We start from the raw sequence: 72089 nt of genomic DNA on the forward strand, positions 1-72089 counted from the left end.
CTTAGACAATGTAGAGCACAATACATTACTAAACAAACACTTGGGTGATGGTTCCACCAATCTCTACGGATTGAACACTCATCTCCACTTGTTTCATGCAGTGTATTATATGATTTTGGTAAATGTTAACATGGGCATACCTTATTGTTCCTCATATCGAAAAGATTATTCTTCATAATTCTAAGATTGTTCCTAATACATGACATTTTGATCCAAAGACACTTTCACTAGGAAAGTGTAATCCTCATGGCCCACAATGTTTGTCCTACAATTGGAATACATTGTTCTCGATTGAATAATATTTATCCCATCCATGAGTACTAGTTGTGCTCGATCTCTCACTGACTTGTTCTTAAAGATGAGTGGAATTAGAGTAAATGATAGTCCTTAAAGACGAGAAAACATCATATTAAACAAGTTATGAGTTTGGATTTTCGGACAACATACCCATATTATATACATTGGGTGGCAATGGACATCCACAAATGGTGCTCTCATTGGGTCATGATCAATGTCTCTCTCCTACACCTTAGACAATGTAGAGCACAATACATTACTAGACAAACACTTGGGTGATGGTTCCACCAATCTCTAAGGATTGAACACTCCTCTCCACTTGTGTCATGCAGTGTATTATATAATTTTGGTGCATGTTAACATGAGCATGCCTTATTGTTCCTCATATCGAAAAGATTATTCTTCATAATTCTAAGATTGTTTCTAATACATGACATTTTGATCCAAAGAAACTTTCACTAGAAAAGTGTAATCCTCATGGCCCACAATGTTTGTCCTACAATTGAAACACATTGTTCTCGATTGAATAATATTTATCCCATCCATGCGTACCAGTTGTGCTCGATATTTCACTGACTTGTTATTAAATATGAGTGAAATTAGAGTAAATGATAGTCCTTAAAGACGAGAAAACATCATATTAAACAAGTTATGAGTTTGGATTTCGAACAATATACCCATATTATATACATTGGGTGGCAATGGACATCCACAAATGGTGCTCTCATTGGGTCATGATCAATGTCTCTCTCCTACAATTTAGACAATGTAGAGCACAATACATTACTAGACAAACACTTTGGTGATGGTTCCACCAATCTCTAGAGATTGAAATATCCTCTTCATTTGTGTCATGCACCGTATTGTACCATCTTGGAGTGGAATTATAAGGACAGTTCATCTTGTGCCGGATTTCGAGAAGATTATTCCAAATTCATATTGGATTGTTCTACATAACTGACATTTTGATCCAAAGACACTTCCACTAGGGGAGTGTGATACTCATGGTCCACAATGGTTGTCCTACAATCGGAACGCATTGTTCTCGATTAAGTGACATTTATCCCGTACCTGGTTACTAGTTGTGCTCGATCTCTCGGTCACCTGTTCCTAAATTTGAGTGGAATTAGAGTAAATGATAGTCTTCAAATTGTTGTAGTAGATCAGAAAAAATAGTCATCATATTGTATTCTACCACTGCACACGTCTTACAAAGTCAGTTCATGAATCGCACCACGCAAGAGAGATTATTCCATTTATTAAGGAGATTATTCTTAATATGTGATAATATATTCCAGAATTAAATTGTACAAAATATGAGGCTACTCGAAATTTTTTCATCCCAAATGGAGTTTTACAAAATAATATAAACAGAGTTACGTACTATAGATATTTCCATCAATCACAAAACCTTACAAAGACAGTTATGTAGAATTGTTTTTGAGCAATCCTCTTTCATGAGATAAAATACTTGCAGCCAGTCGAGCACGATATGTGTCCATCTTCACTGTATTTTTATATTCCCACATCTCAGCTGAGTCACGGGCTAGACACTCTATCCACATGCATGCAAAAACACCACAATCAAGTGATTCACCTTGATGACGCGTACGTTCTCTCAACATATTAGAGACGGGTATGACGAAATTTGAATTATGGCGAACCCAACCAACCAGAAAACGTGACTTCAAAGATAAAATTATTAAAAAGAACATTCGTATAAATCACATGACATGACACAATAAAGACTCACCAAAGTTCTACATGCCCCTAAGCTGAAAGAATCGGGAAGTGAATTCCACATTTTGAATATCCCCTCTTTTGCGTGAAATACTAGCAGAAACCAATGCACTCTGCTATTAATTGGAAAAATGAGGTATTTGCATCTCTTGAACGTATCTCCGTTAATTTTCTGCAAACAAAACTTAGAGGCAGCTGAGAGTTCCGCAAAAAAGGAGTCGTAGTCATTGTTTTGGGCCTTCATTTTTTTCCCCATTCTTTCGAAGAGATTAAACACTTCTCTCTACGTTAGACAAAACAAAATAACATTAAAAACCATAAACGAACTCAAATGTATACTAACTCACCAACGCTGCTTTTATATTTCTACTAACCTGCACCAAAGTGTCAATGCAAAATATTTCATTTCCTTTATCCACACTGTATTTTTCCATCATGCGCATTTGAACATTGATAATTTTATTGTTAACAAGCTTACCAAACAAGAAATCATAGAACACGAACCCTAACATATGGACAATTTCATCTTGCCAAACATCGACACTACAAAAATAAATGAATTCTATTGTATTAAAAATGATTCTAAAAAAAGTGATAAACAAATAGAGAGAGCTTTCAGTGAGAAAATTCATACGTGATGTCATCCCTAGAAAGATAATCCTTCAACAACTTTTTCTCTTCGGCAGTGGCTTCTTCATGTCCACAAAAATCTGTTCTACCTTGATACTGACTAGTCCACTCGTTACTCAAATCATTATTTTGTTCAAGCTCAACATCAATTATTTTTCCTTCCTACGGCAGAATACACAAACATGGTCAACATCAGTAACACTAAGTAAAATATAGGACCTCAAAATCAATTAACCAAGGTTAAAGTTGGTTTCAAGCAAATTCAAACCTTTTTCCTGCCCTTCCTCTTTGGTGTGGTACTGGGTGGAGTCACAAAGAATGATGACTTTCTTTTCTTCACCCGATCACCCCTCGTTCGGACATTATCAACGATGAAAGATTGGAAATTAGTGTTTTTCGCAACCTTCTTCGAATTATCATCACTTTCATCGACCCCACCACTTTTTTCAGAGGTATAGTAACCAGTACCCCTTTCCAACACATTGGTTAACGCAGTTTTTGAAATATCAACCTCAGAAACATTATTTTCCTTAACGACTTTTGATACAAGATTATCCAACATTTGATCAATCTCAATCAGATCCTCAGTACAATAATTATGTCCATCGGCTTCGGTACTTTTTGTTCCCAATGGACCACTTTCTGCATTTTTTTCACCCTCGGGCTCAGCACCAATAACACTTTTTCCATTTCCAACACCCAATCCATCGTCACATGCATCTTCACCTATCTTCAATTCACCAATATCTGGAACATTGGTCTTATCCAATTCACCAACAATACTTTTTCCCTTCACCGAGTAATCAACACAATTCTTGACAGACACATCAACAAAATCATATAAATTACCCCCTAGGTCATGACTCACACTCAACTCCTCTTCCTCATCGATTTCATTCATTCCATCAGCAGCGTCATCAACACTCAGATCATTATCAACTACAATGTCCTTGCCTTTGCGATTTCGAGCAAATTCTTTCTCCAAAACCATATTTTCTTTCAAATCAACCAGCTTCCTCTTAGCACCAACACTCTCACGTTTCAACTGCGCACAAATTCTTTTCAACATTTTAATCTTAGCAATTTGTTTATTCACAGTTTTTTCTAGTTCACAGTTATTTCTTCTGCCTTCTTGTTCCTTTAAAACCGGCAGCAACAACTACAACAACAAATAAAATAATGAAGAATATTTTTTTTTATAAAACATGAAATAAAGGATGCTACTCATATTACCTTGTTCTCCAACAACATTTCCTCATCAGGAAAGGGATGAATCGACAAAACCTGCTCCAAAAACAAATATATATAATGCAAAGCTCCAGCATTCGAAATATAATTAGTAAAATAGAAGATACCTTGGTTGACGATATGGCATCAAAAGCCACTTCAGCTTTCACAGCATCCAATTGGATCTTGCTTTTTTCGAAACGAAACAGGCGGGGGCAGATATGAACACCACGCGGCAAAGATAATGACGACACTCTTTCATAGAACCAAGCCTAAACAAAAAATCATATAAGTAAACAAATTCAACAAATTAATAGCACAATAACTCAGATAATTATATACTCACCATCAATCCAGCTGTGCAACCATCCAAATACAGTTTACTCGCTTGATTGTCTAATTCTCGATATAAAAACCGATACGCAGCATCTCCCCCTCCAAACTCAAAAAAAAGTGCTCAATTCATCAATATAGGGAAAGATAAAATGAGGAGTAATGTAATTACCAGTCGAGAATATTACAGAATTAAATATGAACAAAATGAACATTCTAACAAAGTCATCAATGTCAGCTTAGACATTACTACTCGCAAGTGAAACAAGGTTTTTTTTATAATGATCCTGTGAGTGTTGCTTATTTTCCCTCCGAAGTGTCGAGACAGGAAGCTTGATTCAAGCTTGAGGTCCAGATCAACTTGTTGACCTCTCTGATGCAAACCAAGCACAATTGAGAAGTCTCTTGATGTGAAAGGAATAGAAATATCACCACCAACAACGAACGAGCATGAAAGACTATCAAATCTTTTAAACAGATAGTCTACCCTGCCACTACTCACAGGTAGAACAAACATGTCTATCCATTTACCGAATGAAGTTTCTTTTATTCTGCTCATTTGTTCATTCCCTATGACCACCTTCAACTCCTCCATTATTTTTTTACAATAGGCGGGGGAACATCGAGTAAATATAACCTTGCCACTTTTGATCGATTCAAAATCATCACATATTTCCTCTTCATCAGCCATTTTTAATATTTAAAAATCATTAAAAAAATTCTTTATAAAATAACAGAATGGAATATTGCATGGAAAAAAACAAAAACTTCAAATTTGGAAACAATTGGGTACTTCTATACATAAATTTATCAATTTTCTTCAACAATATAACATTATTGAATATATATTCAATAAATCAAAAACATCACAACAACATAACAATATAACATTCATTTACCAAGATATACTTCAAAAATAATTTCAAAAACAAAACCCTAAAAATTGGGGATAAATAATTTAAACTGAGGAACTGTCAAAATTAAATACGAAAATTATGAATAATGATGTGAATGTTTCGACAAATATGTGCAAACAAGAACGATAGCAAGACATTTGAGCCACAAAACCCTCAAAATAATGGAAACACAGAAATATTAAAGATTCATACAATGAGGACCAAAATTATTCCTCTAAACGAATAATTTTCTCAGTTACTCGAGACGAATCATATATAGTGTCCGATTTAAAAAATTTAAAACAGGGTTCACCTATTTTTGATTTCTTCGACTTCTTCACAGTGCTAGATTTCTTTTCCTTCCGGACTCTACAATCTCCTTCAACTGACTTATCATTTGAATGTCTGCTTCGTCTAGTCAACGGTGCCATTTTCTGAGCTCCAAAACTTGTCGCAAAAGATCACTGCTTTCCTGCGAGAAGAATCGGTTGGGTGAGGGAGGGAAACTACCGATCGTCCCTGTTCTGGTTTTTTTTTTATTTGAAAATTAAAGTGAGGGATAGTGTTGGGTGTTTAAATCATTTTAGGGGCATTTTTGTAAACTGACCCAAATAGGGAGTTGTAACAAACAACAGGCTTATGTCAGGGATTTAGAACAAAGAATTACTGACTTGGGGACTGAGGAGGAATTCATGTTTATTATTAGGGATTTATCACAAATTTCCCGAATTTAAAATACCGAAAATACATTAATGCAAATTACATAAAATCAATGAAAACCACATTAATTTTGTTGTTATTTCATTCAACTTCAAAAATATTATTTAATAAAGTATATACGAATTCATATAAGTTTTAATTAAATTTACCAAATTAATTTATATAATATTTAATAAAGTATATACGAATTCATATAATTTTTAATTAAATTTAACAAATTAATTTATATAATATTTAATAAAGTATACACATAATGTTTCATCTCCAGCCGTCTTCACCAAATTTCTATACCAAAAAAATATTACATAATATTCTTTATTTTTACATATATGTTATAATTTATTTTAATTATATAAATTAATTTGATAAATTTAATTTAAAATTATATGAATTCGTATATACTTTATTAAATATTATATAAATTAATTTGGTAAATTTAATTAAAACTTATATGAATTCGTATATACTTTAATAAAGAATATTTTCGAAATATTCCTTTTATTTTAACTATTTGATTTTATATTACACAATTATATTATATATTTATAAATCATTCCTTAATTATTTAATATTAACATAAATAAATAAATATTAAATAAAATTAATAATTAATATTTATTGATAAAATTAAATGAATAACAATAATTAATTTTTTTGTTCGAATATTTAATTATTGATAAAATAATTAAATAAATATTAAATTATTATTTATACATTATTTATAATTATATAAAAACAAGTATTAGAAAAATAAAAAAAAATGGAAAGGAGTGCTCGGTAGATTGGAGCGTCTCCTTACTCCACGAGTTCCAGAAAGCGCGCAAATCTCTTTGCACACGATGACATCCCGAAATTTCCTTCCAGTGTTCGTGAAATTTCCTCTTGTGTTTGTCTGAAATTCATGAAAAAATCGGTCAGGGGGCGCCAGGATTTCTTTCGACGTGACCCCTCCGATGCCTAAGTCAGACAAAGAAACATGAGAAAAAAAATAGAGGAAAACATGTGAAACATCAATGGGGAAGAAAGTGTAGAAACTCCCTTCCCACATTGTCCTGTGTAATCAGAAAAAACCAGTATATATCGTAAAAACTTCCCTGTGATGTAGATCGTGGAAGACGTGTACTGGTGTCAGCACACACATGAGAGAACAAGGCCCATGATCTCATGAGATGCGGGCATGCGGCCCATGATTTAATTATATTGATAAGTCCAAGCCTAGATGTAGATAGTAAATATTTTTACAGACTCATATCCATTAATAATCACTAGACACCAATTACCACCAATAACCGACATGTTATCACATTTTCCGATCTAAGTTCATGCGAAAAAATAAATATATTAAATATATCTCAAGTTATCATCAGACGATATCTCGGGATATATCCCATGAGAGCACACCTCCTAGAAATAGAGCCGATATCTCTCGGGCTAAATGGATAGCTCGTATGGTAAATCACTTAATGTTGGATGTTGGCGCAACATATAAAAGAACTGTAAGTAATATGCGATCGATGGTGTGGTGCGTGATCATGAAGGACAACTGGTATTAGCCTTTGCAAAAAAAGATTGGTCTCCCGAATTTGTAGTGCACGCTAAATTAATTGTGCTAGAAGAGGGGTTGAGTTTGGCTCATTAACATCATTTTAAGATCCACGAAGTCTCTTCTGATTGTCTTTTGACGGTGCAAGCAGTTACTAACCCAAATACATATTTAAGTTATTGGTGCAGCAACAACTTCAGTCAGACATATTATTGACATTAATCAAAATGTGAGGTTGTTCCATATTTGTAGAGCAACCAATATGGTCGCGCATTCTCTTGCTTGTTTCTTTATTTCTTCTCATTCTCCTTCTGTTTGTGAGCATGATAAAAAATTTTTGGTTGATAAATCTTATAACTAAATACCAATGACCTTATTATTGCTTATAAATTTACAAAGCATGGAAAAAAAATTTGGTTGATAAATATTATAACTAATTATCTTATTATTGCTTAATAAATTTACAAGCTTAACCGTAAAAAAATGTTGTATTTTAATTTTTTTATGACGTGGAAATTCGCAGCCGTTATTTTTTGATAAACCTCCGAACTAACGCAATAGCCTGCAAACTAAATTAGTCAGGTAAACCGCACGTACTAGGCAAGTCATGTGCTACAGGATAGTCGAAAAAGATGTTGATAGAGAGAATCGAGCTCCTGACTTTTGGTCAAATATTCACTTATTCGGGTCGAGATCCTCTGCTGTTTTGGGATAACATCATTTGGTGGTGTTGTTCCAAAATGGCACCGTAAAGCCCCTTTCTTTTATTTTTTTGAAACATTTTATTTCTTCTTTTTTCGTGGGCTTTTTTTTTGTTGTTGGGCTTCCCCCACTTTTTCTATGTATTGAAAGCGTTGGCCGTTGGGTTTGGACTCTGACTTATTTTCATTTTTCACATTATGGTTTCTTCGTAGTTTTTATATTGTTTTTGAAATTAGTTTAATGATAATTTTTGTTTTCCAATTCATGTCACTAATCATTGATGTGTTTCTGCATAATCTCTTCAATGTTTAGTTTAACTTGTATTAATGTTGGTTTTGTTGCGTGACAGTGTTCATCATTGGTCCATGACGGTATGTGTCTTACAACAGGATATCAGTCAATTCTTCAATTCTTCACACGAACCAAGAGAAGTTTGTGTTTGCAGACCCACCACTTTATGGAGACCCAATTCAAGTCTGTATTTTTTAGTGAATTTGCGAAAAATTTCCTATATTTATGATGGTTTTGTAAGTATAGATGGTTAGGAAAACTCCACTAACACATGCATATCTATTTTTTGTCCCTAATGAATGTAATTTTCGAAAATGAAATCTCCTAGCTGTGTATTATTTTTAAAAACTTCCAAATCATGAGCTTTAATTTGTGTCAATCTTTAAACAATATTGATTGATATGATCTTTTTGCTTTTTTAATATTTATTTTTATTCTGTTTTAGAAATACTCGAATATAAATGTTTGATTGACCTAATCTTTATTTGATTGCGATCAAAATCAAATTGAAATATAATTAAAAAACTTATTTAATTATAAAACAACTAAATAAATAAATTACGATATAGTAATTTAACAGAAGTATATACATTGACGAATTTTTTAACAGTTAAAATACTTTAAAAAATTATATTTGTTAATCTTGATTTTTAAAACTTTTTAGGGTGTGTTTGAAGTTATAGATAATTAATCTATCTATAAATTATCTTATCTATCTCACGTTTTTTTTTCATATTATTTATCTATCTTTCAATTATTTATCTCACGTCAATCAAATCATAAATTATTTATATTATTTATTTTTTATTACAATATATTACTTATCTTTATATTATTTATCTTATCTCCAACTTAAAACTAAAAAAAGATTAAAAGAAATTATATTTGTTAACCTTGAGTTTTGAAGTGCTCTACATACTTTTAAAAAAAAAAAGCTTGGTCGTATTTTGAAATCAAAGAAAAGCTTGGTCGTATTTTGAAATCAAAGAAAAGCAGAAGATCTTCTAGAAAAGAAAACGTTATTCCAAACCCAACGCTTAAAGCTCCAAACAACAACTGAAGCCTAAGAAGCAAAAGTCCAGAACACGCAGCATACTTAACAACAATAAAGAGAAAGAATCCAACTCTATTCAAGATCCCTTGTGATCTCCTAATATTAATTATGAATTAATAATCAACTAAACAATGAAAGGGAAAGAAAGAAAATGTGACTTTTCGGGCTTATACCTTTAAGCCTTTTCTTCAAAACATATAAAATGCTTCTATATTTTATAAAAAAAAAACACTCGACAAAGCCAAACTCATTAAAAAGCTTTTTTTATTTTATAGACCGAGCTTTGCTTGCATAAAGAAAATATCATTATACAAATAAATGTAATTACTTCTAAAGTACATTCACAAATCTGCAAGGCAGGACTCGAGCATGCAGTACACCAAATACAAGAAAATAGGAACAAATTTTTGTAAAGCATATTCTGCATTCAATCAACCAGAATGTATATTGTGATAGAAAGAAAGATTTCCACCACCATTTCCAATCCTCAACATAAAAATGATTCATCATGTAAGTAAGAACAAAGGAGACCTCAGCACAGACAACCATCAAATGCGAATATGAGCGGGGTTCGAAAAACACCCAAAAACAAACATTTGAGCAGAAAAAACGAGACAACATACAATTGATAGAGCTATCAGGATCGCGTACTGCGTGATGAGAAAACCAAGAGACGGCAACAGATTGTTGGGATGGAAAAAAGCAAGAGAAAAACTAGGGTTTGCACTTTGCAGGGAGAGATGCCAGAGAAGAATGACCCCGCTTACCACTTGACCCGATTCACTATTTTTTACCCGGTTTTGATCCGGGTTTTTCATAATAAAAAAAAACATCCCAAAACAACGGGCCGGGCTATGCTACACCGGGTGTGCTTCACCCGATGCAGTGTAGCATAGCTCCAACTCAAAACAAGTTTCTCTTTGTTTTTTTAAAAAACCATACTTAAAAGTTAAAAACACCTTTTCAGAAAAAATTTTTTAAAAACAATCAACAAAAAATTTACCCAAACATACTTTAAGTTTTTTTCTCTTATTTATACATACGATATAATAATACATGAACCTCTTAAAATAACCACTTTGGTCAAATTAATGGATGAACAAAAATGTCTATCATTACTTATAACTATCATTTTTCTAATTTATTTTTCAATTTAAAAATATAAAAAATTGTTCATTATTTTTACACGCGAATTTTCGCGTGCTTTAATTATTAATAAAATATTAAAAACGTTTTTTATAGTACACGTCCAAACGAAACCTAAAAAGTTATTTTTTAAAAAGATTTGATGAAACTCATTTTGCTAACTATCTTCACATTTACGTTGAAATAAGAATTCTTAACGCCCTAAAAAAATCGTTAATGGTTGTATATATATAAACGATTTTTTTTAATATTTTTGCGGTCAAATACGAATAGCCGACTTTGAATTTTGACCGGACGAACCCAGAAGCCGTGATTGTGAACGCAGATATGTAACATATATCTTGCCTTATAAGTTATAACCGGTGGACCCTTCATCTTCACGAAACACGTCATATATATATATATGCTAATTTTCTCCTGAATATTTAGTCGATTTTTTCATAATATTTTTGTAAAAAATATTCAAATTAAAACTGGAAAATTTTACAAATATTTTCTGATTTTTACATAAAAATATTTTCTCATGCGAAGGAAAAAATTAGTGATTAAAAAATAAATAAATATGTTTTGAGGATTTAAAAAAATTAAAACAAAATATCATTTTCTCGGTTGGATACTTTTTACATGTAAGTTTCCAACTGTGTTACTTCATTAGGATGTCCACTGCTAGAGTGCTAGTTGTTAATATACATTATTGTTTCTTGCCAAGCGACATGCGTGTATATATTAATATTTTTTTTTCCATGGTTGATCATTTTCATATAAAAGTATATATTATTTTATTAAGATATGATATTTGAAGATAGGGATGTAAATGAGTCGAATAGTTCGCGAGCTGTTCGGATCTCGGCTCGTTAAAAGCTCGTTTTTGAGCTCGTTTAATGAGGCTCGTTAAGTCAAACGAACCAAGCTCGAGCTTTACAATATTCGACTCGTTAGCTCGTGAACATGCTCGTGAACAGGCTCATTAGCTCGTGAACAGGCTCGTTAACAAACTCGTAAGTCATCTCTGAGACGAAAAAATATTAATATTAATATTTAATTTATAAATTGACACTTTACTTATGAAAAATATTGAAAAATCTATAAAAATTAATTTATTAGAATAAAATTATAAATTTTAATAATAATATTATATATTTTTTTCAAATTTATAATTTAGTTTTTAATTAATTTAATGAATATTTAAATTTATAGTTTAAATATATTAAGCTCGTTTAGGCTCGATAAAAGCTCGAATAAGCTCGTGAGCCATGAATATATTCGTTAAATAAGCTCGGACTCGGCTCGGTTATAAATGAACCGAGCTTGAACATTCAAAAGCTCGGCTCGTTTACATCCCTATTTGAAGATTACATATGATTTTACTGAAATAGTTTGAACGTAGACACATTGGAGAAAAATTGAAAAAATATGAAGAGATTTCGAAAATTACAAATATACCAAACCAATAAATTTAGATACAAGCCCTCAAGGGATATCAATTGGAGGAGTGGGTAACCACTTGACCAGTGGTCGGATGTTCAATTCTCCGTACAACATTTTATTGGACTAATCTGTCGCACAGGAGGTTCTCAATACGGTTTACCTGATAGAGTGTTTTGAAAACTATTGCGTTGGTTCGAGATTTACCTAGTACGCATCGAAAAACAGTGACTGCGAGTTTCCACGTAAAAAAAAAAAAAAAAAAAAGAAAGAAAGGTACATGGGCGGACGTATATGGGGGGCTGGGCTGGGCTCCAGCCCAGTCTAGCCCCGGCCTAACCCATTACCTATAAGTCATATATTTTATATTTTGAGTCTTTAGTTTAATATTAGTGGGCTTTAGTTTTTTTTTTTTTTTTTTTTTTTTTTTACTTTCTTCCAATTGATATCTATATAGACTATATATTTATATTTTATGTCTCAATTTAATATCAGTTGATTTTGGTATTTTTTTAAGTCAATATTCTTTAGTTTTCAAATTATCCATTTAAGTTACATTTTTGTTGGGTTTTATATTTTTAATTTGGACTTGTCTATGTTTATTAAAAAATATGGATAAACTTCTACAATTTTATAATATTAAAATCTATAATTAATTTTTTTTTCAAATTATCCATTTAAGTTACATTTTTGTTGAGTTTTATATTTTTAATTTGGATTTATCTATGATTATTAAAAAATATGGATAAATTCTACAATTTTATAATATTAAAATCTATAATTAAATGATTATATCGCTCATTATATAATCATGTACTAGGATTTCATATACATATATAATTATTTTATTTTTAAAAAAAATGATTATTTAATTAATCGAAATAGAAATAGATATATCAATTAAATTAATTTTTGTATGAATAAATTAGTTGATATTTTTTCTCTAAATTTTACTATTTCAACAATGGATATGTTATTACTTTCATTAATGTGATTTTATATTAAGATGGAAGTTATTTTAAAAAGTTTTTATGAAAATTATAGAAACAATATTAAAAAATTATATTCAAATTTTCATTAACAAAGATTTTCACATAAAATTTAGCCTCCCAGTGATGAAATCCTGGTTCCGCCTCTGGAAAGGTAAATTCACAAAAATTATGAAGTTATTACGTTAGTTCGAGATTTATCTAGTACGCATCGAAAGATAACAAGTTTAGATTCTTACGTAAAAAAAAGTTAAATACACAAATATTATGAAGAGATAATAAAAAAAAATTATGAAGAGTAAAACTGTAAATAAATTTTAATGCTACATTACATATCAAAATGAAAAAATGACCAAAATTAGTTAGTATGAGGTAGTGTGTCCAAAAATAACATACATTATTTTGCAAAAAAATAAAAACAAAAAAAAAATAAGATAGATTGTAAAGTAATTAATGTGTATGTTAGTATTAATTGATACGGTGAGATGGTACGCGTTACAAAGTTTGTGTAAGTCCCATCGACGAAGCTTTGACGTAAGCACTACGGTCACCTTCGTGTGAACCATTTTTTCGCCATTTTTGATAATCTGAAGTTCCCTTCTCTCTCTTCAATTAATTGATCTAGGGCTTCATAATTACTCATTTGAATCCACCAACACATTCCTCTTTGTTCCTAAATTAAGCTTTCTTGCGTGATCAGACTTGTTTTTGTTATATTTATATTTATAATAATTATAATTTGTAATCGAAAGAGATGAAGACGTCGCTGAAGAAATTGCAGAAATTTGCGGCCCTAAGGAATGATAAAAGACCGCAAAAGAAACATCAATCTCTTGCTCACGACGAGCTCGCTCGAGCTACCCAGGTAATGTGTGTATATGTTTTCTGAGGTTTTTTTGGAAGCAATTGGGTGGTTTCGTTTCAAATCTTCTTGCTTTATGTGATATTGTTTGGAGTTTGACAAGTTTAAAGGATTGATATTTCGCATTTTTTTGTGCTGGGTGTGGGTTGCGATCGTTGTATGTTTCAACATGGGATTTTCTTTTTTTATTTATTTATTATTTATTTCGGTGACTAAAGCAGATACTTGAGGTTGTTGAATTGCGAGTCACGAGGTGAATTGAATTTTGAGCGATCAACTATGCGATGAATAAAAATGATCATGTGTCATGTTTTGTAAATTTTTTTTTTAATGGTTTATGCTCCAATCTATTCAGATTTGGTTATCAAGTGAAATGGGTGATCTAACTTGCGATGCGATTGTAATTATATTAGTATAGGCCGTATGCTTGTTCATTCGATGATTGAGCCAACAGTCAACCTCACAATAGAATGTGTTCTTAGCGGATTAGTTCATAAAACATCATGAAAATATGCATGGAAATGACATTATGTCATCCTGAAGACTACATATGATCTCTCTTAGTGGCATCACAATACATGCAAATATTTGAAGGGATGGGGGATATGTCATGTGGACTGCTGTGAATTCCTCCATCACCTGAAAACAACAATTAAGTTTAATCATTCTCTGGTATCAGAAATTTGGCATTGGCCAATTTTGCTGTTTGTATGAATACTAAAACAAAATGTCATGGCCATTCTGAGGTTTTATATTTAACTTCTTTGTGTGAATTGTGACTGAAGTGTTGTCGGAAAATTTATTTCCGGTGTAAAAGGTTTTGTTTCTAGTGGCAACAGGTGATGATAAATTTTATTGTATACATATCAGGGACAGGTGGGGATAACGGAAGATGCGTAGTAATGAATATTTAGTTACAGATCAATAGATACTTTTTTCCTGGCCAATTTTAACCTCTCATTTACAATTTTGTTTGTATCATGTTCTTTATGTTGTATTAATTTGTTATGTTCTTATGCTTTTTACTTTCTGAAATGCTAACTTCTTGTTAAGTTATAACCAAATTTACCCATTTTCAGGACATGATTGACATGAGAGATTGCTATGATAGGTTACTTTCTGCAGCAGCGGCAACCGCAAACAGTGTATATGGTATACCATAGATAAGAAGACCTTCCTTCCTTGAAACTTCACTCTGAATGATGCATGCAAAATTTTTATCAGCTGAATTGCTTTGGCTAATCAAACTATAATTTTTAATTATGAAAGCTTGTTTTCTTTGATTGATGTTAATGGTGTGCTGTGCTTGTTCTGATTAAGATTTTGTTGGCGGAATTTTTTTTCTACATGAAAATAAGTGTTAGCAACAAATTTTTTATTTTGATTAATTTGAAACATAACTATTGTGAAGTCTTCGACTGTAAATTGTAATTATTCTCACCTCACTATTTCTTGAGGAATCAACTGAAGAACACCTATGCTTTGGCAAGACATATATTCGTCATATCAAAAGGATCCATATATGTCCTGATAAAATTTTATTTATTATTACCTTGTTCTTGGCTGCTTGATACTGCCTCACCTACAGAGAGCACGAAGGTGCATCATCTCAGATAGTTATCCTAACATGACCATTAGTTTATTGGAACATGTCCCGTAAAACCTTTTAATTCTCTCTGCACGCTAGCCTTGGTTTCGGTATGCAAGTGTAAGCTTTCTTTAAGAGCTGCACATATCATTATCTTACATTTGATCCTTGTATTTGATTTTGCAAAATTTGAATATTTTTTGCTTCTCCTCTCACATTTTTGGAATTAAATTTATATTATCTTCTTTCGTGGAATACAATGGCATGCCCTGATGACTCCTTTCATACTTAGAATTTTCAGAATCATTAAGGGAAATGGGTGATTGTCTTTTGGAGAAAACAGCGCTAAGTGATGATGAAGAAAGTGGTAAGTTGGAATGTGGTTATTTATATAAAATTTTTCTTAGAATGGACAGTTATACCCAGCCAATTGTTAAATTTGTATAGCATTAATGCAAGTGATCATCGGTTTAGTGATTGTTACATTGAAGGTGTTTGAAAAAGAAAATTCTTATTCGAGCTCAATGATTGGTTATTTGAACAAAACTTTTGAATATGTAGGGGCACAACTAGTGGCTTCTTGCCACCTGCTGACCCAATAAGGGTGCCCTTTCCGGGATATCAATCATATCCGTTACCTTTCCATTCTGTTTTCATTAACTTAAGGAATTTGTCATGGGATAAAGATAATTATATTATTTTGTGCCACAGAAAGTATGAATGAAGTGTTCATCTTTCTTTCATGACCTTCTCAACCTTTTACCTTGCGGGTAGGTCAACATGCAAGCTCAGCATGTTATATTGATTTGTTGGAAAACATAACTGGATTGGTGGATGACCTCAATGCAAATCTTTGCCATACTCGACTATTTTGTGTGCGCAAAATGTAGATACTTTATTTCATTTTCAGAAGGACTAACTGTTCTTCGTTGTGCAGGAAAAGTTTTGTTAATGCTGGGTAAAGCACAGTTTGAACTCCAGAAACTTGTTGATAGTTATGTAAGTTAATAGTATTGCATATGATTAGTTTTTATATCCTGGATTATTGGTTTTTTATTTTGGATTGTTGGATTCTGTATTCCAGCGCTCTCACATAGTCCAGACAGTAACTATCCCTTCAGAATCTCTTCTGAATGAACTTCACGTAGTGGAGGTGAGCTTACATTGATTATGAATCATGGTGTTTTCCAATTGTTGTAACATGCCGTGATCAACTTCACTAGTCATTGCAATTTAACAGAAGGATGTTTGTTTTGTGAGGGAGATATGGGATTTTGTCATCTGAGGAGACATGAATATTTGCTTTCTGCACCGTTGATTTCTATTTTTCCATATTTAATATTTGTGTTCTTTGGAAGCACTGGAATTTCTAATTTGATGCCCCCCCACGGCCCACCTCCACCAAATGCATGACTGCCATTGGTCGTGCATGTTGTGGCTGTGTTCAAAACCATTTGCTTTTTGTGGTTTGTATGTCATGTGGCTTACAGTTCCTGTATCCACTTTCGAAAATAAAGATTCCAGAGAAGACGTGTTATACTTGTTGCTTCTTATTTGTTATTTATGCCTCCAGTTAAGACTTTCTACTTTGTTTTTTTTCCTTCGCGCAGGAGATGAAGAGGCAATGTGATGAAAAGAGGTGCAAATTTTTTTCTTTTTTTCTCTTTTCTGAAGCATCTTTTCTCTCAATTAAGCCTCTTTGTTATATATAATTAACTTCCAGAGAAATATATGAAGAACTGATGAAGAAACAAAAAGAAAAAGGGAAGTTAAGAAATAACAAGGGAGAATGTTTTAATTCGCACCAGCTGCAGGAAGCCAATGATGAATACGAGGAGGAGGCTAATATGTTTGTATTTCGTATGAAATCTTTAAAACAAGGGCAATCTCGTAGTCTTCTTACACAGGCATCACGGCATCATGCTGCCCAGGTTTTTTCCACTAAGAAGGCTACTATCCTCCCTATTTTGTTATAAAATTATATGAATTATACACGTTCTCTTTTTATGTCACATTTGAATTGTGGAGCTTCTTTTGTGCGACAGTTATGTTTCTTCAAGAAGGCGCTCAGATCTCTGGAAGCAATTGAACCAGATGTCAGATTGGTCGCCGAACAGCAACATATTGATTACCAGTTTAGTGCACTTAAAGATAATAGCGAGGTAGTTTATGACGATGACGATGATGATGAAGATGATGATGGTGGTGAAAGTGATAGTAGTGGGGATAGTGATATCGAAAATGATTCTAATGCACATGACAATGGAGAGTTGAGTTTTGGATTTGGCAGAAGTGGCCCACTGCAAGAATTCTCTGCTTCAAAAAACTCAATGGAGGTACGTTTTTGACGTATCTTGATCATGAAACAAGTTTTTACCTATTTTATTCGTGGGAAAAAAATCCGGTGATATACTGCTGCATGCCTTACATATTGCCCAACCGGTCTCATTCTTGTCCACCGTAGTTTTGTTTTTGACACATCGGAGATGGAGAATTTTGTGTTTAATATTGCGGAAATTCGTGGCATTTGATTGTTTTGATTGCATTTTGTTTGGGAGTAAAGAGAGGTGGTCGATAATTGAGTAATTATTCTTGTTTTGCAATGGTGGCTTGACATGTTAAGTAATAGATTTGCATAAAGGGAGATTTTTTCAACAATTTTATGAAAAAGACAGATAAGGCTGAAATCTGAATGAGCTTTGTTTTATAACAAACTACTCCAATGATGAGAAAGCCTACTTCCAAAACTCATTCAAAGCAAACCAAACCTTAAATTAACCTACTCGTCATATATGGTAATCAAGTCCTTGAACTTGTTGGTCTACTGGGAGACACCATGCTGACTGATACGTTGATAATTTTTTGGTCAACTTTTTATTCATGCACAATGAATGCACATAACTCCCATAATCATGTAGGAGGTTCAAGGAGCAAACTTGTGTCACAGATTCAAGAAATGATATCAGTTGACCAATTGATAAATAAATTATTTGGAACAGATTATCCATGAGTACCAGTGTACCAGGAAAAATGATGAACCTGTTCGCTTTTAACATCTGGAGAAATTCTATTACTTTTTTGTTGGGATGTTGATAGTTTCAGCTAAGACCTTCTTTCAATTTCACTTGATATTTATACCTTTATTTGCAGTTGGATAATATGGATCCTACAAGTTCTCCGGACACTAAAATGGTTGCTGCAAGGGTATGTATATTATATATAAATCCTATGTTTTTTAAACTTTTTTCCTTAATTGCTTGCTCCTCTAACTTCAGTGTGCTGGAAGGGCGGTCATTTTTTCTGAACATAACTATTTTATGTTCTGTTTTCAAGATAGGTTACAATTTTATTTTTATATTTTGCTATTCATCTTTCTCCCCCTTGTGGCATCCCTCTGAATTTATGATTAATTACACAATCCTTGGAAACAAGTTTAAAGTATAAGCAGATGACAAGGAGGAAAACTAGTTTGTTGAGATGGACTGCAACACGGGGTTTTTTTTAAAGGAAATACAGGACACTAACATTGAAATCAATGGCAGCTGGTGTCATGGAACTGAATTCTCATATTGAAGTTGCTCTGTCTGTGTACATTGGTAAAGTAGGGGAAGAAAGGCAGAAATGTAATTGTGGTATTTGCTTAATACATGAAGTGTATGAAAGCCATGTTCTGATTTGTTGGATTAAGTGAGTTCCATTTAGAAGGTATGTCACCCCAATGTTTGAGCTGGAAAAAAGTATCCATTTAGGGGTAATTTTTATTTTTAAGCCAGGCCAACAATTTTCTTGAAAGTAGGAACTGTTGACCAGGTTTAAAAATCACACTGGCCCCTTCAACTAGCTAAAGAGACAATACGAGTATAATACAATGTAATATTTGTTTATCTGGGTGATGAGCTGGCAATGAAAGAGGTTTAGTTGGTCGAATAGATGTATGTCACATAGGAAAGAACTGATTTGGTCCAGTGTCATTTTCAACATACCTTTCACATACCTTTTGCATGATGTATCAGAACTCTTTTGTTTTTATGGTTCTCCAACACCAGTGTTAGATTGCTTACAAATTCTACTTGTTGAATAATGCATTTTTCCATACATGTTTGCAGGTATTGTTACAAAATCCAAGTCGAAATTCTTTTTCCTTCCAAAAGGAGGCAAAGGCAATCAGTAAATCTGCCCCTCTCTTTCCTGCTAAGAAATTTGACCAGGTCGAGCGGACACAATTGCGACCTTCAGCATCCCGCAAGTTCATTTCTTATGTGCTTCCGACTCCAGACGAAGCAAAGAGTCCAGCTTCTAGGAAATTTGATAAAGAAGCTTCCCAGACCAGAGAACCAACCATGAACCTGCGGCATTCATCTCCTTTAGACAGGAACATGTACGAAAAAATTGGTTCAAGAGAGAAATTATCTGGGCCAATCATTTTAGACACACATTCAGTACTCAAAGAGAGTAACAACAACAGGAAGCCTAGCCCGTTACCCCCTCCATTATCAGAAGGCCTCTTGTTTAAACAGGATGATCCTAGTATTGCATCCTTCGCTAAGAAAGTCAAAAGACAAGCTTTCTCTGGTCCGTTAACAGACAAACCATGGACTACCAGCAGTCCAAATTTCTCTGCCAGTGGTCCAATTGCCTCATCAAGATATCCCCCGCTTTTTTCAGGTTCTTTACTGCGTACTCCATTCCCACGCGCAGCATCAACCCCGAAATTGTCTTCACGAAATACATCTTCTTTTGTGTCATCCCCTAAAATTAGTGAGCTGCATGAGCTTCCTCGCCCCCCTTCTCATTTAGCTCCTAAAAGAACCGCAGACCGTATTACTCAATCAGGTCCCATAATGTCCAAAAGCTATGAACTGTCCAATGCACGATTAGTGACCACTTCAGCAGCATCAGCGCTTCCAATGCCACCACTAACACTACCTCGCAGCTACTCTATTCCTGCTGGAGGTCCAAAGGAAATGGCATTGCGTGTTCCTTTAGAAGGTTCTCAAACCTCCGTGATAAAAGATGTTTCTTCACCTCCTTTGACACCCATCGACATGTCGAGAATGTAGATTATCAGCCAGCCGACTAGTGGAAGGTAATGCAATCAAATGGTTGAGATTGAGCAAGTTGAAAATGAAAAAGCTTCCCGAAGGCTTTTTATTTTTTTAATTTTTTAATTTTTATAAATTTTTATAACTGCGGTGTATCACAATAGTGGCATCAACCCCCATCCCTCTCAACCCAGTTGCTAAAAAAGTTTTAGCTCTCATTCAATTCCCTCGATCTGCAGTAGGTTTTTATCGGACATTCTAGCGAGAATACATAATGTTCCATGTGTGCCATTGTAGATGAACAGTTATTTTTTTGATTTGGATGTGTTGTTAATGTGCTCTGTAAATCGTTTTGTCGTGCAGCTGCACCGATTTGATGCTCATCCGTGATTAGTTTTCCCAGAAAAGTTGAAGTGGATGGATAGATTAATTTAGAATCATACTTGTAAAGTTGTAAGAATTAAGGTGACAAAACTGTGTATTGGGTCTTCAAATTTTGTAACTGTATATTAGGTATTTTCTTGTAGTTTCTACTTTTGCAATTTTTTTTAAGTTATCTACTTTTGCAATTTTATCACTAATTAGTTGGTCTTTTGATATATAAATACCATCCATGAATTTTGATGTTGCTTGCAAATATTAGCTACCTACCAGCATGCACGTATATAATTATTTACAAATGTAAAATAATATTCTTATTATAAATTTGTAATCATGCATGATCGGTTTCTTTCGAATAAAAGAGGAAAAAAAAGCATAAACGTAGAAATACTTATAACTACACATCAAATATTAAATAATTTGTATCATTTGGTTAGTTGATTGATTTAAAAATTCGTAATTCGATGGCAAAAAGGGTTGAAATGTGAAAAAAAGGGAGAGTGAAAATTGTGGATAGTGAAAAACACGGATATTTTCGATTTTTTTTTTAAAAAAAAACTTACTAACGCACGGCACGAGTTTAATTTTAACCAAGGTTGTGGTTTGATTGAAGGATTCAAAGCCACACATGAATTCCAATTCTATTTGGTAATTACTTAAATGAATTTTTGTTGAGTCAATTTCTTTGCTATTCCATGTAGATGCAATGCTAATTAAGATGGATTTGGGAAAATGATGGGAATTAGAATTTTCAAAGAAGTTCGTTGAAGATGCTTGATAAATTTACAGTATCATATAGTATCATTTACCCGTGGTAAGTTGTAGTAAACGATACTTTTTTTGTTTATAAATTTATTTACTCAAAACATTTTTCATTTTACATTGGGGGAAAACGAGTGTGAAAGTGGTGATCAGAAACTTTTAATCCAAAAGTAGGGGCTGAACATTTCGAAGATGTTGTGGCCTTCAACTTTCAAAAGTGCAAGTACAGCTCCAATTTATACGTTTTAAAGGACATCATCAGCGACAAAAAATAATTTCAAATCTTCCAACCATTTGCGAAATCTTTGCCACTAGTTCCATCCTCTGTTTCGATTATCATCATGTAAAGCAAACACATAGTTGAAATAATACACACTGTATCGCAAAATGTACAAGCAGATATGTACAATAATAATAATTGATCAATCTATGGAAAAGACGGGCATGTACCCGGTATCCACAAGTATTGCAAGCTTGAATGAGTCGTATCTTCTCGAATGATAGTTTCAAAAGGCTTCAGTCAATTACTTATGTTCACATTTGGATGTATGAAAACGCATTAGGATTAAATCTATGTGAGATCACCACACATGTAATAACATACATATAAGAGAAGGCGGATTACAAGGCAAATTTATGGACATGTCAAGACTCAAGTCATGCAGGCAAAGCAAAGCTCTGTTGCGCCCATTGTGGAGGATCCATCACGAGACATGGATCTGATTTCTCAAAATCAGCAACCTGGCAATCAAAGAAACAAGACATGTTCATTTTCCGTTACTCTTTTTTTGTTTTTCGATTATAGGATAACCATGTTTAGAGAAAAATGAAATTTTTACCTTCTCATTGCAGCTTGGACAGTAATGGTATTTGTGCCATAGACAATCCATAGAAGGGCACAGAAAACATACCCCAAGCATCATTGGTATCATACAACCAACAAAAGCCGCTAGACTTGGTTTTGACCTAAAGCACAAGAGAAAAGGTAGGATAAGGAATAGGAACCGAATCGAAACAAGTCTTCAGTCAGTACAAGAAAGCCATCATCTTGATCACATTGAACTATTATAAAATCTTATCTGGAATCATGTTCTAAACAGATATATCACCTACATTATCCCGTCGTACAAAATATGAATCCCTTGAAGCCAAAATTCTTAAACTCAAGTGTTATATGAGACACAGTTCTCTTCTTAGGGTGGGAAGAGCTAGTATGGTTTTAGGATGTAAGGTCATGCAAATAACTCATGTCCTAACTAAGACAATAGCTGATGTGAAACTAAATTGGTAGATGATGTTTCATACTTTCATCACTTAACATTAGGCAACCACTATTGACTCTCTCACATGGTCCCTGTTCTTGTTGTTGCAACTCATATGAGAATTTGTCTAGTATTTTATTTCCAATAATGCTTAACAATTTCAAGGGAAAATCAAATAGAAAAGTTTCAACATCAGCAACAATCAATATATATCCAATTATAGCAAATCACACAACTTGAGCTATAGAGAACAAAAGTTCCCAACTTTGAAATTTCAAGTATCAGATCAAATTCCTCAAACTGAGATCGTGGCTCCGTCAGATGAAATTCGAGAATCTTACTTGACAGTGGTGATGCCGGAGCCACCGCAGTAAACGCACTGAAAGGGAGCAGGGGTATCACGGTAAATTGTCTGTTGAATAGGAATGCCCTTGGGGTCTCCGACGAAGGCGTTCGGAGGGATCATGCCGGCCTGATAAGGATTTTCTCCGACGTAGTACTGCTGGGGCATCGGCGCCTGGTACGCGGCGGCGTTGTAGGGGATCCCGATCGCCGGCTCATCGTTCTTCGACGGCTTATCCATAGTCTGAAATCTCTCCGGTGAATCGATTTTCTGGTAATCGCAAAAAGCGAGTTTACGTATTTATATGCCAAGTCGTGTGTACTATTCAGACGCGTTTAGCGTATCGTTGACGTTTGAAATTGAATATCTAGACTTCTAGTAGGTCCTAAGATCAATTAATTTCGGGTTCGATTTTTGTTGATTGCGATTAGTTTTTTTTTTTAAATTTATAAATTAGGTAGAGTTAAGTAATTTATTTACTTGAGAATTGAGATAAACAAAGTCCCTGGTACAGATAATGTTATTACATTATTGTAATTGATTAATTATACTCTTAAAAAAAATTGAATGTCTAGTGGTTTGAGTTTCTAGGAGTAGCTCAGGGTTGACCACATTTTTGGGCCAGCCCACAGATATTTATCTCGAATTAGATTGTTCAGAGGCCCAAATTACCGGTTTTCCTTTGTTTTCAAACGGTTTAATGGAGAGAGATATTTCGAGAAAGACAATTTAATATAATAAAAAATAAAATAGTAAAAAGTTAATCTTAATAATATAACATTGAAGCTTCAAAAAAAATATATATATATAACATTGAATAGCAGTCGATTAGTTGTAACTCATCTGACACCAATGTTCTGTTCTCGAGTTCGTTACCGAATCTTAACAAAAATCACCTCCTCCAACTAAACAGAACATTAAATAGCAGTATAACAATATATGTATGACACAAAAACTCATGTAACATGGTATGTTGTGCCCCTTAAAAAAATAATGTTTTTTATGCTAAAAATATTATATTTTATTGTAAATATGGATGGACGGTAACTCGTACCGTTCTAATTAAAAAAATATTGGAGTTACTTGGGGGGAAAATGGTAGCCAAGGGCGTATCGCCTATAGGGGCTTTACTGGGCTTAAGCCCAGCAAGCCCCAAGAAAAAAAAATAGTATAGGTATACATATATGGCCCAATTATTAATTAATTATATTAAAAAAATCAAATGGGCGGAAGAAAAAAAACAGAAACCTAAACCAGCGTGTTCAATTGGTACAATCAAACTTTTCTGATTTCTTCGTAAATCACCAAACCAAATCAGTAATCACCACCCCAAATAAACTTAAACATCGGGTAAGAAATTATTTACGATTTGTTTACTCGTTTTTGTCATCTTCAATTTTCTTTTTTATATTTTTTTTTGTTTAATATTATTCTATCAAATTTTAGGATTTCTTAAATCTTCCTATGTCAATGGCCGTGAATGATGACTAATGTATTTATACAAATCTCGGTTATAATTTGTAATGTTAATTTATGCCTTAATTTTGGGATAATTTTAGTAGCCTATTATTTGCTTGAATTTGAGTTCTGCTGTTTTGGACTTAAATTTCTATGTTTGTCATTGTGTCCTAGTTTGTTTATTGAGTTTGACAGATTCTATCATATTTAATTTTATAAGATTTTTAGTGTTAGTTGTTCTCATTTTTAATATTAGGCAATAAGTCATTGTTTGATTTTTATTTTTATAGGGAAAAATATTATGTTGCTAAATGATTTTTTTTTTTTATGTTTGCAATGATAGACAAATTGAAAGATATGTAAAAAAGAAGTACTACTTTTTATGCTTGTTTTGCTTATATTATTTTGAATTGAAGATTTTAGATTTTTTAAATTTTTAGTTTTTTTTATAATTTATATGTGAAGCCTCCAAACAAAAAAATCCTGGATACGCCTGATGGTACCATAATTATGGCAAAAAAATGAGGAAGACGCTACAAATTAAAAAACATTAAGGCGGGGAACAGAAGAATGGGAAGCAGCATGCAGCAGCAACTGGTAGCCCACTTTCTTTCTGTACACACAGTACACACACATGTATGATATATGTATACGTATATATATAAAATTGCAGGTTATCGTGCTACGTGCGAATAAAGGAATGAATGGGGAAGACAAAATATTAATTATATGTGAACATGCTCGTTGCGACTATTTTATAAATTGTCTGTTGAAATGGAAAAGCTAATGAATGAATGAATGAACCCAAGAGGTAGTAAAATAAAAAAAAAAAGGACACCAAATGAGGAGTAGTGAGTGAAGGAATAAAATACAGTAATATTTGTTATCGTGAATTGGGGTACAGAATCGTTTGAATCTCTGAGAAAAAGTGGGTGTGTATATATATAAAAAGAAAAGATGGGTACGTATTTGGTGGCAGACATTTTCAGTACAAGAGTTCAGAATAAGATTCCAACAAGTTTATTGGTTAATTGCACAATATTTAAATATAAACAACACAGTTATATATATATATATAATAAAGTAGCGGTATGGTCCTTTTTGCTTGTGTAATTGTTGAAACCCCGACACCAGTCATGTCTATTACTATGTAATTAGGATTATAATTTAATGATGTTTTTTTTATGACGTAAAAATTCGCAGCCGTTATCTTTGATGTGCACTGAATAAATCCCCGAATTAACGCAATGACCTGCAAACTACGTTAGTCAAGTAAACCAAGTGTTGGTAGGGGGAATTGACGCTAAAAGTTTATCTACTCTACTAACTTGAACACTACATAAGGGCATTTAATGATGTTTTCTTGTACATTGATCTCACGTACAGCTACCCTCTTCAATGTGATTAAAGAAAACTAAAGATTTTAATTAAGGAGCCTTAAATTAATACACCCGGCCAATTGTTGTTATTTTATTTTGACATCTTCGAGTCAATACTAGCAACAAAAATGCTAAATTACGCGTGATACCGAAAGTCAGATCTTCGACGATCGATTACCTAACGATCACAGAACAAATTTCCCTGACTTTTTCAATCTCGGGCATCACTTTTTTTGAAGATCAATGAAGGAGATTTAAATGGTGCAATATCAAGCGTTGATACAATCATTTAAAATTCAAAAATATAATTAAAGATAAATAAATATTTTATTAGGATATGGCGGTTATAGATTAGATGGTTCATGGTTTAAAAAAATTAGATACAAAATTTTCTAAGATAATTTCAATTTTAAGATAATGTAAAGAGGAATTGTTGAAAAAAATGGAGAGAAGTTAGAGAAAGATAAGAAAATTACTAATAAGCTCGTACCATCAAAATTATATAACAAATATCATACAAAAATGAAACTGTAAAAAAAAGTTTACGTATATCAAATTAGTTGACATGACATGCTCAGGTATTCTAATATATATAGTGAATAGTAATTATAAATAGACCAACAGAATATGTATAACATAAGTTGCCCTAAACTTCACTCATTCATCGAATCTAAACCAAAAACAAATACAAGGATCATTACTATATAAAATTATTTGAAAATGTTTTATGCAACTATAGTCTATGTAGATATTATAGTAGAACAAGAATGATTAAAGATAATTAATAAGCAAGAAGCTTCGTCCCCCATTACAGGTCTAAAGTCTAACTCGCGGAGCCAATAAGCGTTAGCTAGGGTTGATAATAATAATAAACAGTAACCAAAATGGAATTTCATGGTCTCTATTGGCCCCACTGTCATTCTTTTGAATTCCCATTATTAAATATTAAATTTACTCCATATTTTTATATAATATATAAAAATACCAATTGAATATTTTTTATCATTCATATAATGAATTCAATTAATATATAATGGCAAAAAATTATTTGCTGTTGAAACCCAATATTCCCTTGTGTTGTTTTTTACCCACCCTCCTTCACTTTCCCCATTTTACAACACAAATCCCCCTTTTTCCCCCCTATCTCTCAATTTCACTTGCTCTCTTCATTTGTTTCTTGATGTGAATAATCAAAAATCCCATACCATTTGCGATCAATTTTCTTTTGTGGGACGTGATTAAAATGGCAACTCCAAACATGGATACAATCACAGCATCCTTGGAGAGATCCCTTCAAAATTGTTCCTTGAATCACCAGCAGAGCAGCGGCGTCGGCGGAGGTCCGCCGCACGGCCCAGATTCTCCGGTCACCTCGTCGGCTTTGTCCACCGCCGCGTTAGAACTGAATTCACAAGCCTCACTGCCTACTCATTGGGAACAATGTCTCGACTTAAAGGTTTGGAAAGAAAAAAATTTAAGATCCCTCTCATTATTGCGATGTTATTTTTTGTCTTTTATTGGCTTTTTGTGCGACATTTAATGCCATAAAACCTTAACAGATCTTAATTTATTTCACCTCTGTTACCTGTTTCTTGTGCCGAAAAGCTTCGATTCTTTAATGGTAGTTATTTATGATGCTCTTGGTTCATTTATCTCCTCATTCACTGCACTTTTTTTTTTTTTTTTTTTTTGGCTTCCCCAATATATCATATATATATATATAGCAGCAGACCAACCCTTTTATTCTTTCATAAAAAAAAAAGCTCACGTTTTTTCCCCCAAAAGAAAGGCCCGTGTTTGTTTTTTTGGAGGGGTCATTTTACATGCATTTTCTTGAAAAGATTGATGGTGCTAGTCTTGTTTGATTGTGAAACAACAGACGGGCGAAATATACTTCATAAATTGGAGGACAGGCATGAAAGCAACGGAAGATCCCCGGTCAACGGCGGAGTACGGCGGCGGTTACTACTCGGAAGACGACTGCAGCTGGTACGACAGCGACGGGTCTTCATCGGAATCGTCTCCTTCGGGAGGAGGGCAATGGAACAAAGAGAAACAAGATGATTTCAGCTGTCAAGAAAAAGGGAAAAAGAAGAATAGCAGTAATATGAACTCGAATAATGTGCTTGTGGTGGCCGGATGCAAGAGCTGTTTAATGTACTACATGGTGCCCAAACAACTCCAAATCTGCCCAAAGTGCTGCGGTCAACTCCTGCACTTTGATCGATCCGAAAATGGCTCCCCGTGAATCGTTTCTGCCATTTTTATTTTTTTTTTTGCCCTCAAATTATTTTTCTTTTTTCTCGAAACATTTTTTTTTTTTTTTGGCTTCTTCGAAAGAAACTTTGGTGGAGTGCTAATTAAGCATATTGGATGACGTTGTGGGGCTATGAAATGAAATGAAATGAAAAAACTGCCATTTCTTTCGATTTTTCTTTTTGCTTGCCTATCATTATTATGTTGTTTTTTATGAAATATTTTTGTGCATTTAAAGATAGATTGATTCGTTGTTTTTTTTTTTTTTTTCAAAAAAGAAGAGATTAGCTTAAACGAGCCCAGCTATGGTCAACTGCTAGACAGGCGGAATCATAAGGGGAAAATAGTTTGTTTTGTTTCCATGATTAACAAACTTCATATTATCCATGAATCTGAAATACTATGTATTGATTTTTATATTTTTTTAATTATATAAGGTGATATTTTGCACTCAGTTACCTCCAAGATTTTACTGTTAAAATTTATTTTCAGTTTATTATATCTTTATTATTTTATGTTCTGTCGTAAAATAAAGGTGCTATGTAAGATTTTTAGAAAGCAAAATTGGTGCTAAGAAAGAATGTTATTTAAAAATAAAAAAAAAAGTTGACCCCGAAAGGGACCATTTCCACATGAGTAAGAGGTCCATTGACTAATGCGAAAGTTTAAGAAAGATTGTTATTAGCTTCACCTAATTAAAGTCCATATAAATACACTGTGATTGTCCAACGTCGATTCAAAAAAATTCTTTGAAGTTGCGTTAGGTCAAAATCCATTTTCTTTCACATGAATCAGAGTCAGGTTACACCGTCATGCAACAAGTTATAAGTTCTTAATTTCTATGTAAACTATAGCGATGCATCATGCATGAGCAATAAATAATTTGAACTCCTACGTATCGTTCGTTTAATCAAAAACCCACTTGTTCTGCCTCAATTCCGATCCATTTTAGGGTAACATTAAAATACATGCCAATTCCTTGGATGATGGTTGCTGACCTCAGCAAAACATTCCACTCGGGAAAAATCTGGCTTGCACACTTCAGATTTTTTTTTTTTTAAAAAAAAAACACACACACGGGGAAAGGCGAAAGCCCAAAAAACAGGAATCAAATTCAGCCCACTGAAGGCCCAAAATTGAACTAGGAAAACCCCAGCCTGTTAAATGATTGTGTGACCAGAAAACATATGCAATTGCTTCAACAAGTGATGCATGGTTTCTTACCCTTACAATAGATTTATAACTCTAGTCTTTTATCAGATTATTACACATTTTTATTTTATCTCATGTTTGTTATAAGTTTTATAAAGACTTGAATTTTTTTTATTGAAGTGGCTAAGTTATAGTAGTCATTAAATGTCAAAAGATGATGTGTATAAGACTCTGCTTGGATAAAAGTATTTCAAATCAATAAATTTCAAATGCATTTTTTGTTATTTAGAGAAGCATCACCACAAACATCAAATCCTCTTTTTTTATATTTATATGGTAATTCATGGTAGTTAGGATGAATTTTAAGTTCATCCAATATAGTGGTAATTTAGAATCATTTTTAATCCATCTAAGTAATGTGTAAATAATTAAGTTATGAATTTGAAATTTCTCTATGTTTCATTGTTAATACTAAAATTATAATCGAAATTCATGAATTTGAAATATTTCAATCCAAACGTAACCTAAGTGTATTTCCCGTAAGATAAATGATGTCGGTGTAGTGTTTATAAAAATAGGATGAAATTATTAGGATGATCGGGAGTTTACAAAAAACTTGCCTTGAAGATAAGATCTCTCATAAAATGTGATCATGATTTGAGGGGATTTTCCTTCCACCGAATTGTTAGGATTTGACTTATCATAAAAAACATCAACGTAACTAATTAATTTCACGCGTATGCGTGTCTCATTATTGAAAATATCCCCACCTTTTCCCCATATCTTAACTCCAATTTTATCTCTATATTTAAAACCTTTCGCGAAAAAGTTTTCTTCAATCAAAAAACAATTATTTTAGTTTCAATTCTAATATTGGAAACATTTAACAATTACAATTTTTCCTCTCATTATAAAATAATACCAAGTTATTGCACATTAATATATAAAGAAATTCAAAGAAACGAGCGACACAATTATAGTTTTTCATGACTCTCGAATCAACCAAAGTTGAAAATTCAATCAGATACCAACTAAAGATTGGAAAGATCACTGTACATAGGTCAAATGTTGGATGATGAAATAAATAATACAGAGATAAGTAATATAATATGATAAAAAAATAATATGATAAGCAACTTCCTTGGGTAACATTAATTTAAAAGTTACTTTTAGTTGATAGGAGGTGATTCAAATAATTAATGTTGACATATTTGCCTCGTATCCAAGATTTTTAGGTACTGTTTGGTTTGGATGATGAAATAAATAATACAGAGATAAGTAATATAATATGATAAAAAAATAAATAAAAAATGATAGTTAATATAGTATTTGATTTGATTGATAGATTATAATTTGTTTGATTTGATTGATTAAATTTTATATAAAATGATAAAATGACAATTTTGTATTTTTAATAAATTAATAAAATATGAATAATATTATTTATAAAGGGTAATATAGTAATTTAAATGTGATGATTTGATTGATGTAAGAAAAATAATTAATGATTTGATTGATGTAAGATAAATAATTAATAGATGAATAAATAATATGACAAAAAGAATGTAGGATTGAATGTGATAAATTATACACAGATTAATAATATAAGTAACCAAACGGTGCCTTAAAAAATAAGAGTTTTGAATGCGAGAGCGAATGAATAAAAATATTCGACGACTTTAAGATAATATCCAAAAACTAACAACTCGTTAAGTTTAACTTCAAATAGTGACAAAGATTTTCCATGTTCAACGACCGCATCCAATTATTTGTAATTTATTTTTCTAATAAATAATTTGCATTTATATTTTTATATTTATTTCGTGTAGGCTTAATTTTGTTATTAGTTAGGGTGTAAAATGGGTGAAATTGGAGTATGAGTGGGATCCAAACAGACTTTAGCACACATTTTAATGATTTAAAATTTTGAATTTAGAGGACAACAGTTGAATTGAAACCAAAGAAGATTATGGGGGAGAGGTCCGGAGAAAATAAAGGGGAATTAGTCAAGTTGGTTTCCTTGTGTTGCAAAAAAATCGACAGAAAGAACAAAAGGTACTTTAGAAATTACATAATTGGTTTCACTTAAAATAATTTTATGATCAAATTCTTATCTTCTGCTGCAATAAAATCAATAGAAAGAACAAAAAGGTACTTTCGGAAACTACCCAATTTGGATGCACAAAAAAATAATTTTTTCACGGATGGACTCACAAGTTTTATAATCACTGATGCATATAATTGATGTTTCAAGTGTCCATACAACATCGATGAATATAACATATTACATATCACGATAAATCCGTGAAACTGAATCACAAAAGACGTATTCAAATATCACATGTTATTACAACAAACAATGTTCGCTCAACATTTAAACCAAACGAAAGATCCAGTGAGACAAAATGTAATAAATTAGCTAGAAATGGGAATGGAAACAGTGACAAAAAGCCCGATCTTCCAAAAGGAATTGACATTTCAGCAATGACAGACAGGTAATGGAGAATATTAATGGTCCACCACCGAAGCCACAAGGAGAAAAGAGAACAAAGCAACCTTTTGCTTCAAATACAGACAAAGGAATCTTTGGCCAGAAAGGTCTGAAAATATTGTTCAGTATCCAAGGACAACTCATATTACATTACTGGGCGAAGAAACTGCACACAAAGGAGCTTGAGAAGGACCTTTCTATAATTTTACAACATCATTTTTCTTCCCCTTTTATTACAACGGAGGCCAGGCCGGGGTTTTAGCCTCCGGCGGAGCGAAGCGAGGCGAGGCGAGGCGAGGCGAGGAGAGGATTATGTTATTAGCCAAAGAGGCTCGTGTCACGATTTTAATTTTTAGAAGAGCTTGATATATCAATTGTTTTAAAAAAAAAAATTGTTATTGTATAGTTGTGTATCATGAGAATTTTATGTATGACTATTTAAGTTTAAAATTACATTTTATTAAAGTTTTATTAAATTGGCCAATTATTTTGGGACCGGACGTGGTAAAAGGTTAACATTTTACCGTGGTGGGCTGTTTTGTAAGAGAGTTGGACTTGGAACCGTAATTTGGGCTGAATGGTATACATACGCCTCCGAAGCAACACATGCCAATTCTCTTTATCCATATAGTTGAAGCCCATAACTTTGTTTATTATTAAACCCAGTTTATAACCTTGGCCCATACAAAATCGGTCCACATAAACGGTGATCTATTCAACTCGTAGTCATAGAGGAGGAAAGTTTACCGGTTACGTGCTCTTTAATCGCATGGAACACATAACATGAGGTTTGAGGTTTTCGATCGGTTCGTTTTTTGGATTTTTATTTTGATTTTTTCGGTTTTTGATTTTAAAAATATATAATTCGATATTCGAATCGTTTTTCATCGATTCGGCTCGGTTTTCTACTAAATCGGTTTGGTTATTTTGAATTTGATATAATTATTTTAATTAAAATTATAAATATATTTTAAAATATAATATGTTACCTTTTAAATGATTTTTTGTAAAACCTTTAAATTGAAAGTCTAAATGACTTAAATAAACAACATTCTACTAAACATTATTAAAAATGATTCTTTATTCACTAGATATCATCTCATAAAATATATAATATAAATAAATATATAAATAAAAATTATTAATTTAATAAAATTTCTATTTTTTCGGTCGGTTTGGTTTTGAGATATATAATTCGAAACTAAACCAAATAAATTTCATTTTTAACATTTATATCCGAATTTTAAATTTCGGTTTCGGTTCGATGTTTGATTTTTTCGATTTGGATTTACGGTTTTATCCAAAGTTTGAACGCACCTACATAAGGTCATCTCCGACCATAATTTCATTCCTCTAAAATAGAGATTTATGTTCTCCATTTCAAAAATTTTCTGCGTGAATTTGAAACTTGTGGTCTGCAATTTCTCAATCCATATATTTTTAGGGGGAAAATAAGTTTTTTGGTCCAATAACTTTACCTCTTTTGGGTTTTGGCCTATTAACTTTTTCGATGTAAATTTTGGTACACTTAACTTTGCATTTTCAATGTTTTTTTGTCCAACTGCATACGTGTCAGCTTCTGATTGGTCCTTGTTATCATGTTGGAACAATAAAAATTTGATACGTATGCAGTAGGACAAAAAACACTGAAAATGCAAAGTTAGTATACCAAAACCCACATCGAAAAAGTTAATGGACCAAAACCAAAACCAAAACCAAAACATTAACAAGTTAATGGAGCAAAAAAATTATTTTTCCTATTTTTAGGCACCAATTGAGTCGTTAATTAAATAATAAAAGATTAATAATATAAAATATAATAAATGAATATATTTTAATAAAGATCATAATACCCGAGGGACATTTTGTTAGGTCACCTCCAACCGTTCTTCAAAATGGAAAATGACAATATCTTCAACCATAGTCTATTGTCATCTTCCATTTCAGAAGATGCTACGTGGTACTCTTGCAATAGAGAATAGTTTTAGAAAATGTCATCAATCACAAAAATACCATCTTCTAAAATTACTAATTGGACCTTTTAAAAAAAATAATTTTTGGTTTTTTTTCTAAATTTTTTGTTTTTTTAATTTTCAATCCCTAAATTAAAATTTTGGTTATTTTTGGTCTATTTCTCAAATTTGTGTTTGCTAATATGACAAAATAAACGCATTATTTAAAAAAGTACAATCATAATACACATTTAATTGAGTTTGATTTTATAATATGTTACATAATTATTTTTTTTATATATATTTATAGTTGGTATTGAAAAAAAAATAAAGAACATAGAATTTGATAAAGACTCAGAGAACATGGGTGTTTCAATTTCATTTAAGTCTTGGATTTGATTATTTCAATTTATATTTTAGGATGTACCTGAAAATGAAGTGCTAGTTTTACAAGGACCGAATCGAAAAATGAAGGAAAATGTTTGGCTAAGCTTATTAAAAATAGCTTATAAATTCTAGGAGTTTATAAGCTGTTTTAGAAGCTTATAAGCTTTCAAGTTTTTTTTTTAAAAATAATTAAAATATTTGTGTGAACTTATTTTAAACAACTTAAATATGTTAATGTGTTGTTATAAAATATTTTTATTATAAAATTACCAAAAAGGTATAATATTACGAAAAAAATGTAAAATAATATTATATGTACAATTTTTTCTTAAAATTTATCATAAATGTTAAAAATATATTAAAAAAATTAAACTGTTTTTAATTTTAATTTAGAAAAAAGTTTGTTAAATTATGTACAAAAAAGGACAAAGAATAAGGTGATAATTTAATAAAATATAAGGATAATATAGAGATATAAAATAAGATCTTTTATAAAAAAAATAAACGTCACCTTACCTTTTTTAAAAACAACTTATAAGCTGTGAAACATCTTATTATTTTAATAGCTTATAAACTATTTAACAAAAAAATTATCAAACAAATTTAAAGAGTTCATAAGCTTTTGAAAATAATTTATAAATTGCTCTCTGCCAAACACCCACTTAAAATTCATTTCAATTATTGGAGTTTTTTCATGAATATGTTGAAGTAGAATTTTCATAAAATTGACCCAGCCATCTATCTCAAAGGAGTTTTGTTGCTTTTGTTTTCGTAAAATGGTTCCAATATGTACCTTGAACATCTATTTTCAAATCAAAACACTCCATAAACAACAATAAACAACACAATATCAACTATAGCATATAAATTTATTTACACACAACGTATACCTCGTCTCTATTTCTATCCAAAATGGTAAGCACAAAAACACAAACAAACAAAACACCAACTCAGAACTAAATCAAACTGCTGATATATAATCGAAACCCTGTAAGTGCAAAACGATGCGTGTGCCATATGGCCAATGATTTAGTTCCTCGACTCGAAACCACCCGAATTCGACTCGAAACCGCCCGAATTCGCCGCATTTCCCGTGCTCGCTCTAGACCCAGAAACAGCGTCCAACAGGTGATTGATCGCTTTCTCAAAGCTCACGAATCCCATGAACCAAAACTCGTGGCGGTCAACAGTTATCATCTGAATATACTTCTCGGGAGGATTCTCTTTCGTCACCACTGGATTCACACCTTCCACGTTTCCGATGGGCACCGATATCTTATAGTAAGTCCAGGAATCTTGCCCCGATGGAGCTCTGAAAGTCAAGGGACGATCGCTGCAGAAGGCCACGCGAGCCGTGGAGAGATATATGGTTCCCGCGACTGGCCCTGTTGTTGTGGAGAGGTAACAAGCGAATGTCTTCCTCAGCTTCTCATTGGGATCATCAACAGAAAATATCTGCCTGAAAAGTGGCTCGAATCCTCCTCCTGTTATGGCCTTCGCCGTCAAATTAACCTTCCCCCACGCAGTTCCTGACAGAGATTGCCCTGTTTTCACTGCAAATCAAACATATACATCGAGCATATAGGTATAAGACACTCAATTCATTCGATGGAAAGACGTGGATTTCTTAAAGAAAATGAACTCACAATGTTTCCATATATTGCATCCAAAGCCATCTGCTCTGTTACTCCAAGAATTGAACATATTGACGACATATTCATATGGGCTGTCGGCGGGCTTATCAATAGGGGAATGTATCACATAAGGCTGTTGTTGGTTATCTTGATACTGATGGACGGAGCCTTGAGCCTGCCAATGGGCCGCCTGCTGATTGTCCGGGTGAACATTTGGCGCCGCCGGAGCTCCCATCTCGTGAGTACCCCACTTCTTCACATCTTCCTCCGGCGGCTGCTGTGTCGTGGATGAGCCCGGTTTTTCGCGATGCTCGAATTCTCTAGCTTTGTGATATTCTTCCCCTTTCCCGGCTTCTCCTCCCACATGCGGCGTAGTTGCGGTGGCAGATGGAGGATGTGATTCTTTAGCTACGTGATCTTCATATGGGCTAGCCATGGTGTAGTTAATAATATTCACAGGAACCGAATCGAATTCGATGAAATTTGGTTGTGGTGATGACCGATGGAGATTATCAAGAAAGTGTCTCTGTGTTTATATATTTGTTTTTCGCTTAACTTAAGCACGAAGAAGCTGATCCCTTAGCCGTGTTAACTTTTTCCAAATTTCAATGATCAATGTAAACCGACACCTCAACATGTACACCTGCTCCATTTTTGGATTTAATGAATTTTATATATTTCAAGACTCACATGCTCGTCACAAAAATGCGACACGTATATAATCTTAAATACTAGAAAATGGCCATACGTTCCGCTGGATTCTGGAAGCCAACCCTATGGCCTACGTGTGTTGTATTAATCGTTCATTACGCAAGAATTGGGACCCCTCTCTCGTATCTTACCTCGACAGAGACTTGAAGCTTATCCCCTTTCCATGTAGAAACTTTCATCAATCATTTCTTAGTGTTTTGTATTTAATATAATATTGGGTACTCGAAATTCGGGCCGTTTGTGTTGGTGAATTCACACAGCTCTACGATCGGAGAACAATGAGTTACGAGCATGTCCATCATGGTCCCTATTCTCCACCAGGCAAGTTTCGATCGACTGTGGTTATGTGCTAATTAATTATTATCTTGGAAATCTAACATCATACATGTTAACTTTTTTATGGGATATGGATTGAATTCAGGGATGCAACCTCCGCCGCCGCCGTGGGGTCGCCCCCCGTCGCAGCCACCGCCGCAAGGGTATTTCAGGGAGGGGTACCCTCCTCCGCCGCCCCCTCCTCCCGGTTATCAGGGCTACTTCAACGACGACAATCCTCCGCCGCCGCCACCTCGGCACACTCATCATCAGCACCATGAGGACTCTGGCTGCTTTTCATTTCTCAAGTGCTGGTATGTATGCTAGATGTCCTTTTTTATCGAATTTATGTAATCTTGAATTATTGCTAGATCAACTAGTCTCCTTTAATGTCTGTTTATGTTTTGATATGTGTAAGGTATTTTATGTTGTTTATGTTGGGTGGATCATGTTTGAAATTTGTGTTGCAGTTTGGGTGCTCTGTGTTGCTGTTGCTTGTTCGAACAATGCTGCCATTGCTTCTGAGCTCTTAATGGCTTTCGTATATAAGAAAATAAGATACCAATATGTGGACGAGTTGATTCGATTCATAAAGAGTTGTCATATATATCCTTATTAATTAGCCTATGGTGATCATATATGCTTTTAATGAGTCTGTTATGGAAAAACCCCACAGTTGATCACGAACATGATCATGAACGTGTACACTTTGACAATTCATTCCATTTTAATAATTATGGATGAAGTAATTCTATTTGCTATGCTCAAGCCGCGGGATCCTCTGTTCTTGTCAAGTATACAAATAAGGCTAAGTTTTCCTTCGTCTTACAACAAACATAGGCATGGGTTTATGTAGCAGCACTAAACCAAACATAAGCAAAGTCCTCGAAAATCGTAGCCTAGACTTGCATACCGTATCTTGTTATTTTGGGTTCAAATCTGCTTTATTGCCTGAAGTCTTGCATATGCTATGCGTCCATGTTTTGTTCTTGTAGCTAGGTTCAAATGTATCGGTTGGATTCGATCGGTTTGTATCCGATCCGCTGACTTGCGGAGGAGTGGAGTGAATCATGTCTTTTAGAATGGTGATTGTTTGAATTATAATCTTTGAGAGGTGAATTTAAGCCTAGAATGGTGAATTTTATCGTTTTTTAACAGTGGGAAAAGCTGTTGTGGACCTTATGAACAATCCTAGTTCTAGAATAAATAAAGTAGGCCTGGTTTTTCACAAAAGAAGAAAAAGAAAAAGAAAAAGGGCATATTGTTGTCAAATAAATAATTCAAAAAATTTCAAAACCTGGAGGATAAAAAAAACACGATTTAACAAGTTGTGTCATACTAGAGTTTACTACTAGTCTCTCAAGATGTGTATATGAACATATTGTGAAAAACATTGTTATATTTTTTAAATGTCCACACGACCATCTCAGGTGTCGGTGAGGAGTATGCGTCAGCAGACACCTATATCGAATTGCATATATAAACTAATCAAACATCATAATCAAAATCAAGGTAAATTATAATATGTAATTAAAAAAAATTACACTTTTAAAGGAATATATATCAATTATGTGACATATCAAATATATATCATTCTATGTTGAAAAGAATGCAAAGGATTGGTAACCATTTAATTTTTTTTTACTCATTATGATTCTGAAATAAAATTTAATTAATTTTAACTTGAAAAAGCTTATTTCATTTTATACCTTCGAAGGAGACCAATCGTAAAGGGACCAAACATTATTATACATATACACACACATTATTATATATGCTTTTTTGACATTGTATAATGAATAATTCAGAATGAAATGAATTAACTAAATCCAAAAACAATATAAAATAAAACTAAACGATAAAGTCAAAACTTAACAAAATAAACGTGTATATAGGAGAGAAAAAAAATAAATTAATTAGTATGATATAAATCTATACTTTTAGTATTTTGTAAATGCTGCGTTATCCTCATGTGTGAAGTTTGTCAACATCCACTTCCAAGTGGCATTCCAGAAGTATGCTTGGAGTTTGATCATTTTCTGGAGGAACAATTTCCTAAAAAATATGGGTTGGGGAAAGATTTACAGATGAAACAAGGGCTATTTCCATGCGAGACTCCAAACGATTTTGTATTGTATAATATAGAAACTGAATCTTATTGAATCAAATAAATTTGGACCCATTTATTATCTTTATAGTGGCACATAATTTGTATATTCATAATAATGATATTTTTATCATGGATAAAAATAGATCAAATAATTAAATATATAATTAAACTTAGAAATCACATATTTTTTTTAATCAAGAAAGAATCCAAATATTCATTAAGATTAGAATGGGGAACAAAAAAAACATGCATCCTTGAAAATATATAATTCTGAGAATATTTTGCTTCTTGCATTAATATTGAAGGAAGATACAAACTAAAAATTGTAACAACGTACTAGCTACAATGTAAAAATTTTACAATATTTGATAATTGATTGATTATTTTGGTAGTCTTTCAATCAACAAGCCTAAAGCATCATCTAATACTATTTGGTGTAAAGCTTGAGGCAGTTCCGACCAATCCATGCACTTTTCTCCGTCTCCCGTGACGAATTTAGATAGGAAATCTGCTGCTCTGTTGCATTCTCTGTACACGAAGATGAAGCCAAGAACGGGAAACAAACGCAACTCCAACATGATCTCAGATACAATTTCCCGGCAGTCCTCGGGGCTTGCCCGATCAAGATGGCGATTGCGGTCTTGGAGTCGGATCGCACCTCTACCGCCATGAATCCTAAACTCTTTGAAAGCCGAAGCCCGTCTCGAATGGCAATCATCTCGAGCATCAACACCTTGACTCCATACTCCATTCTTGATGCTTTCTGTTTGTCAATCGCACAACTCATTCGAAACCGAGAAGCTTTCGTCATCTTCACTCTTCCCATATCATCTCTGATAATTATTCCATAGCCTCCAGTATCATTCCAGGCACGATACGATGCGTCACAGTTTACCGCCACAAGTCCGACGGCTGGATGTCTCCATCGGCACAAAATTGGCTGCGCTGATCTCTCGTCTCCTTCTCCTGAACAAGATCGACGTGGATGCGGGAACCTAATGATATTGAACTGAATCATCCGATCGAGCTCCATTGAATATATGTTGTAGACAATGATAAATTTTCCAAATACTTTGGCTTCTAAATTTATATATATATAGGCTGTTGAATTTCCGTTTATTATGTATATATAGAGCAGTCGTAGTATCAATGTATCATGAATCCTAGTAAGTTTTCAATGCTAGCCTTTTCTATTAGACGTTCTTGAATTTCCGTTAGTTCTGTTAGTATCTCACGTAATTAATTTGCTGCGAAATTATTGGCTTTTATCCATTCTATCTGGGTTGAGGAAACACTATTAATATATTAAAAGGTTTTGATTGGGGATTATATTACCCATTTTAAAATTTAAAAAAACATATATACACCAATTGTTCTACCGTAAAAAAAACCATATTATTTTATCTTTAATGTGGATTATTATTTAATAAAATGTTAGTTTCCTGTTGTCTATGGATAATTATTAATTTACGAAAATGTCTTATAAAATTAATTGATTTATTTACAATTTAAAAAAAATCCACTTTTAAAATTATTCTCCGCGTTTTTTCCCTTTTCGCAAAAATAAAAATAAATACAAACATACAAAAATTTGAGCGTGCATGCTACAATTCAATAAATAATGTCAAGCGGGATATATAGAGGGTGCATGGATGCTACAGTTTCATTTAAAAAATAGAACAATTTATAGGTACTTGAATTATCCTTTTTTTAAATATAAAAATAAAAGGGTAAAAATTTAGTATTTTTTAAAATAAGAATACGTAACATACACATAGTATTTAATTTAACTAATTATGTTATTTGAATTACTTAAGTTCCTTGTTTTTAAGCATAAAATTAAATTTTAATAATATTAAGCATAAATTTTTCTTTTACTTAATAATTTTATAAATAAATAATTTATGAAATAAAATAATTGCTTTTTAATAAAATAATATATTGATAGGTTATAGAAAACTTATGACTCAAAAATTGTGTTATTTATAAGTCAAAACAGAACTTAAAAGAATACAACCTATCCTTTTCTTCTGTGCTTTGTCTAAAAATGTAACATAATTATTTTTGTAGAAAATATAATTTCAAATGACACAAAAGTAATAATTTTTTTCTATGTGTTTGATATAAATTTTAGGGAAAATTGCAAATTTAGTCCTGTATGTTTGTTATTTTGCGATTTTGATCCTCTATGTTTTCACATTTCAGTTTTAGTCCTGCATATTCTGATTTTTGGCAATTTCGGTCTCTTTTATTCAAAAATGCTTACGTGGCACTATACATGTCAGCTCCACATCAGCACTGAATTGGTGCCACGTCAGCGCCACGTCGGAAAAAGGACTAAAATTGCCAAAAAAATAAAAATAGCAGACTAAAATTGAAATATGAAAATATAAAGGACTGAAATCGCAAAGTGACAAACATACAGGACCAAAAACGCAATTTTTCCTAAATTTTAAATCAAATTCATGAATTATTTAATTATATTCTAACAAATATATTTGTTGTCAGTATTTGTTCTTGCACTCAACGACGTGAATAACTTATAAAACGATGAAACGTCTATATTTACTAAAACATTTGATAATTAAACAGGTTTATTTAATTTTGATTAAACTTAAATAAGTCTACTCGATTTTTTAATTAGACTGATTTGTGTTTGTCCATAGAACTGAGGGGGGTCTCCACTGTGTTTTTTTTTAAAATTTATATTTTATTTTTTAAACACATATAATTTAAATTTAATTTAATTTATATTATATTTTTTTAATACAAGTTCGATTTTTTAGTTAAAAATTTTGGTAGGGCGGTTACCAATTTATTTTAATTCGTTTGGATATATACGTAGAGCCAGTGGAGGCCACTCAGTTCTATGGACAAACACAAATCGTTCTAATTGAAAAAATGAGCATACCTATTTAAGTTTAATCAAAATTAAATAAACTTTTCTAATTATCAAATATTTTAGTAATGATCGTTTCATTATTTTATAAGTTATTCACGTCGTTGAGCACAAGAACAAACACTAACAACAAATATATTTGTTAGAATATAATCGAAATTCATGAATTTGATTTAAAATATATATCCAACATATAGAAAAAAATATTATTTTTGTGTCAATTGTAATTATATTTTTTTACAAAAATAATTATGTTACATTTTTTTGTTACCTAATAAGGTTTTAGTTGATCATCAAATCAAAAATTAAAATTACAAATTAAATTTCAATTTTAAAAAAATTACAAATGTTGAATACAAATAAACAATAGACAAAATTATTTACTAATTATATAATTAATAAAACAAACAAAAAAACAAACAAAAAAGAATGGGCATGGTGCAAATATTCTTATGTCCGTTGTCTATGACAGCGAACAACGGACGATGCCTATGTGGCACGAAATACCACTCTCAATAACAGCGAACACTGAAAATACTATAGCGAACGTTGGAAATACACTGTTAGTGATAGCATTTTGTTGTATTTGTGCACCGTTTCATATCGTGTTGTATTTTTGAAATTAATTTTTTTTAATTAAAAAAACCTTTTATACAAAAAAAAAAAAACTGAGTAATAATACGACATATACCCACCGCTGTTTTGTTCACCAGCTACACATCCTCTATCACTTTATATAGATCTATATGTAATGATTTATAATTTATTATAACTTCTTAGTTTAAACAATATTTTGTTATAAAAAATTTTCAAAAAATTATATATATACAAAGTTGATAGAATCGGTTTTGGGTGACTCTAACTGCTCTGGAACTGCTCAATAGGTGAATGCTAACTTCTCAAGCTCAAATTGGTGTAGCAGTTGATCCTTGACTTTACTAAGTTGAATTTGGTTGAGGTTAACCAACTGAACGGTTTTCTTTCTCTCGTATCTATGTTAATCAACAAACTTTATCTAATTAATTGCGGAATGAAGTCAACTAACAGATTGAAATTATAAAATTGTTCGAATGATTGTGTAAGAGTTTGACAGAAACTAAACATCACAAGAATTTGTTTATGGATGTTTGGAGCTAAATCTTCTACGTCACCCTATCTCCTTCTCAAATAATTTACTCTAGAAGAATTTGACTATTACAACACTTTGTAACAGCTCACTCCAAGAATAGGGCTTACACATGGCCTATCCTAGAAATCCTAGACTCAAGAACTCAGTCCTCAAATGATTTTTGTTACAACGAGGTTTGCAGTTAGAGCTGTCAAACGGGTCAACCCAAGGCGAGGCGGGCCAACCCACCAAAAACCCACCTTTTGGCGGGTCGATGGCGGGCTGACCCACCATCCTGGCGGGCTGGAAATCCTCAACCCAATCCAACCCAAGGTGGGTTGCGGGTTAGGCGGGCCGGCCCGCGGGTTGGCTTATGACAAATAAAAATAAATAAATAATATTATAATTAATTATAAATATCATTTCATAAATAAATATTAATAGAAAAATTTTAATAGGAATTTTTAATTATTGATTTCATATGTGTAAATTTTATATAAAGTAATTAAGACAAAAAAAATTCACAAATTTTATTAAAAAATACATATATCACAATAAAAATAAAAAAAATTATTAATTCTCCAGGCCCGCGGGCCAACCCGCGCGAGTCGCGGGCCTAGGCGGGTTGGCCCATCTAGGCCCACCTTTTGTTGGGTTGAAAAAAATTCAACCCAACCCACTTAAAATGTGCGGCGGGCCGGGCCTAACCCAAAATGACGGCTCTATTTGCAGTGCCTCAACTGATAAACTTAATTCAACACTTGTATGATAACTCAACACTTAGCACAATGTGATTCTCACTGATTTGCTGTAATGATACATGTTCTTGTGTTTTTTGGTTTCTTGATGTATTCTTTGAAGTAAGCTTTGAAGTCCTTGACTGAATATATATTGACAAACTGAAGGTTTTTGTTTACCTCTTGATAGCTTGTATGTATCCACAAGTTCTTTTCCAAGGAGTCGGATTCTTTTTCAAGCACTCTTTAATATGTATTTATATTTAGCAGGCAACAACTATTTCAAATTCATATATACGGAAGATTATATCCGTAAGTGCAAGACTGATGAAGTAGTTCTGTTTTGATCATGCAGTCTGTTTCAATCTTACTATTGTTCAGTCTTGGTAATTCGGTCTAGCTTTGTTGAAGCAGTTTTTCTCTGGAGACTGATTCAGTTTAGCTCGCTAAACTGAATGCAGTTTACCAAGTGAATTCAATTTGATTTCTTTGACCGATTGATGGTTTCAGTTTGACTGTGGTCAAGAGTCAACTCAGTTTTGCCTATTTCAGTTTAGCTTTGGTCAAAGTCAACTTAGTTTACTTATGTAGTTTTGTTCGAAAACTTGTTCAGTCTTCTTCTTTAGTTTTGCTCATGTAGTTTTGTCAATATCAAAACTACTTAGGTTCCAACAATTTTTCTCTTTTTGATATTTTCAAAAATCTTGTCATGTATCTTTCATTTTCGAGCATTGAAATTTTTTCAGATGTATTAATAAATGCAGCACCCAAATGCTCTTCCGTTCTTCCTTCTGAAAAAAGTGTCTACAGTTTCATTTGGTTAATCTTTTTATAAGTTCTTCTGCTACAATTTCCTTTGTGAATATGACATTCTCCCTTAATTAATGATGTCCCCCAAAGCTTCAGTTAGGAGCACTGGACTGATGGGATCAATTTGACTCATCATCTTTTCCTAAGATGAATCTCGATTACTTGTAGGAGTTTGACCTATTAATTTCGCCTTTATCAGTTGACTTCTCCAACACTTCTTGGTTCCTCCTCAAATAATGATTTCATTGTAACAGTTATATTGGGAAATGTGCTCTCTTCGTATTCTCAAAAGTAATGAAATTTTTATGAGAAAATGTGACCATGTGTACGACTCTTCATATGCTCAAGTGTGTCTATAAAAGAGATGCTAAAGTCTTATAGTATAACTAAAACATTAGTAAAATAAATATTATGCTATCAGCTCAGCTTATGGAAGAGTCGTACACATTAATTTGAGCAACAAAATTTTCTGCTAAGTTCTGAAACCAGCATTGATTTTGGGATTTGGAACTATCCCACGTTAATTAATTACCTCAATTCAGCTGTTGAAACTTAGGAGTATCGACAGCGTGCATTACACGCTGCGGAAACCTATATCCGCAGCCTACATTGCGTGCTGCAAAAACTTACATCCACAGCGTACGTGGCAAGCTGCGGAAACTTACATCCGTAGCCTGCATTGCCCGCTGTAGATATAACAGTGACAGCCTACCATGCGCGCTGTGGAAAGAGTTGGCACGCTATGGGAATGTTTTTTGCAGCCTACAACACATGTCGCAAAAGGAGTTTAACGGCATACTTTAGCACGCTGCAAAAATAGTTTTGACAGCATATTTTTGGCAACCAAAATATTGATCATTAATATCGTTCTATGATTCAAATGTAACGAAAAATTCAACCAAAAAAATGAAAACTAAACAAATTAAATATTCATATTTCATTCATGAAAAAAAAATAAGATCTTTACACAAATTGCGGGCAAGCTAAACTCTAATTTATATAAAGTTAATAAAACTAACTTAATTGTTCAATGAACCAATATATAAGTCTTAACACAAAAAAAAAAGATATGAATCTATCATAAACTAACTAAACATGAAAATGTGTAGACTTTCAATCTACCCAAGTGGGAACCTTTGCATTTGATGCAATACCAGAAGAATTGACTTTCTCAAATAGCTGCCATTCAACGCAGATATAACCATCATTCTCCTATCGACATTCATCACACAAAAACAGTATCCCTTTGTATATCTTTTTAGCAATCCCCTGCTTATCCTGCAATGTCAATTTAATAAGCACTTGTGCATATTAGCCTTCCAAAAATCAAAGAAAATATTAGACATTGAACTTTCCAATTAGAAGTTTAATGTCAGACCTTCAATGGACCATCTAAAACCCCAACACAGTCATTAATTGATACGTTATTTGAGTGGTGGTCTAACACAGTGAAATTTCTTATCAAACGAAGCACTTTTCAGATCACTTTGTTTAACATTGACCACTGATGGTCCACCTGAGCCTTTTTTAAGGACCTGAAGTAAAATAAAGGTATAAAAGTAGGGTGGATTGAGAAATATAAACAATTCAATCCGTTATAGTTTATGGAGTGTAAAATGTTTATACCTTGACAATATCATCCCTCTGAGCCAATGACAACACCAAAATCCCTCCGCCTCAGGTTTGTATCATCAAAACAATTTTGAAAAAAGGTAGAGATATAAATAAGTCCCACAACATGATAACAACAAGAGACGCACCCAAAAAACACTAGTCAAGGCCTTACCTGTTTCAGTGGATTTCGTCATGTACAGAAAACTTGGTTAAGGAGAAGGCTTGTACCTTTTCAATTCACTTTTCTTGAACTCTGAAAAATAAGAATAACCATTAATCTTGCCATATAAGAACTAACAAATATCAGAGTGATTTAGAGTTGAAAGTTTTCAAAATTTTGAAGACAATAATAAGTCATGAAAACAATATACTGCTAGAAGCGTATTAGATAAGACACTAGCATTTTCATCCGATTATATATGTTGCTACCCCAAGGAACATAGCAAAGCTATAAATAGCATATCATGGAAAATTTTATGTGCCCAATAACGAGAAATAATTGTTTTCTACATACAAAATAAGTGGAGAAAAGTGTACAAAGCAATCATTCTTTAAGCACAAAGCACTGAGAAAGTTCGTGAACAGACCTCGAATAATTTTTGTAATCAACATAAGTTAATCAGCCAATTGCTTTCCCCAAAAGAAGGCTCGCTATCTTTTCAACAGAACATTGGATTTGAATACAACTAAAAATTGATCAATTTCTCAAAAATTTAATGAAGAACCAGCGCTAAATTAAAACATAGAAGAAAAAAACTTTAAGGAAGTGCCAACAGAACCTGAGTTATTTTTGTACCCATGGTTGCATGATGAACTTAATTTCTTTTTAACTTTCTTATCGTTATCTTGAGATTTCAAACTTTACAATAATATATGTGTGTAGACGTAGATCACACACACAAATATATATACATATGTACGCAATTAATTATACGCTTTTGTATCCAGTGCTTTGCCTATAAGAAACATTGATTAAAGAATCCGATTCAAACTTGATTTAGTAGATATAAGAATAAGTTAACTCTAGATACACTAAAAACAAAAGTTGGCCACCTTTTCTAGTTTGGAAAACGACAGTGAGATGAATTATGGGCATCTTAAGTTCCTTTAAAATACAAGATTGGTCCAAAAAGATGGAAAAACGCCCAAAAATATTAGCAAAGAATAGGGATGATAAAACCTTTTTATGATTCAATGTTGAGCCGATGACTGCAACATTACTTATAGTGGGTCTTGAGAAATAAAAACAAAGTTCTAAATTTATGTACTAAAGATTTGCCTCCTGAAATATTTTAATGAAGAACCAGCTCTAAATTAAAAGGTTTATTCCCTCCACATTTCTCACCAATGTCCACAAGGTAGGAATCTAATATCATTGATTCATCAGATTCGATACATCATCTTTTTTCACTAATTTTGTCTCCAAGAGCTTGTCGTATTCATCATAAGCATAATTTGTAGATGATTTCAAAAAGGATCCAAGAAACTAAAAGTCATGCAAGCGTAAAAACCATGTTCAAACATGACGAAAGTCAGAGTTTGGACAAAGGCTAGATAAAATTAGTGTTTGATGAAAATGCGAAAGTGCAAAAAGAAGCAATATAAACTAACATCAACCCCGATTCAACTAGTCGGACCATAAAAAAATCCTGCTTGTAATAAAAAAAAACTCAAGCTTTAAGTTAAAGAAAATGATTAGTCGAAATTGAGCGACAAGGATAGAAGTGCTTTCCAAATCCTAAACATGGTTAAAAAATTAACACAAAATCAGAATCGCAAGAACTGAAATGTAGGCAAACACAGTAAATATGTATTCTCAAGTAAAACAATCTGCTTTTCCGGTGAAGATCCATATTGAATATAAGAATCCAATATAAATAACGAAGATATCAATTTCCACTATTTTTTATCGTGAGAGACAATTTCATCTTAACAAATTACGTGAAGCGAGCGAAAAACAGCAAGTATTAAATCGTGAGCTATAGGCATCCATTGCAAAAATAACCACATGCATATTGATTTTAATCTACAAAATCTGTTTGCGAGACCCAACATGCAAGAAGATACACATATATATATTCAAGTTGCTCCTCATCTATATCACAACATCATAACACATTATATATAGAATTACCATATATATGTGTTGTTACTTCTTAGGCACAACGCATAAATTTCATCAAGGGTTCTCAAGTTTATATCTCAACATCACAAGTCACAGCACAACCTATAAATTACAGCCATCACAATAAGCTTAATATTGCCCCAAAACAACCCAAAATGCAGAAAATTCGTGAAGGTATACCTGCAGCTCCGCTGACGAGGAAGCGAACTGGGTCTTTAGCCAATGTTGGTCTCCAAACTCACTGAAGATGTCACCTCCAACCAAGAAACAATAGACGATGGAATTTGAAATACTTGAGAAATCGGTAGGCACTAAAGATGATAGAATTCACACCTCAAAAAAGAAATAAAAATAATCAAAACCCACTCAAAGTCTTTGCAAACGAACATTCTGATCAAGGAATAACATCAGCTGTGAGTATGTCTAACCAAAATTGACAAAGCCTTCCGCCAGCTTTAGACTTTTGAAAAATTGACAGAGCCTTTACCAGCTTGAAAGGATTTTTGAAATCTTTCCGGTTCCAATTCGAAGAGACGGTGCGATTTGGGGATTTGAGGAATCAATCGAGGAAGATAAAAAGAGAAAAAAAGGATCGATTTAGGAATACAAGAAACATAAATGTGCACGAACCTGTTTTGGGCGCTACAGATCGATCAAAGTGAGGTGAGAAAGAAAGGGCACCGACGAGATAAAACTGAGTGAGATCGAGAGAACTGGGGTTTTGAGCGAGAGGGTGAGATCGAGAGAAATGGCGCCGACTCTGAATTGTGGAATAAGATCAATTATTTGGATTAATTTTATTTCGCGCTATTAACAATTTTATTTCACGCAATTAACGACGTCCAAAATTTCACGCTGTTCGTAAGAGTTTTAACAGCTTGCTTTTATTTGCAAGCTGTCGAAAAACTATTTTTATTAAACACCATTTGCGGCGTACATATTGCACGCTGTTGATAATTTGTTTTGCAGCGTGCCTTTATGTTTACTCCGTTGAAACTATTATTAACAGCATGCAATAATTGCAAGCCGTTATTTTTATCGGATATTAATACATTAGCAGCACACACAAATGTGTACGCTGTAAATAACAACAACAACGGCATGCTTTTATTTTGTGCCATTGATTTCGCGCTGCGAAAACCTATATTTGTTGTAGTGATATAATTACTATTCTATTAAAGGTGAGGGGTTGGTATATTGGTATGATCAATTTTTTTATTTGTTTGTACTTTAATATATATTTAATTATCAAAATGTCATTTTATTTTATTTATTGATAACTAATTATTTACGAAAATGTCACTTTCAATATATTTTTTTGGTTTTTTATGGATATTTATTACAAAAATGTCATTTTTTAAATTTCACTATTTATTATTTTTATTTTAAATTTAAAAAAATGAACAGCACGCAACGCGTTAGTCCGAGTACTAGTTAATATAATAAATGATCCAACAATCAATTAATAAACAAAAAAAAACTGAATTTGTTTTACCTTTTATGAAATTACGAGATATGTGGTAGTTTAATCCAATTAGAGTGAGGTTTTTGCCAAAAAAAACACGTTTTTTTTTTGTTATATCACTTTTAATTAACTAAAATTATATAGTAATAATGTAATTACTAATGTAATTGTACTTCCAAAAAAAAACTAATGTAATTACTAATTTATAAAAATAATTGAGGGCACTCTCATGATGGGCTTTGGGCCTACCTCAAGGTCGCCCTTAGTTAGAGAAGATAAATGAACACGTAATAAGTACTGTACAAAAAGTTTTCTTCTCTCCATTATTAAAAAACAAAGTACCTTTTATAAAATTACGAGAGTGAAGGAACCTATTATTTCTGATTTCGTACATGAGAATAGATTGCTAATAGTATAGCACATAAGATTTTTTTTATTTTTTTTTATTTTATTTTTGTTGGTTCTTTTTCTTCTTCTTCTTCTTTTTTTTTTTTTTTTTTTTTTTGTGTTTGTTTGGAGGAATGGTAAGTTTCCACATCGGTTTGTAAAACTTGAAACGAACGATTGCTTGTAATAATATTTACAAGTTTTGCTAAAAAAAAAACCAAAGTATTTTTATCAAAGAAAATATTATCTTCGTCTTGTAAGATGTCTTTAAAATATATATATATATATAATTTGGGGTTAATTGCATTCACACCTCCCGTGAAAAGTCTAAAAGGCATAAAACACCCTGTGTAAAATTAATAGCATGTTAGACCCTATGTTTTAAAAAAATTAGCATAAAAACCCCTATGAGAGGGTATAAATGTGTCCGAGTTTGTATAACATAGGGGTGAAATGTGCTACATTTTAAAAAACTGAGGGATGCATTAGCCTATTAACATTTTAAAAAACATTATTACTATATAATTTTCAATTCTAAGAGTTAAGGTTTAGTATTTTTTATGCAATCGATCAATGACTCATGAAACTCACCCAATACACAGAAACCAACTTCACTTTGATATCAGAGCTATATCAAAAAATACACAATCGCTCTTTCACAAGAATCAATCAATAGCTAACAAACACAATCAATTGAATTAGAATCAAAACAATGCAAGAAATTAACAAGACAGATTTACGTTGTTCGACAAGATCGATTACAAAGTTGCAAGGAATTTATAACAGAGAGCTTCACTGAATTCCTCTTTGTTCTTCTCCTCTCTTTGATCGCTTCTCTAGATCTTGATTTTAGCTCATAGGCTTTGGAAAACGTTTATTGGGCCTTGGTCTAACTCACCCCTTGGCCATTGTTATGAGTTAGAATCCAACCCAATAAACTTCCTTTTAAATCACCTCCAGTCTCCTTTGAGCATCTGCATGGCCCAGATCCAACTTTGCAGGCACCAATTCAACAGTTTTAATCTTGGCTTTTCATTGTTTTTAGTCATGTTTTGTCAGAACACTATGGTAGTGTTCGCATGCGATCTCTAAATATAAGTTATTATAATTTTTTTTTCCATAATTTGTTAATAAAAAAAATCATAATCACTTATTTTTAGAGGTTGCACACACTACCTAATATGATTCCGTAGAACGTTGATGTAACATCGAAACTTATTGAATATTTTTAATGTGTCTGATGTGATGTAAGTATTTAATAAAAAAAAATATTAAAAACCAATTAAAAAACAGAGCTACGTACGAGGATAAGATTTAATTTTGAAAAATCGTATGATGAAAAACAGAAGAGAAAGACAAGTTAGATGAGTTGTTTTTCAAATAGTAATAAACCGTGAAATGCGTGAGCCAATGGCCAAGTACGTTAATATCCACACATATGTTGACAATAATTAGACACAGTGTCAACATTTGTAAAGAACCACGAATTATTAATTATTAATTTGGTGCATCTGTCATATCATTACTATAAAATAACCTATATTGGTCCTAATCAAATCATCTATGATTTGAAATGTTGAAGAAAAAAATATTATGAAACAAAATCTATTTTAGAAAATCAAGAAAAGGTATCCTACTTAAACAGTGTAAGTATCCGTCCTCTAATCTCTTCGATCCGCACAAAACCAAGAGTTTTCCGAGAAGTTCATGCGAATATAAAATTATATGTATAAAGTAATCGAATATCGTAATCAAAATAAATCATGATATGTAACTGAATAAACCACATATTAGAAAAAATATTTTATATAAATTTTCAATATAACTTATTCAATAACCAATATTACATAAAATGTATTCTTGTCACATTTTTTAAAACAAAGTCATAAATTATATCGACATATAAAATATATGTTTTCCAATACGCCTTTTCAATGCATATAATTTTAAATCATAAAATCTTTATTGATTCATGGTGATTCTCAAATAAGATTTAATTATATTAATTTGTAATAGCTTATTTAAGCTGATCCCATAGTCAGAGGAGACCACTGCAAGGGCACCAAAAATGATATGTTTTTTTTTTTTTTTTTTTTCCAAAAATGATATGTTTTTGACATTTTATAATAAATAATATTTGTGCAATAATGAAATTATTTAAATATTTCCATGAACTACCTAAAATAGTAATAAATGCTGAAGTCAAAATAGAACAACATAAACGTGTATATAAGAGAGAAAAAATAAATTAATGTAATATAAATTGACATAATAATTATGCAATCAATTAATAAACAAAGAATCTGAAATTTTTTTTTTGTTATTTCTTATAAAATTTGTAAAAAATTGTTACTTATTAGTAAAAAATTTGTTACTTCATACAAAATTATGAGATTATGTGGTGATTTAGCCTAATTGGAGAATGGTTTTGCCATGAAAATATATTTTCAGTTTTATGTTATATCATTTTGTTTAATAAATTAAAATTACACAGGTATTAATGTAATTATTAATTTCTATAAATAATTGAGAACCTCTCTCATGGTGGGCCCGGATCGTTGCTCAACTCGTCCTATCCGAAAGTCTCCATTGGTTAGAGAATATTTATAAAATCTTTATCAATACTATTATATAAAAGTTGAGTGCTTTATAATAACTTTTTTTTTTGTGTCATGACATACCAAAAATCATATTCCAATTCTATCTTTTTTTGTCCACATTTTTCTCAACTTCTTTTTTTCACTAACATTTTCAATCTTTTTTTTCAACTAGTTGTATCATTTATGCTTCTATGATTACATAATTTCAAACATATATATCTCAAATATCAATTTAATTACATTAACATATTAAATTTTTATTATCTTCCCAATAATTAATTTTCAATTACTAATAATACATTATTTCATGAATAAAAACTCATAAAATATTCATGTATTATATCGCACACGCAACTGGCACTACAAAAAAAAAAAATTTATAGCAGCGTTTACATAGGCCTTTAGGAGCGGTTATTGACCGCTCTAATAGATTTTCCATCGGTTTACAAAACGCTCTTGGTGTTGCCGATCGTAGGTCCAATTCAATCGTATATAGTAAGCGTTCATAAATTAATAATAACCGCTCTAATATATAACGTTTTAGAGCGGTTTATAAGTGCTTCTAAACAATTTATGTTTTAGAGAGGTTTTAAACACCGCTTTTATAGATCTCCGTACGAGCAGTTTACAAATGCTCTAAAAGGTGAATATTAGAGCGGTGTCTGGACCGCTTGTGTAAATTATCAATTAAAGCGGTTGTAATAATCGATGCTAAAGAAATGTACAGGAGCGGGTTTAATTAAAGTTTGTACAATTTTATATAGGAGCGGTTATAACCGCTCCTAAATACCTGTTTTTATTCCTTTTACACAGTGAACCTTTTGACAGCCAAATCTCAACTTTTCCACTACAAAATGCATCGATTAATCAGCAACAACAAATAAATAAACCAACTTAAAAACATCCACATTTCATTCCACAAAATCACAATATAATCCTTACAAACCAAATACAAAATAACAACATTAGTTTGTAATGGTGTTATAAACAAAAGTATTCATCCCTTCCGTTCTAACTACTACCGTCTCGATTCGATGGTGATTGATGCCCACGAGTACATTCGGAAGCATTCGACACATGTTGCATAATATCTCTCATCACAGCAGCCATCTACAAAAATAAATTGGATATGAAAGCATCATGCACTTTGCAAGAAATTTTTAATAACTCATTTGTTAACTTTAAAATATTAATTGACAAAAGTCATCATTGAAGAAGCAAAGGATTCAGCAGAACTTGATGGCCCTTTTCACAATTTGGTCATTGCAAAGGTCCATTACATCAACAACAAAGTTTGTATCATGAACAAATAACAATTACATCAGTAAAGTATAAACAAACGGCATGTAAGTATTAGCTGGAATTATTGTCATTTACCAGCATCATCTCTATTGAAGCAGAGTGGAGGTGTAATTCTGAAAACATTTCCGTGGAAGCCTCCTTTGCCGATGAGTACTCTCATATCTTGACACTCAAATTTAATGTTATCACCATTGGAAATAGTTGTGTTTCATGGGCACGAATAAACTTAGGAAGGGACAGAAAATGAGGTACCTTTCATTTGCTCCATCACTTGAAGAATTTCCATCTTTGCAAGGGTCTTCAGTTGGCGATCTGTGACCAGTTCAACCCCAAGCATTAATCCTCTTCCCCTCACTCCTCACATCACCAATTACTATGTATTCAGGTATGGAAAAAACCAATAAATAATGTAGCACCAAATGAATTAAATATGATGCATGAGATGGATTATTAGGAATAAATATCCACTTTACTGTCAATAAATGATACAACATGATGCATAAGCAGATTTCAAAGAAAGTTAGTTTAGGAAATAAAAACCAGGAACCTACGATGTGACAGGACCACAAAATATATCAGTTTCAAAAGCATAAACAGAAAAAAAAATCTCTCACTCCGTACATAGACAAATCAAAATCATAGTCGGAGCACAAAATCAAGCAATCAGATTCATACAGATCGCTCTCTCCGTACACAGACAAAACAAATAGCGAAGTATCAGCTTTCGAAGGAACAAAGTGTTATGAACTTTTTCAGCCGCATGCACGCAGCAACAGAGACGATAGCGGGCCGAGAATTTGACTCTCTATCTTTAAGACAAATTTGTCCGCCTAGGTGCTTATGGGTTGATCAAAGTGTCTCCCAAGATAGAACGCTATCTCCAACTTTGATTAGTAGCACTACAAAATCGAAGCACTACGAACACTTGAAAGTGTTTAAGAAACTCAGACTCGAAATGTATGAGTATGCAAGAGAGAAAGAGAGAATCAGAAATGAGCGAGTATGAATGATCACAGAAGGGGTCTATTTATAGATGTTGGAAGGATGCCTCGGACAGTCGCACCACTTCGATGCATACATGGCCAAAAAGTTGCAATGGTTAGGACCGAAATGATGCACTCTTTCAGCCGAAAAAATGCACTGGTTCGGACCAAAAATTTGCACAGATACGGGCTGAAGAGTTGCATACTTTCATCTGAAATGCAAATTGACTTTCCGGAAACAAAATACTTAATAAAATAATTAATTTATTTTGTCCAAAAAATTTTTATTCATGTCAAAGCCAGCCCAACCTACGCCCACGTCCATGCTGTGCCGTGCCGAGCCAAGCCGACCGGCCGGTCGGATGGACGACGTGTGGCTAATGGTTCGAACCTAGCCCAGACTAGGTCCGCTCCCCTTAACAAACATGGGTACCCCTTGGGGACCCAACCCACTGTCTAAACTTTGACATTATATAGTGTCATTCATTCCCACATTTTATCAATGTGGGACAATGAACATAAAGCCTCATTCACCATCTCATTTACCATCCATTTTTCCAACATTTGTCCAAACAAATTTTCCAACAATCCCCCACATGAATGTGATTTATGCGAATATGTATGCATATGTTAAAACAGAGTTTCTTGCGAAAAATTATTGCATGGGGAGAGGTAGCTTGCGGCTTTGAACCTTCTTTAGTGAAATACTATCGGATTTACTAGGCTGCCTAGTAAAGGTGATGTTTTGAACTATTCAGCCGTTGATGTAAACTAAGACAACAGTATTCACACAATAAATTTTCTCACAATTTATTTGTTCTCATGGTTTTGTCCATTTTGGCCCTGCACAACATCTTGGATTCTTAAGTGTTTCGTTGAAGCGGCCCGTCTTCACACTAAAATAGGTGACCTCCTATTATATGAGTATCCTGTCATACTCTATTTCTTAAAGAAATATAGGAATCATTAAAAGTTTGTTAAAACTTTACCTCACTACTTGCACAGGTTGCACTTTTATCCTATAGAGTTGTCTTCCACTTATAGGAGTATACTTCGAGAATAACTCCTTGTCAACACAAACATGTCGTGTTGCTCCAGTGTCGATATACCATTCTCTAGGATGATCAACCATGTTAGTCTCGAAGACTACTGCTGACAGATCTATCTCGGACAAATCAATAGGCACAGATTTGTGTTGGACCACATTTGTCCGGTACTGATTGTCCTTCTTCGGTAAGCGACAATACTTGGCTTTGTGGTTCGTCTTCCCACAGTTCCAACAAGTTTCATTTAACTTCTTATTCTTCCCTTGCTTCACATATTTTCCAAACTATTTTCTTTTTTTCGTAGCGTTTGGCTCTACCAAGTTTGTCTTTGCTTCCATCGGCATCTTACCAGTTTTGATCTCTGCTTTGCGATTGTCTTTCTCAATTCGCAGCCTAACGATCAAGTACTCGAGCCCCATTTCTTTGCGTTTATGCTTCAAATAGTTTTTAAACTCCTTCCATAAAGGCGGTAGTTTTTCGATTAGCGCAGCAACTTGGAAGGATTCACTGATCATCACCCCTTCAGCCATTATGTCATGGAGGATGATTTGGAAATCTTGCACTTGGCTAATCACCGTCTTGGTATCAACCATCTTGAATTCGAGAAATTTTTCGACTACAAACTTCTTTGTGCCAGCATCCTTGGTCTTGTATTTTTTCTCCAAGGAATCCCACAATTCCTTAGCAGTTTTGGTTGCAGAGTATACGCTATACAACGTATTATCCAACCCATTCAGAATGTAGTTCCGGCACAAGAAGTCGATGTGAGACCATGCATCGAAAGCAGACCTTGCTTGTGTGTCAGCATCCGGTGCCGGAACAACAACTTCCTTCAAAAACCTCGCAAGATGAAGTGTTGTGAGGTAAAACAATATCTTTTGCTGCCATGTTTTGAAGTCAGTACCGGAGAACTTCTCAGGTTTCTCGGCATGTGCAGTAGAAGCAGGGGCCGTAGGCGGCGACGGCGTAACAGGGGGCGGTTGAAACGTCTACTACTAATAAATGCGGAATTTTTTTTAAAATAATACTATACATATACGCCCATACATATATGTATAAACATAAAAGAAATAATATTACTACATAAAAATAACTTAATTAATTGCTGAAAATATCCTTATGCAAGAAATAAAAATACTAAGTTTGATAATTAAAAATTCCCATAAATAAAATAATAAAAAGAAGAACTTGTTTAAAAACTCAGCATAATAAAATAAATGTTTCTTAAATATCAACTAAAATCTGCGACGGTCACGGGGTCCACTACCAGCTCGCTCATACGTCCTCGCCACCGGTAGGAGCAACATCAAAATCATCTGACTCACCTGCACCATATAAGAGTAGTGAGCCTAGGGGCTCAACATGCCTAATCCTTTATAACAAGGTTAAAAATAATGCATCACATAATTTTACTAATATATATACATGTACATGCATGCATAAAATATTTCATCATCTTGCCATAAACAACACTGATCTTATTCACGTAAACATAACTTAACATCATAAGCATACATAATATAGTTGAGCACGACATTTTTAAACATAATATGGTCCTATCAGGAAGTGTGACTAAATCTGTGCCGACTGACCAGTCTCCTGAACCAACGTACGTGGCGGTGATAAATCACCTCTGTGCTGGTAGTAAACTACCTCTTAACATAAATAGTGGATAACCACATCTGTGCTGTCACACTACTTCAATTTCCATCATAAAAATATTTTGCTCAACACTTGATCATAATCATAACATGTAAATTTTTCATGAATGCATGCACTGAAAATATGTTCGTAATATATATTTAATTTATTTTCATAATAAATATACTAATACTTAAAATATAAACTTCATGCATAAAAATAATTAAATATATATTCCGGACTTAGTTATTTTTCATGGGTTGGTCCAGACTGCTGGTCACTCACTCTAAGCCCATTAAACTTAAATTAAAGCCCAATAATCATATCTTAGCCCAAATAACTTGATTAACTTAACTGGGTCTAAATAAAAATATTTAAGCCCATTAAATTAATTAAACCCAATAAAATTCTAGACTGGCCCAAAAATCCACTGACTGACCCAAAAATATTTATGGGCTCTCAAGCCCATAAAACTCATTGGGCTAACTTAAATAAATTATTTAAGGCCCAAATAAAATTATTTGGAGGCCCAAATAATTTTCTAACTAATTTTTAAAGCCCAAAAACCAATTAAACTCTTAATTAACTAAAAATTAAAAAACCCAAGCCCGGCCCACCTAACCCGGACCCAAACCCTACTGACCCGACCCTAGACCTACCAGACCCAACCCGGACTACCCAAACCCGACCCATCCCCAAAACCCAGCCCAACCCGTGACCCCCTTCCCCTTCCCTTTGCTGCGCGAGCAGCAGCCCCTCCAGGGCTGCTGTTGCCTTGCTCCGGCCATGGCCGGCCGGAGTGCCGTTGACAGGACCTTCCCAGGGTCCTGCCGGTTCGAACCCTACCTTGGCTCGGCTGGGTCATGGCCTGGCATGACCAGCCGAGCCCTCCTTCCAGAAAACCCTAAACTGCCACCAACAGCCCCTTAAACCAGTTTCTGATCGGCCAACCCCCTTACCAGCCTATAACCTAACCATGGTTCGATCCTTAGGACCCTAACTCACCACTGACCCGAGCCCCAAGCCCCTGGACCGAGCCATGCTGACTAAAACGTGAACCATGGCAAGTAAAACTCAAACATGCACCAAACATCAATAAAATTGCATAAATTCGAAATATTCATATGAAATCTGAGATAAAAACATCATGCATGATTAATAGCTTATATGGTGCCAAAAGAAGGATTTAAACATGCCTTTATAATTGTTTAAAATAGGTTGATGCGTATAAGGGCTCCGGGACAACGAACGGACCAAAATCCACCAAACTTGAGCTTGATCGGCTATGGGGTTGATGTTTTCTGTCAAAAACGATGGTGGAGGCTAATGAAGAAAGGTGGGAGGCGGCTAGGAAAGGTTTTGATCGGTTGAAGGAATTAGTTTTAGGTTTAAATTTTTGAGTAGATAATAGTTTAAATAAATAATAATAATCAACATAAAGATAATATACCAACAAAACTTTATTTAAAACTCCTAATAATAATAATAATCTGATACTAAAACTCAAATCCCGAAATATTAAAATAGGGAATTTTTAAATATTAATAAAAGTCATTAAAATGACTTATTTTGGCTAAAAATCAACCCTTAATATAAATATATAACTAAATACTAAAATTTTCTTGACAAAATACCTTAAAATATTATTTTAAGGCTCATAAAATTCATAAAATATTTTTGGCTAAGAATTTTGGTATCTCGTCCGTCCACGGTCCCGTCTACGCGATCAAAACAATTAATTCCTTAAAAATCTAAAAATACCATAATTGCGGGTTAAATGCTAAAATAAATTTAAATCATGCATATATTTCACATAATATCATATAAATACATTTAACCCAAAATATAAATTTTAAATAATTATTTTCCTTAATTATGCGTGCAAATTTACGTATTAAAAATTTTCGGGTGTTACAATTCTCCCCCCCTTAAATTGAATTTCGTCCTCAAAATTAAAGTACTTACCCGAATAGCTCTGGGTAGCGAGTTCTCATGTCGGCCTCGGTCTCCCAAGTGGCTTCCTCCTCGGAGTGATTCAACCACTGGACTTTGACCATCGGTATGACACGCGTCCTCAATCTCCGCTCCTCTCTGGCTAAGATCCAAACAGGTCTCTCCTCAAATACTAGATCCGGTGCTAACCTCAAAGGCTCGTAATCCAGTACATGTGCCGGATTCGAGACATATCTCCGCAACATGGATACATGGAAGACGTCGTGCACTGCTGCAAGCCCTGGCGGTAGTGCTAATCGGTATGCCAAAGTGCCAACTCTCTCCAAGATCTCAAATGTCCCAATATATCTCGGATTCAGCTTACCTCTTCGACCAAATCTCATCACCCCTTTCATAGGTGATATCTTCAGAAACACATGATCCCCAACAGCAAATTCAAGATCTCGTCGTCGAGTATCAGCATAACTCTTCTGACGACTCTGAGCAGTCCTCATACGATCTCGAATCTGAATCACAATGTCTGCAGTCTGCTGTACAATCTCAGGACCAAGTAGAATCCTCTCACCGACCTCATCCCAATGCACGGGAGATCTGTATCTTCTCCCGTAGAGAGCTGCATAAGGATCCATACCTATAGATGCCTGGAAACTATTGTTATAGGTAAACTCCACTAACGACAATCTGGTCTCCCAAGAGCCCTGAAAATCAATGACGCAAGCTCTCAATAGATCTTCGAGAACCTGAATCACTCTCTCAGACTGCCCGTTTGTCTGGGGGTGGAAAGCTGTACTGAACAGTAATCTAGTCCCCAATGCTGTGTGCAAACTCTTCCAAAAAGCAGATGTAAACCTCGGATCCTGGTCTGACACTATCGACACTGGTATGCCATGCAGTCTAACAATCTCCTTGATGTAAAGCTCTGCATACTGTTTCAAGGAGTAGGTAGTCCTTACCGGTAAGAAATGAGCTGACTTGGTGAGTCTGTCCACGATCACCCAAATAGCTGTACACCCTCTAGTACTCCTCGGAAGGCCAACTACAAAGTCCATCGTGATGTTCTCCCACTTTCATACCGGAATGGGTAGAGGATTAAGCAACCCTGCTGGACGCTGATGCTCTGCCTTGACCTGCTGACAAGTCAAGCACTCAGATACGAATCGTGCGATATCACTCTTCATGTCGGGCCACCAATACAACGTCTGCAAATCTTTATACATCTTTGTACTTCCTGGATGAATGGAATACGGAGATGTGTGAGCCTCTGTCAGGATCTCAGTCCTCAACTGATCAATATTCGGTATGTAACACCCGGTATTTTTAATTACATAAATCCGCCTGCATAATTAGGATATTTAATTATTTAAATTTATGATTTATGGGTTAAATAATTATGTGAATTATTTATGCATGATTTAATTTATTTTTAAGCATTTAACCCATAATTAGTGATTTTTATGATTTTTAGTATTTTTATTATTTAATCGCGTAGACGGGACCGTGGACGGACGAGATGACAACTTTCCACCCAAATTATTTTATGAGCCTTATTAGAGCCTTAAAATATTATTTTGAGTTTTATTATCTCAAAATTTTAAGTATTTAATTTTATATAATTTTAGGAGTCCTTTTTATTCAAAAATTAGCCAAAATATTGACTTTTTACTATTTTTAAAATTCCCCTAAAATTATATTTCGAGATTTTATTTTATGTTTCAGATTTTAAAGGTTTCTTTTAGAATTTTAATTAAGTTATATTTTATATATATGTTATATTCTTAATTATATAATTAATTACCCTATTTCCTAATTAAACTAAAACCTAAACCTACTAGCCGACCCCTTCCTCCTTTCCAAGCATCAGCCGACACCACCCCCATTCTCCATCTTCATCTTCATCTTCTTCCTCAAGCCAAGGTGACTCCATAGCTTTTTCGAAGGTTCCAAGCAGCCAAGACACCCCGTCGTCGTCCCGTCGTCCCGAAGCCCGTCGTACACGCTTGTTGCTCTATAAATCGGTGAAAGGCATGATTTTCTTTCAAATTTTCGTGCCAATCAGATATCTATATTGTGTTGATGGTTTATGCATTAAAGCTTTCGAATTATTTCAGAAAAGGGTTGAAGGGTTCGAATTTTTCCATGCTTTGCTTCATGTTCACGTTTTTTTTGATATAGATTGGTCAAGGGCTGTTGGCAGATGTTCCTTGGGTCTGGTAGGGGCCTTGGGGTCGAACCATGACCGGGCTAAGGCTGGGTTGGGGCTCGGCCGAACAGGGTTAGGCTAGAAGGGCAAGAGGAGCGCAGGTTAGGGTTTCGGGATTATGGGTTCGGCTCGGTGGTTCCTGGTTGCATGAGGGTTGGGGCCTGGCTGGGTTAGGTCCGCCCGGACGTGGGCTACGTCCGGGCGGCGGCGCTCCGGCCAGGGGCGGCCGGAGCCGGCCGGCAGCAGGCCAAGAGGGCCTGCTGCTCACGGCCGAGAGGCTATGGGAGAGGGGGGATCGGGTTGGGCTAGGTTAGGGGTCTGGGTCGGGTCTGAGTGGTCCGGGTCGGGTCGGTTAGGTAGTGGGTCGGGTTAGTGAGTCCGGGTCCGAGTTTGGTGGGCCGGGCTCGAGTATTTTATTTTTAAAGTATTTTACAAATTTATGTGTTTTTGAGTCAAATAAGTTGAAATAAAATTATTTGGACTCCCAAATAATTTTATTTGGACTTTTAAAATTTTAATTAAGTTAGTCTATTTATTTTATGGGCTTTTGGGCCCATAAAAGTTAATGGGCCAGTCTTTGGGTTTTTGGGCCCAATGGGCCAGTTTAAGTGTTATTGGGCTTAGTGTAATTTTAATGGGCTTTATTAATTTAATTGGGCTTAGAATAATTATTTGGGCTTAAATTTTGAAATAATGGGCTTAAGTATGTTAATGGGCCAGTTTTAAGTTAATGGGCTTGAGTGTTAGGGCCAGCAGTCCAGGACCATCCATGAGAAAATTTGCATGTGTCCTGATTATATATTTAATTATTTTTATGCATTTGAGTTATTTTAATATTTATATGTTAATAAGAAATTAAATTAAATATATATGATGGACACACATTTTATTCAAGTACATGCATTCATGAAATAATATTTTATGCATGATTTAATGTTTAAGTTGAGCAATAAAAATATTTTATGTTGGAAGTTGAAGTAGTGTGACAATTTAAGGGGGATTCGTCCCCATATGATTGAAGGGCAGTTTACTGCCAATTTAAGAGGTGATTCGTCACCGGCCACGTACGTAGGTTTCCACGCTGATCAGTATTTAATGTATGATTTAAGGTTACACTACGGATACAACCATGCTATGTTAGAAAATAAATTGCTCAATAATGTTATGTATTATGTTATGCATTATGTTTATTTAAGTAAGTTATGTTATGTAATTTTTAAGCATGCTCATTCATGTATACGTATGTATTAGTATTAAATTGGTTTAAATTATTTTAAACCCTTGTTATGTTAGCATGTTGGGCCTCTAGGCTCACTACGCTGGTATGGTGCAGGTGAGTACGTTGAGGATGACATTGTACCCACCGGAGGCGAGGACTTATGAGCATGCATGCAGTGGCCCCGTGACCGTGAAATATTCTGAGTCGCTATGCATGTTATTGTTCTTGTCAGCATGATACATTTTTATTATTTTCAGTGATTGAGGGTCTAGAATATTTATTTAATATTTTCAGTGCATGCAAACTTTTATTTACTTATGCAGTATATTTTTAATTAATGTTTGACTCAGATATTTATTATATTTTTAAGAATGCAATTTTTATTTAAGTATTTAATTGTTTATTCATTTTAAATATTTTTTATTCTGTGCATATATGTATGGGCATATATGTACATATTTTATTTAGTAAGCATAAAAAAAAAAAAAAATTTCGCATATTTATTTATTATAGAGTTAGGGTCGTTTCAGTTGGTATCAGAGCACGGTCCTCGGAGGGGTCCTCACTGCTATGCGAGCTCGGAAATCCACGCTACCGGTCTGTAAGTTTTAAATGTTTATAGCATGATTTAATTTTTAGGATTTAAGTTAGTATTAATTTCAAAACACTTAGTTATGCATGGCGATTTACGTAAATAAATATGTGGTGGTGCAGAATGCCTCCCAGACAGGTGAATCGACGTGGGAGACCTCCACATCCACCTCCACCTCCACCGCCACCTCAGCAGCACCCCATGACAGCACTGGAGCAGGCCAGTGCCACGATGATGGCGGGTATTACTGCCTTGCTGGAGCAGCAGGCAGCCCGTCCCAGACTGTCCCACGAGGAGGACGTCGCCGAGAGGTTCCAGAAGAAGGGGCCTAAGGAGTTTCTGGGGACCACCGATCCGTTGGTGGCTGAGGGATGGATTCGATCTTTGGAGTCCATCTTTGACTATATGGGGATCACAGACGCCGACAGGGTGAGCTGTGCTACATACATGATGCGAGGCGATGCAGCCTCATGGTGGGAGGGTGCAGTACGAGGAGTCCATCTACCTACTCTGACATGGGCTGAGTTCAGGCGTATCTTCTACGCCAAATATTTCACTGAGGATGTGCGCAGTCGCATGATCCGAGAGTTCATGAGTCTCCGTCAGGGGGACAGATCTGTGGTGGAGTACATAAGCCAGTTTGAGAGGGGCTGTCGTTTTGTGCCCATGATTGCTGATAGTCCGCAGGAGAAGCTGCGACAGTTTGTTGAGGGCCTGAAGGCTGAGATCAGGCATGACGTGCGCATGGCAGACGTGTTTACATATGAGTCTGCAGTCAGCAGGGCTTTGCGTTCTGAGGAGGGTCGGAGAGCGATCCAGAGAGAGCAGCAGGGTAAGAGGCAGTTTGTGCAGACAGGGTATCAGCGACCATCTTTGCAGCCACCTGCGAAGAAGCAGTATACAGGGCCGGCTAAGGGCCCGAATCAGCAGCAGAGGCCACAGCAGCAGAGGCCGCAGCAGCAGCAGAGGGGCGGGGCCCCTAATGCCATAGCTCATCCCATTTGCCCGAAGTGCCAGAAGATGCATTCGGGACCTTGCCTATTGGGAGCAGGAGTTTGCTTCCACTGCAGAGAGCCGGGGCATCAGATTGCTAACTTTCCCAGGAAGAAGAACACCGCTGGTAGGGTGTTCGTGATGCAGGCTGAGGAGGTCGATCCAGACACCTCCTTGATCACCGGGAGAATTCTAGTTGGAGGCAACTCCACGTTTGCGTTGCTAGATTCAGGGGCTACGCATTCGTTTATCTCCCTGGAGTTTATCAGGCGGGTAGGCATCACACCTGAGAGTAGTGACAGCGGGTATGATGTTACTATGCCGTCAGGGCAGATTATGTCTACCTCGAAGGTTATTCGAGGACTGGAGTTAGAGCTGCAGGGACACTCCATTCGAGCAGATGTAGTAGTCTTGCCTTTGAGTGGTTTTGATCTTATTTTGGGTATGGACTGGTTGACAGTCAATGGAGCTTCGATTGATTTTCGTCGGAGATCAGTGTCAGTGAGACCTACAGGGGGCGACCCGTTCACTTTTCATGCATCTCAGAGCAGTGATATTCCTCAGGTGATATCCTATATTCAGGCGAGGAAGTTGTTGAGACGGGGTTGCCAGGGGTTTCTAGCGAGTATTGTCACGACTTCAGAGCCATCTAGCAGATCATTATCAGAGTTAGAGGTGGTTCGTGACTTTCCGGATGTCTTTCCGGAGGATGTGGCAGGGATCCCACCAGTGAGAGAGGTGGAGTTCAGTATTGACTTAGTGCCAGACACCGTGCCTATCTCTAAGGCACCGTACAGGCTTGCTCCTACCGAGATGAAAGAGTTGAAGGAGCAGATACAGGAGTTGTTAGAGAAAGACTTCGTTCGACCTAGCTTTTCTCCTTGGGGAGCTCCGGTGTTGTTTGTGAAGAAGAAGGATGGCAGTATGAGACTGTGCATCGATTACCGAGAGTTTAACAGAGTCACAGTGAAGAACAAGTATCCACTGCCGAGGATAGAGGACTTGTTTGACCAGTTGCAGGGAGCTTCAGTGTTCTCCAAGATCGATCTGCGATCTGGTTACCATCAGTTGCGTGTTAGGGATGCAGATGTGTCCAAGACTGCTTTCCGGACACGATATGGGCATTACGAGTTCTTGGTGATGCCATTTGGGTTGACCAATGCTCCAGCGGTTTTCATGGATCTCATGAACCGAGTCTTTCAGCCATATCTGGATCAGTTCATCATAGTCTTTATTGATGATATTTTGATCTATTCTAGGAGCATAGACAGCACCTTCAGACCGCATTGCAGACTTTGAGGGAGCATCGGTTGTATGCCAAGTTCAGCAAGTGCGAGTTTTGGCTTGAGCAGGTGGCATTTCTTGGTCACATTATTTCGAGAGATGGAGTTGCAGTCGATCAGTCTAAGGTGGAGGCAGTGCAGAATTGGGGCATTCCGAAGAATGCTTCAGAGATTCGCAGTTTCTTGGGTTTGGCCGGATACTACAGGAAGTTCATCAAGGGTTTTTCCTCTATTGCAGTACCCTTGACTTCCTTGACCAAGAAGAATGCGAAGTTTATATGGAGTTCAGACTGTCAGAGGAGCTTCGATCAGCTGAAGGAAGCACTCACTACAGCACCAGTGTTAGCGATGACAGTACCACATGAGGAGTTAGTGGTTTACACCGACGCGTCTAAACTTGGTTTAGGCGCAGTGCTTATGCAGTGTGGTAAGGTTATTGCGTATGCGTCGAGACAGTTGAAGATTCATGAGCAGAACTACCCGACGCATGACTTGGAGTTGGCAGCAGTGGTCTTCGCTTTGAAAATCTGGAGGCACTATCTTTACGGCGAGAAGTGCAAGATTTTCACCGATCACAAGAGCCTCAAGTACTTCTTCACCCAGAAGGAGTTGAACATGAGACAGCGCAGATGGTTGGAGTTGGTGAAGGACTATGATTGTGACATTAGCTACCATCCGGGTAAAGCTAATGTAGTGGCCGATGCTTTGAGTCGGAAGTCATCAGTGGTAACATGTTTGACTGTGAAGTTACCACTACAGACCGAGATTCAGAGATTTGGTTTGGAGTGCTATCCGAGTGGCCATGCACCGAGCTTGTCAGTGTTGACGGTGCAACCAGTTCTGCGAGATCGGATTAGAGAGGGGCAGTCCACTGATGAGGAATTACAGCGATGGAGACAGAGAGATGAGGCTAGAGGAAATCTCTTATATACAGTGGAGGATGGCATCGTTCAGTACCGTGGGAGGATGTGGGTACCGAACATCGATCAGTTGCGAGCTGAGATTTTGACAGAGGCTCACGCATCTCCGTACTCCATTCACCCCGGAAGTACGAAGATGTACAAGGACTTGCAACTATTGTATTGGTGGCCCGGGATGAAGAGTGACATCGGGAGAGTGGTGTCAGAGTGCTTGACTTGTCAGCAAGTCAAGGCAGAGCATCAGCGTCCAGCGGGACTTCTTAGACCTCTCCCCATTCCGGAATGGAAGTGGGAGAACATTACGATGGACTTCGTGGTTGGCTTACCGAGGAGTACCAGAGGGTGTACAGCGATTTGGGTGATTGTGGATAGACTCACCAAGTCAGCTCATTTCTTGCCGGTAAAGACTACTTACACCTTGACACAGTATGCAGAGCTTTACATCAGAGAAATTGTTAGACTGCATGGCATACCAGTGTCTATCGTGTCAGACAGAGATCCGAGGTTCACCTCAGCGTTTTGGAAGAGTCTGCACACAGCCTTGGGGACTAGACTTTTGTTCAGTACAGCTTTTCATCCCCAGACAGATGGTCAGTCCGAGAGAGTGATCCAGGTTCTCGAGGATCTTCTGAGAGCTTGTGTTATCGATTTTCGAGGATCTTGGGAGACTAGACTGCCATTAGTGGAGTTTACCTATAACAACAGCTTTCAGTCGTCTATAGGTATGGCTCCATATGCAGCACTCTACGGGAGGAGATGCAGATCTCCGGTGCATTGGGATGAGGTTGGAGAGAGGATTTTGTTGGGTCCAGAGATTGTGCAGCAGACAGCTGACATTGTGACGCAGATTCGAGACAGGATGAGGACAGCGCAGAGTCGGCAGAAGAGTTATGCGGATGCCAGACGACGCGATTTGGAGTTCGCGGTAGGTGATCACGTATTCCTGAAGGTGTCACCTATGAAGGGAGTAGCGCGTTTTGGGCGGAGAGGCAAGCTTAATCCGAGATATATAGAGCCAGCAGTCCAGGACCATCCATGAGAAAATTTGCATGTGTCCTGATTATATATTTAATTATTTTTATGCATTTGAGTTATTTTAATATTTATATGTTAATAAGAAATTAAATTAAATATATATGATGGACACACATTTTATTCAAGTACATGCATTCATGAAATAATATTTTATGCATGATTTAATGTTTAAGTTGAGCAATAAAAATATTTTATGTTGGAAGTTGAAGTAGTGTGACAATTTAAGGGGGATTCGTCCCCATATGATTGAAGGGCAGTTTACTGCCAATTTAAGAGGTGATTCGTCACCGGCCACGTACGTAGGTTTCCACGCTGATCAGTATTTAATGTATGATTTAAGGTTACACTACGGATACAACCATGCTATGTTAGAAAATAAATTGCTCAATAATGTTATGTATTATGTTATGCATTATGTTTATTTAAGTAAGTTATGTTATGTAATTTTTAAGCATGCTCATTCATGTATACGTATGTATTAGTATTAAATTGGTTTAAATTATTTTAAACCCTTGTTATGTTAGCATGTTGGGCCTCTAGGCTCACTACGCTGGTATGGTGCAGGTGAGTACGTTGAGGATGACATTGTACCCACCGGAGGCGAGGACGTATGAGCATGCATGCAGTGGCCCCGTGACCGTGAAATATTCTGAGTCGCTATGCATGTTATTGTTCTTGTCAGCATGATTCATTTTTATTATTTTCAGTGATTGAGGGTCTAGAATATTTATTTAATATTTTCAGTGCATGCAAACTTTTATTTACTTATGCAGTATATTTTTAATTAATGTTTGACTCAGATATTTATTATATTTTTAAGAATGCAATTTTTATTTAAGTATTTAATTGTTTATTCATTTTAAATATTTTTTATTCTGTGCATATATGTATGGGCATATATGTACATATTTTATTTAGTAAGCATAAAAAAAAAAAAAATTTTCCGCATATTTATTTATTATAGAGTTAGGGTCGTTTCACGGTACGCACACACGACCACGGTACTGAATAATACCATCACTGACAGAAAAAATAAGATTGCCCTTGGCCTCATCCTTCTGCCTCAATCGCTGCAACTCCTCATCGGCAGGCTGTCCATCCCTGATACGATCTCGAAGATTCGGTTGTACTACTAACACTGACAAACTCGGTGCGTGACCGCCCGAATAGTACTCCAAACCAAATCTCTGAATCTCCTCCTGTAGTGGCAACTGTACTGTCAAATAGGATACCACTGAAGTCTTCTGACTCAACGCATCAGCCATCACATTAGCCTTACCCGGATGGTAGCTAATGTCACAGTCGTAGTCCCTCACTAATTCCAACCATCGGCGCTGTCTCATGTTCAACTCCTTCTGAGTGAAGAAGTACTTGAGACTCTTGTGGTCCGTGAAAATCTTGCACTTTTCACCGTACAAATAGTGCCTCCAGATCTTCAAAGCAAAAATCACTGCTGCTAGCTCCAAGTCATGCGTCGGATAGTTCTGCTCATGAATCTTCAACTGTCTCGACGCATAGGCAATGACTCGGTCACTCTGCATCAATACGGTGCCTAACCCTAGCTTAGACGCGTCCGTGTAAACCACTAACTCCTCATGTGGAACAGGCATCGCCAACACTGGCGCAGATGTGAGTGCTTCCTTAAGTCGATCGAAGCTCCTCTGACAGTCTGAACTCCATACAAACTTCGCATTTTTCTTGGTCAAGGAAGTCAAGGGTACTGCAATAGAAGAAAAGCCCTTGATGAACTTCCGGTAGTAGCCTGCTAAACCCAAGAAATTGCGAATCTCTGAAGCATTCTTTGGAATTCCCCAATCTTGCACTGCCTGTACCTTCATCTGATCCACTGCTATCCCATCTCTCGAAACTATACGGCCAAGAAACGCCACCTGCTCTAGTCAAAACTCGCACTTACTGAATTTTGCATACAGTCGATGCTCCCTTAAAGTCTGCAATGTTGTCTGCAAGTGCTGTCTATGCTCCTCGAGTAGATCAAGATATCATCAATGAAGACTATGATAAACTGATCTAAGTACGGCTGAAATACGCGGTTCATGAGATCCATGAAGACCGCTGGAGCATTGGTCAATCCAAACGGCATTACTAAGAACTCGTAATGCCCATAGCGTGTCCGGAAAGCAGTCTTGGTCACATCTGCATCTCTGATCCTCAACTGATGATATCCAGATCGCAGATCGATCTTAGAGAACACCGAAGCTCCCTGTAACTGATCAAACAAATCTTCAATCCTCGGCAGTAGATACTTGTTCTTCACAGTGACCCTGTTGAGCTCTCGGTAATCGATGCAAAGTCTCATGCTACCATCCTTTTTCTTCACAAACAACACTGGAGCTCCCCAAGGAGAAAAGCTAGGACGAATAAAGCCCTTCTCCAACAACTCTTGAATCTGCTCCTTCAACTCTTTCATCTCGGTAGGGGCAAGTCGATACGGTGCCTTAGAGATAGGCACAGTACCTGGTATCAGATCAATACTGAACTCCACCTCTTTAGCTGGTGGAACTCCCGAAACGTCATTCGGAAAGACATCTGAAGAGTCACGAACCACCTCTATATCTGACAATGATCTGTTGGGTGGTTCTGATGAAGTGACCACACTGGCGAGAAACCCCTGGCAACCACGTCTCAATAACTTCCTCGCACGTGTATAAGAAATCACAGGCGAGATCTCACTGCTCGGAGATGCATAGAAAACAAACTGGTCGCCCTCCTCTGGTTTCACTGCCACTGTTCTCTGCCGGAAATCAATCACTGCACCATTGACCGACAGCCAATCCATACCCAAAATCAAATCGAATCCGGTCAACGGTAAGACCACTAAATCTACCCTGACGGTGCGCCCCTGTAAATCCATCTCCAAGCCTCTGCAGATACTAGTGGTAGAAAGAACCTGTCCAGACGGCATAGTTACATCATACCCTGTTTCAGCAACCTCGGGCTTAATGCCTATCCGTCTGATAAAATCCAGGGAGATAAACGAATGCGTAGCTCCCAAATCTAGCAACGCATACGTGGAGTTTTCTCCTATTAGAATTCTCCCTGCACGCAGAAAATCCCAACAATCGCATACTAAACTTACTCTCTCCCAATAAAAGTTATAAAATATTTCTCTTAATTAAACACAAGTAATAAATACATCTTACTCTAATCATGCAATCAGGCAACCCATGCAAATTAAAATCATGAAGTAAATTCCCAAAAATTTCTTAAAAGAATAAGTTAGGATATACCGATAATTAAGGAGGTATCTGGGTCTGCCTCCTCCGCCTGTATGGCAAACACCCGCCCAGTGGTGTTCTTCTTCCTTGGGCAGTTGTATGCCACATGCCCTGGATCCTTGCAGTGGTAGCAAATGTTGGAACCGATTAAACACTGACCTGAGTGAGCCCTATGACATTGTGGGCACAAGGGAACTACTCCTGTCTTAGGGGCCCCGCCCCTCTGCTGCAGCTGTGGCTGACGCCCCTGAGGCCTCTGCTGCTGTCCCTGCTGATTCGGGCTCTTAGACGGCCCAGTAAACTGCTTCTTTGCAGGAGGCTGCGAAGATGGTCGATAAGCTCCTGGCTGAAACTGCCTCTTGCCCTGCTGTTCCCTCTGCATCTCACATCTCCCTTCTTCAGAACGCAATTCTTGGCTAACTGCCGCCTCATAAGTAGTGACATCCAACATGCGAACATCATGCTTGATGTCAGCCCGCAATCCATCCACAAACTGTCTCAACTTATCCGGTGAACTGTCAGCAATAAGAGGCACGAAGCGACACCCTCTCTCGAATTGGGTGATGTAATCCACCACAGACTTGTCCCCCTGACGGAGACTCATGAACTCCTGGATCATGCGGCTGCGCACATCCTCAGTGAAATACTTGGCATAGAACATACATCTGAACTCTATCCAAGTCAACAAAGGTAGATTCACGCCTCGAACAGCGCCTTCCCACCAAGAGGTTGCATCACCTCTCATCATATACACCGCACATTTGACCCTATCAGCATCTGTGATCCCCATGTAGTCTAATATTGAATCCAGTGATCGAATCCACCCCTCAGCAATGAGTGGATCAGTGGTGCCAGTAAACTCC

At 34.9% G+C, this 72089-nt stretch overlaps 6 protein-coding genes and 1 long non-coding RNA gene across 12 annotated transcripts; 3 read left to right on the forward strand and 4 right to left on the reverse strand.

Annotated features, from left to right (window-relative positions):
* Window positions 1-13515: 13515 nt before the first annotated feature.
* LOC140871490 (uncharacterized protein At2g33490) lies at window positions 13516-21090 on the forward strand. Of its 2 annotated transcripts, none has more exons than XM_073274020.1 (11): window positions 13516-13858; window positions 14935-15007; window positions 15736-15810; window positions 16381-16442; window positions 16528-16596; window positions 17054-17082; window positions 17167-17374; window positions 17489-17779; window positions 18594-18647; window positions 19550-20529; window positions 20849-21090. In XM_073274020.1, exons 1-10 carry the CDS (start codon window positions 13748-13750, stop codon window positions 20501-20503), a joined length of 1926 nt encoding a protein of 641 aa, XP_073130121.1. In that variant the 5' UTR covers window positions 13516-13747; the 3' UTR covers window positions 20504-20529; window positions 20849-21090. The 2 variants fall into 2 exon arrangements, with proteins under 2 accessions (XP_073130121.1, XP_073130122.1); XM_073274021.1 differs by having other exon boundaries at window positions 15745-15810.
* An 882-nt stretch (window positions 21091-21972) lies between these two features.
* On the reverse strand, window positions 21973-23556 carry LOC140872073 (GSH-induced LITAF domain protein). Its single transcript, XM_073274804.1, has 3 exons — window positions 23232-23556; window positions 22468-22594; window positions 21973-22369 (listed from the first exon to the last, which is right to left on the reverse strand). Exons 1-3 carry the CDS (start codon window positions 23471-23473, stop codon window positions 22286-22288), a joined length of 453 nt encoding a protein of 150 aa, XP_073130905.1. The 5' UTR covers window positions 23474-23556; the 3' UTR covers window positions 21973-22285.
* A 3609-nt stretch (window positions 23557-27165) lies between these two features.
* LOC140872276 (protein CURLY FLAG LEAF 1) lies at window positions 27166-28493 on the forward strand. Its single transcript, XM_073275094.1, has 2 exons — window positions 27166-27526; window positions 27950-28493. Exons 1-2 carry the CDS (start codon window positions 27314-27316, stop codon window positions 28316-28318), a joined length of 582 nt encoding a protein of 193 aa, XP_073131195.1. The 5' UTR covers window positions 27166-27313; the 3' UTR covers window positions 28319-28493.
* Window positions 28494-35096: 6603 nt separating this feature from the next.
* LOC140871835 (GEM-like protein 5) lies at window positions 35097-36505 on the reverse strand. Its single transcript, XM_073274573.1, has 2 exons — window positions 35955-36505; window positions 35097-35861 (listed from the first exon to the last, which is right to left on the reverse strand). The coding sequence occupies exons 1-2, from the start codon at window positions 36376-36378 to the stop codon at window positions 35338-35340; spliced, it is 948 nt and encodes a 315-aa protein (XP_073130674.1). The 5' UTR covers window positions 36379-36505; the 3' UTR covers window positions 35097-35337.
* Window positions 36506-36816: 311 nt separating this feature from the next.
* Window positions 36817-37736, forward strand: LOC140872065 (uncharacterized). Its single transcript, XM_073274797.1, has 3 exons — window positions 36817-36974; window positions 37075-37282; window positions 37439-37736. Exons 1-3 carry the CDS (start codon window positions 36932-36934, stop codon window positions 37491-37493), a joined length of 306 nt encoding a protein of 101 aa, XP_073130898.1. The 5' UTR covers window positions 36817-36931; the 3' UTR covers window positions 37494-37736.
* Window positions 37737-45568: 7832 nt separating this feature from the next.
* Window positions 45569-49160, reverse strand: LOC140871867 (uncharacterized). Of its 5 annotated transcripts, none has more exons than XR_012147754.1 (6): window positions 49002-49153; window positions 48800-48881; window positions 48552-48704; window positions 46259-46499; window positions 46011-46167; window positions 45569-45910 (listed from the first exon to the last, which is right to left on the reverse strand). It is a non-coding gene; the product is annotated as an uncharacterized lncRNA (long non-coding RNA). The 5 variants fall into 5 exon arrangements; XR_012147756.1 differs by having other exon boundaries at window positions 45570-45910; window positions 46259-46308; window positions 46419-46499; window positions 48800-49160; XR_012147752.1 differs by having other exon boundaries at window positions 45571-45910; window positions 48800-49160.
* A 6933-nt stretch (window positions 49161-56093) lies between these two features.
* LOC140871958 (uncharacterized) lies at window positions 56094-58660 on the reverse strand. Its single transcript, XM_073274698.1, has 3 exons — window positions 58455-58660; window positions 56472-56994; window positions 56094-56372 (listed from the first exon to the last, which is right to left on the reverse strand). The coding sequence occupies exons 1-3, from the start codon at window positions 58658-58660 to the stop codon at window positions 56094-56096; spliced, it is 1008 nt and encodes a 335-aa protein (XP_073130799.1).
* Between the last annotated feature and the right edge of the window lie 13429 nt (window positions 58661-72089).

This window comes from Henckelia pumila, unplaced genomic scaffold, assembly GCF_033568475.1.
Source record: "Henckelia pumila isolate YLH828 unplaced genomic scaffold, ASM3356847v2 CTG_461:::fragment_3, whole genome shotgun sequence".
In the NCBI taxonomy this organism is placed as follows: domain Eukaryota; kingdom Viridiplantae; phylum Streptophyta; class Magnoliopsida; order Lamiales; family Gesneriaceae; genus Henckelia; species Henckelia pumila.

Bases quoted from the DNA above. Each gene is read 5' to 3' on its own strand.
- LOC140871490 (XM_073274020.1), top strand. From the start codon at position 13,748: ATGAAGACGTCGCTGAAGAAATTGCAGAAATTTGCGGCCCTAAGGAAT. The intron at 17,780-18,593 runs GTACGTTTTTGA...CTTTATTTGCAG, and splicing joins CTTCAAAAAACTCAATGGAG to TTGGATAATATGGATCCTAC. The intron at 18,648-19,549 runs GTATGTATATTA...ACATGTTTGCAG, and splicing joins CTAAAATGGTTGCTGCAAGG to GTATTGTTACAAAATCCAAG.
- LOC140872073 (XM_073274804.1), bottom strand. From the start codon at position 23,473: ATGGATAAGCCGTCGAAGAACGATGAGCCGGCGATCGGGATCCCCTAC. The intron at 22,595-23,231 runs GTAAGATTCTCG...CTTGTGCTTTAG, and splicing joins TCCGGCATCACCACTGTCAA to GTCAAAACCAAGTCTAGCGG. The intron at 22,370-22,467 runs GTAAAAATTTCA...TTTGATTGCCAG, and splicing joins GTCCAAGCTGCAATGAGAAG to GTTGCTGATTTTGAGAAATC.
- LOC140872276 (XM_073275094.1), top strand. From the start codon at position 27,314: ATGGCAACTCCAAACATGGATACAATCACAGCATCCTTGGAGAGATCC. The intron at 27,527-27,949 runs GTTTGGAAAGAA...GTGAAACAACAG, and splicing joins AACAATGTCTCGACTTAAAG to ACGGGCGAAATATACTTCAT.
- LOC140871835 (XM_073274573.1), bottom strand. From the start codon at position 36,378: ATGGCTAGCCCATATGAAGATCACGTAGCTAAAGAATCACATCCTCCA. The intron at 35,862-35,954 runs GTGAGTTCATTT...TTTGATTTGCAG, and splicing joins ATGCAATATATGGAAACATT to TGAAAACAGGGCAATCTCTG.
- LOC140872065 (XM_073274797.1), top strand. From the start codon at position 36,932: ATGAGTTACGAGCATGTCCATCATGGTCCCTATTCTCCACCAG. The intron at 36,975-37,074 runs GCAAGTTTCGAT...GATTGAATTCAG, and splicing joins TGGTCCCTATTCTCCACCAG to GGATGCAACCTCCGCCGCCG. The intron at 37,283-37,438 runs GTATGTATGCTA...TTTGTGTTGCAG, and splicing joins TTTTCATTTCTCAAGTGCTG to TTTGGGTGCTCTGTGTTGCT.
- LOC140871958 (XM_073274698.1), bottom strand. From the start codon at position 58,660: ATGACCCAGCCGAGCCAAGGTAGGGTTCGAACCGGCAGGACCCTGGGA. The intron at 56,995-58,454 runs GTAGGTCTAGGG...TCATCTTGCGAG, and splicing joins GGTAGTCCGGGTTGGGTCTG to GTTTTTGAAGGAAGTTGTTG. The intron at 56,373-56,471 runs GTAGAGCCAAAC...AACTGTGGGAAG, and splicing joins TGGAAGCAAAGACAAACTTG to ACGAACCACAAAGCCAAGTA.